The sequence below is a fragment of the Diadema antillarum genome, unplaced genomic scaffold, assembly GCF_040938485.1.
Source record: "Diadema antillarum isolate AM-2024a unplaced genomic scaffold, OU_Dant_1.0 scf00000196, whole genome shotgun sequence".
Taxonomy (NCBI): domain Eukaryota; kingdom Metazoa; phylum Echinodermata; class Echinoidea; order Diadematoida; family Diadematidae; genus Diadema; species Diadema antillarum.
The window spans coordinates 219676-291764 of NW_027271085.1; the positions used below are offsets into that span (position 1 = coordinate 219676).

The following is a 72089-nucleotide window of genomic DNA, read 5'->3' on the forward strand; positions in this document are numbered from 1 at the left end:
TGCCATAAAAGAAACAATTACAGTGATCTATAGTCTGGAGAGTACAAATGCTTTCACTGTGTCGAGTGCAGAAAACTCATCGAGACATTTTCTAATACAACCGAGGTTCCTCAAATGACATCTGATATTGCACGACATATTAGTGACGTGGTCATCGGTACAACACCCAGTATGCGAACTGATGGCGAGGTCTTTAGTACTACATTGTCCAGTGAAATCGTACATTTTGCAGATGTTTTTGGTGTGATCTAGAAGATAGGACACAGAACTGCGTCTTGTCTTGGTTTAATTTCAACTAATTCGCCAGCATCTACTTCCTAATTTCAGACATAACAGTTGACATCTTCCTTGATGTCTGGTTTACATTGTCTCTCTGAGATGGGTCACAGGTCAGGTAGATTTGTATGTCATCTGCATACATAATAAACGTACGCTTTGCCTACGATCAAAGATATCAGGTACAGGTTTGAGATACAACGTAAACAGAAGAGGACCCATCACCGAGCCCTGAGGGACTCCACATTCAAGTAGACATCTACTGAGGATTCGCCATCATCAAACAAACATTTTGCTTGTTCTCGCAAGCAATTGCCTACGGGGTTTTTTTCCAGGCTCTGTAACACTACGAGTTTGGGCTTTTGCTTAACTGGGGCATTTGTAAAAATCCAAAGTTGTGCAGGAATGGCATAGGCCCAAATCAACAAGACAGTTTTCCAAGGATGTATCGGAAATAAACTTATTTTTTTTTCAACAAGGGGAATGTCCAGAGGCTATCACACAAAATGAGATGAGAAACGGGTAAGAAAATCATCTGGGAGAACATGGTAACATCCACCGAAGCCAGATCCAGACGATTAAACATCGGTTGTGGAAGTGATGTGAATCAGACAGTATATGTGCTTGTGTGTGTGTGTGTGTGTGTGTGTGTGTGTGTGTGTGTGTGTGTGTTTGTGTGTGTGTGTATGTATGTGTATTTGTCATTGTTCTACTGCTATGTCAGGAAATGTTTTCGCATACTAAACTGAGTAGTACACATGCCCTTTCAAATATTTCGTACCACATCCACCAGTGTTCACGTGTACGCACAGGCGTGACATCCCTCTTGTCGAAATCGTAAGCACGTCAAGCTCGCCAAGCAAAAGATCATGCTCAAGTAATTGCTTGCCCTGCACAAGCAATTACTTGCGATTTCGACAAGAGGAATGTCACGCCTGTGCGTACACGTGAACACTGGTGGATGTGGTACGAAATATTTGAAAGGGCATGTGTACTACTCAGTTTAGTATGCGAAAACATTTCCTGACATAGCAGTAGAACAATGACAAATACACACACATACACACACACACACACACACACACACACACACACACACACACACACACAAGCACATATACTGTCTGATTCACATCACTTCCACGACCGATGTTTAATCGTCTGGATCTGGCTTCGGTGGATGTTACCATGTTCTCCCAGATGATTTTCTTACCCGTTTCTCATCTCATTTTGTGTGATAGCCTCTGGACATTCCCCTTGTTGAAAAAAAAAATAAGTTTATTTCCGATACATCCTTGGAAAACTGTCTTGTTGATTTGGGCCTATGCCATTCCTGCACAACTTTGGATTTTTACAAATGCCCCAGTTAAGCAAAAGCCCAAACTCGTAGTGTTACAGAGCCTGGAAAAAAACCCCGTAGGCAATTGCTTGCGAGAACAAGCAAAATGTTTGTTTGATGATGTCGAATCCTCAGTAGATGTCTACTTGAATGTGGAGTCCCTCAGGGCTCGGTGATGGGTCCTCTTCTGTTTACGTTGTATCTCAAACCTGTACCTGATATCTTTGATCGTAGGCAAAGCGTACGTTTATTATGTATGCAGATGACATACAAATCTACCTGACCTGTGACCCATCTCAGAGAGACAATGTAAACCAGACATCAAGGAAGATGTCAACTGTTATGTCTGAAATTAGGAAGTAGATGCTGGCGAATTAGTTGAAATTAAACCAAGACAAGACGCAGTTCTGTGTCCTATCTTCTAGATCACACCAAAAACATCTGCAAAATGTACGATTTCACTGGACAATGTAGTACTAAAGACCTCGCCATCAGTTCGCATACTGGGTGTTGTACCGATGACCACGTCACTAATATGTCGTGCAATATCAGATGTCATTTGAGGAACCTCGGTTGTATTAGAAAATGTCTCGATGAGTTTTCTGCACTCGACACAGTGAAAGCATTTGTACTCTCCAGACTATAGATCACTGTAATTGTTTCTTTTATGGCACTACATCACAAAATCTCCTATCTTTACAGCTTCTCCAAAATCATGTTGCTAAATTAGTGCACAATAAGCCCAAGTTTACATCCTTATGAATGATCTGCATCGGCTTTCCATCTCTAAGAGAATTGATTTCAAGACTGCTACACTTGCATACAAAGTTCCCCTCCACACACACACACACACACACACACACACACACACACACACACACAATGAAGTACCAGTGTATCTTTCTGAGCTCCTCCACATCCGCCAGTCAACATGATTAACCTCAGGTCCACCACTCGTACTGCGCTTACCATCCCAAGAACCCGAACAACAGGCGAACGTCACGCATTCAGTATTGCAGCACCTCAATCCTGGAACAATATCCCCACAAATCAAATATCCAATCAGCAGTTAACACAGAAAAAAAAAAAAAAACTATTGAAACCTATTTGTTCCATGTGACGAAGCATATTAATGGAATATAGGGTCTATAATGAATATGACTAATAACATATTCATTGCACATTATTGTGCTTGGACATAGAGCTGTAGATCGGCCCAGGCAGACCATCCAAAGTAGAAGAGAAGCCAAACTGCTGATGAGTGTCTTTCTCGAAAATGAGAAATGCTGAAATTGCTGAGAAGCTTCATTTTGGGAGACAATGTATATAATAACAAATTGTTCCTGGTAGACAATGTACAGAATAAGAAAGTGTCTCAAAGTGCTGATATGACCCTTCTTTGTACGTTACATAAGGTATCCTGAATTCGATGAGAGGGATCACACTTGTTTTAATGGTCAGCTGTAGGCACCTGGAATCGAGACAAGGGAATACCAGTTGTAAAGAAAAGGTATAACTGGTGGAAGTCTGACACTGGTCAAAACAAGATGAGGAGTGACAGTTTTATCTGCCCCATGAGTACTAGCTTTAAGTTGACAAGGGGGTAATGTGCTGACATTAGTCCCTAGGTGCTGACACTAGTCTTTATTGTGCTGACACTAGTCTTTATTGTGCTGACACTAGTCCTTATTTTGCTGACAGTGCCTTGTGGAGTGTCCACTTCATAATTATTCATCAGATGACCAATGGTCATCTATATGATTGGTTAATTGTGTCGGCAAGGGGAGGGACATCTATGTGCCATATTTAATGTTACATCTTAATTTGGTTTCCAAGAGGGGCGGACTCAGTAAAATAATCATATGCATGAAGCTTGAGAGCCTGAACAAAACCAGGGTGCAAGACCCCAAAATAGTTAGTTACAACTCGACATCTTCAAGTAGCTCATTGAGTGAAGAATCATTTCACTCCAACTGTACACATCATTTTCGGCTGAATAAAAGTCCAGCGGACACCAAGGTTCACATACGACTTGTGTGGAATGGGACTTTGATTTTCAACGACTGCCGGTGTGTGTGTGCAGGTGAATGATGCGTGAAAGGTACGCCAACATCCATGAATGTTGAAAACCTCGTTACACTTGGTGGCAGCGGTGGGATGAACTCCCATGAAATTGCAAGCAAGCAACCATCAGTTGAGACTGTTTCTGTGTGATCCAGAAATATCACCTGAGTAGCCGAGTAGCAACCATGCTGGTTGTGATGTTGCTGTTATAGAACAGTTTCTTGAGACTCAGAAGTTTGGCGAGTCCCAACATTGAGAGAACGATTTGAAAAGCTAAGCTGAGCTGCATGAAGTCAGTCGTCTGCAACGCAGTTGTGATGTCTTCAACGCTTCCGACATTGGGCTGACCAGGTTGCAGACAGACGCCGGTCCAGGGACGGGCTGAGACGAGGACGTGGACGGTGCCGTCAGGACGGAGTCTGGGACCCAGGAGGGACGAGACTACACGGAGCAGCAGACAGCTGAGCAGGGTGACCACAACACATCGCCAGGGACGATTGACAGGGAGAGCAAAAGTCTTATCGTAGGGGGTAAGTGAGCTTCTCTTGGTCAATTTCACGGCAAGGCAGAGGGGGTAAACAGTACTACAAATAATCACTGTTATATCCTAAGTGTTGTGACAGGTTGTTGTTAAGACTGTATTAAGCATGGAGGGGGAAAGCAACTTAAGTCAGTTAAGAATGCAAGAGTTGAGGCAAAAGTGTGAAGAGTTGGGGCTGCCACATGAAGGACTGAATAGGAACCAGTTGGTTCAGAGCATAGAAGAGGCAAATAAAGGGCAAGTTTCATCTCAGCCAGGGGCGACTGTTGTTAGCACAGATGGGGATGAGGCCCAAAATGCTGCTGCACGCAAAGAGTCTCTAGAAGAAACGCGCATGCGCTTTGAATTAGAAAAGTTGAGAATGCAAGTGCGGCTAGCAGAGCTGGAAAAAGAAAAGCGTGAAAACATGCCTGTCGCAGCACCTGGAAATGCAAGCGTGGTGGAGGGAGGTATTAGGCGGCAACTTCCCTTTTACAAAGAAGGGGAGGATGTAGATGTATTCCTGCGTACTTTTGAAAAAATGGCCCATTTGAATAACTGGCCTAGGGATGTATGGGCACTACAATTGGCCCCACTGTTGTCAGGAAAGGCCAGAGAGGCATATGCCAGACTGTCATTAGAGAGTAGTAGGGACTACGACGCGGTGAAAGCAGCCATACTGCGTAGATATGACCTGACTCCAGATGCGTACCGGGTCAAGTTGAGAGAGTTAAGAGTTGACAAAGAAGAGACGTACACAGAATTCTCTGTGAAGCTCTCCGACCTGTTAGGGCGTTGGCTAGAGGGGGCGGGAGCAGACACAGATATTGACAAATTGAAGGAGCAAATCCTTATGGAGCAAATGTTGAAGCAAGTCCCCTATGACTTAAGAGTATGGCTCCGGGATCATGAGCCGCCAACACTTCAGGCCATGGCGAGGCTCGCAGACCAATACGTGCAGAGTAGAAAAGGAATGGGAAAGCCCCAGGGATACACAGGAGGCAGACAGGACCTCAGATCATTCCCTAAATCTGGAGGAAAGCCCAGTTTTGGGAGCGGGAAAGGGGAAAACATACCCCAGAAACCGGTACACAACCAAGAACAGAAAGGCAGTCGGGGGAAGATACAGTGCTATAAGTGTGGCAAACTAGGGCACATAGCAGTAAACTGTCAGAGCGCTCAAAAATCTCCCCCAAAGGAGGAAAGGGGTGCAAAACAAGACCCTGCATACTTCTGTAGATCTAGACCCCACAAATTCTTAGAGGCATACACTAGCCAGGCTATGCTAGGAGGAAGAAAGGTGAGCCTATTGCGTGATTCAGGCTGCACCCATTCCCTTGCTAGAGTAGACGTAGTAGACCCTGACCTCATTATCCCAGGAGAGACAATCCATGTTAGGGGTTTATTTATTAAGAAAGAGCTACCAGTGGCCAGAGTACATCTGAGGAGTGATGCCTATGGTATTCAGAAGTGGATTCGTGTGGGAGTGGTCGATGATATTGAAGTAGACATGATACTGGGCAATGAACTTGTCCATGAAGAGGACCCTGAGTTGAAAATGCCCGTAGTGAGTGGAAAGGAAGAGGGCTTTGTAGTGACACGGAGCCAGGCTCGCGTGGAGAAAGAAAAGGTAGAAAACGAGAGAACAGAGAGGGAGAACTCTCAAGTTCGTGTGAGAGACTTGTTCAGCATGAATGAGAGAAATGATGCTGACAAAGCTCGCATGGATGGGGAATCTCACGAGGGGGAAGAAAGTAGCCACAAAGCAGGAGAACAGATGGGGAAGAAAGAATCCATAGACTCGAGAAGTAGAGGGCACAGCCAATTAGACATTGGGGTAACAGAATTAATTCAAGCCCAGCAAGAGGACACAGGCCTAAAGTCAATTTGGGAGAAAGTAGAGGAGGAGGATGGAAACAGGAAATGCTTCTTTTATGTGGACAAGGGGGTGCTCATGCGTAAATGGTCTGGTGCAAATCAAGCCCAAGGGGAGGGATACAGACAAATAGTGGTCCCTAAGCAGTACAGAGGAAAGCTGCTACATATTGCACATGACAATCTGACGGCAGGTCATTTGGGTGTTGGTAAAACACAACAGAGGCTGATGCAAAATTTCTACTGGCCAGGGATATTCCGGGATGTAGCAGAATTTTGCAAAACATGTGGTCCATGCCAAAAGTGTGCAAGTCAGTACCGGGGAGGGAAGGCAAAACTAGTATCAGTCCCAGTGATCGGCAGGCCATTCAGAAAGGTTGCTATGGATATTGTGGGCCCCTTACCAAGAAGCAAAAAGGGCAATAAATACATCCTTGTCCTCTGTGATTACGCAACACGTTATCCCGAGGCAGTACCCCTCCCCTCAGTAGAGGCTGAAAAGGTGGCAGACGAACTGATAAAGATCTTCAGCCGAGTAGGGATTCCAGACGAGCTCTTGACAGATCAGGGGTCAAACTTTATGTCCCTCCTAATGAAACAGCTGTGTAGTAGTCTGGGTATCAAGCAGCTAAGGACCAGCCCTTATCACCCCCAAGCCAACGGACTGGTAGAGAGATTTAATGGGACTTTGAAGGGGATGCTGAAACCGTACACTACAGAAGGGGATGTGACCTGGGATGAACTCATCCCCTATGTGTTGTTTGCATACCGGGAGGTTCCCCAAGAATCAACGGGATTCTCCCCATTTGAACTTTTGTATGGGCACAGAGTAAGGGGACCCCTAGATATCATTCGGGAGACCTGGACAGGTGAAATTCCCTCACAAGAGAGCATAGTGACGTATGTGCTAAGGAGCAGAGAAAATCTGGCCGCAATCACGAAAGCAGCCCAGACAAACCTAGCCATGGCCCAGAAGAAACAACAAGTGTGGTATGATAGGAAAGCCAGAGCAAAAGACCTGAATGTAGGCCAAAAAGTGCTGGTGCTACTCCCATGTAGCACCAATAAGCTAATGGCTAAATGGCAGGGCCCCTATCCAGTGGTACAAAAGCTGAGTGACGTTAACTATGTGATTGAGATGGGGGACAAAAGAAAGAAACACCGCGTGCTTCATACAAACATGCTGCGTGAGTGGCGAGAGCGGGAGAGCACATTTTACATAGACGTTGAAAGTGCAGAGTGTGAGGAGCTAGACGAGGACATCGGGTCAATGACCTGTGAAGCGTCCCCATCTGAGGTCAAGATACCAGACTACCTCTCAGATGCACAGACGAAACTAGTGACTGACCTAGTGGGGGAGTATAGCGACATCCTTAGTGACAAACCCGGACGGACGGATGTAGTGAGACATGACTTAATCACTACAAATGACCGCCCAATCAGACAGAGGGCGTACCGACTCCCTCATGCGTTAAAAGATACAGTAAAGAAAGAACTAGATGAGATGTTGGATGCGGGAATCATCTCCCCTTCTGATTCCCCTTATGCTAGCCCCCTTGTGATTGTTAGAAAGAAAGATGACACCCTTCGACTTTGCGTCGATTATCGCAAACTTAACCAAGTGACTGAATTTGACGCATACCCAATGCCCAATATAGAAGCCATCATAGATGAGCTAGGAAAGGCCAAATTTATGACCACGATCGACCTGACAAAAGGGTACTGGCAAGTTCCCCTAACCGACGATGCAAAGAGAAAGTCAGCCTTTATTACACCCTTTGGCCTCTTTCAATTCAATGTGATGCCTTTTGGGATGCAGGGCGCGCCAGCCACCTTTCAGCGGCTTGTAGATCAGGTGCTGCGTGGATTAAGCAAGTTCGCGACTGCGTACATAGATGACATTATCATCTACAGTGAATCTTGGGAGCAGCATCTGGTCCATGTCCGGGAAGTGCTAGAAAGGTTGAGAGCAGCAGGCCTAACAGCAAAACCCAGTAAGTGTAAAGTCGCCAGGAGGGAGGTACTCTATCTGGGGTTTGTTTTGGGAGGGGGTTGTGTGAAACCCGAACCAGCTAAAGTGGAGGCAGTAATGAATTACCCGCAGCCTGCAACAAAGACGGATGTCAGAGCCTTCTTGGGCCTAACAGGCTATTACAGGAAGTTCATTCCAAACTATAGCAAAGTGGCAGCCCCACTCTCGGACCTCACTCGTAAAAATGAACCGAGACTAGTTAGGTGGAACAACGAATGTGGTCAGGCATTTGAGTCCCTGAAGAAGTCCCTTGCTTGCTCACCTGTGCTCAAAAACCCTGACTTCTCCAAAGAATTCATTGTACAGGTAGATGCCTCAGAAAGGGGAATTGGAGCAGTTTTGAGTCAAAGGGATGATGAAGGTGATGATCACCCAGTGGCATACATAAGCAGAAAGTTACTGCCAAGAGAGCAAAAGTATGCCACTATCGAGAAAGAGTGTATGGCAATCGTGTGGAGCATCCAAAAATTCCAGCCATACTTGTTTGGACGACAGTTCCTCGTACAAACCGATCACAATCCTTTGAAATGGCTTCACACGATGAAAAATCAAAACCCAAGACTGATGAGATGGAGTCTGGCACTACAGACACACTCAATGAAACTTGAGCACAGGAGCGGTAGCAAAAATGGGAATGCAGACGGTTTGTCTAGAATGTAATATATCTGAGATGGCATGATATGACTAAGATGGATGAGGAAGTACTTGTAAGTCATATGTCCAGTTAAGATATAACTGTAAGTATGTCTATATGCTAATTGTATGTTAGTTAAAAAGAAATAAAGGCCAAGTCAGGTATCCGTGTAACTGGCTAATTTCAACTCCTAAAGCAACCAATCACGGGAAATATTATACATGTTATAAAGCCGGACTAGGCCCGGTAAGCATGCAATACTTACCTTTTGAATGAAATAATTATGTGTGTCAACTCTGCCTTGCCAATAGTGAAAGAGAGCTCACAATTGTACCCTAGACGTGACATGTTGAACATTGCTATCCAAAGGAAACCGTGCATCAAGAGACTGAGTAACTAGAAGTCAAGAGATTCGAACAATCAGCGATGAACCCGAACACACATGCATAATTATCTAGCATGGACACTTTGAAAACTGGAGATGTGTCGTCATTAAATGTGACTAAATATGCACTGACTAAAGAAATATGATCGATTATGCTTCTGGTGTTATGTACAAATGCATGAGTAATAATGTTTATGTGATTTCTTGATTCATGATTTAATGATGATTGTTTCATTTCATACAGAACAGTGACTCTCAGGTATCCATCCAGCTATTGTAATTGGAATATGAAAAGGGTCTTAATGAAGTGAAAACTTTCAACAGCATTCCATCCCCTTTTCATTGTCTTGGGTAGGGGGATGTCTGTGACGAAGCATATTAATGGAATATAGGGTCTATAATGAATATGACTAATAACATATTCATTGCACATTATTGTGCTTGGACATAGAGCTGTAGATCGGCCCAGGCAGACCATCCAAAGTAGAAGAGAAGCCAAACTGCTGATGAGTGTCTTTCTCGAAAATGAGAAATGCTGAAATTGCTGAGAAGCTTCATTTTGGGAGACAATGTATATAATAACAAATTGTTCCTGGTAGACAATGTACAGAATAAGAAAGTGTCTCAAAGTGCTGATATGACCCTTCTTTGTACGTTACATAAGGTATCCTGAATTCGATGAGAGGGATCACACTTGTTTTAATGGTCAGCTGTAGGCACCTGGAATCGAGACAAGGGAATACCAGTTGTAAAGAAAAGGTATAACTGGTGGAAGTCTGACACTGGTCAAAACAAGATGAGGAGTGACAGTTTTATCTGCCCCATGAGTACTAGCTTTAAGTTGACAAGGGGGTAATGTGCTGACATTAGTCCCTAGGTGCTGACACTAGTCTTTATTGTGCTGACACTAGTCTTTATTGTGCTGACACTAGTCCTTATTTTGCTGACAGTGCCTTGTGGAGTGTCCACTTCATAATTATTCATCAGATGACCAATGGTCATCTATATGATTGGTTAATTGTGTCGGCAAGGGGAGGGACATCTATGTGCCATATTTAATGTTACATCTTAATTTGGTTTCCAAGAGGGGCGGACTCAGTAAAATAATCATATGCATGAAGCTTGAGAGCCTGAACAAAACCAGGGTGCAAGACCCCAAAATAGTTAGTTACAACTCGACATCTTCAAGTAGCTCATTGAGTGAAGAATCATTTCACTCCAACTGTACACATCATTTTCGGCTGAATAAAAGTCCAGCGGACACCAAGGTTCACATACGACTTGTGTGGAATGGGACTTTGATTTTCAACGACTGCCGGTGTGTGTGTGCAGGTGAATGATGCGTGAAAGGTACGCCAACATCCATGAATGTTGAAAACCTCGTTACATTCCAAAAGTAAAACCTCTTTATAGCTCTTACCTCATTCCATTGCTGAAATGACCTGACAAGTTTCACGTCATTATTCGTCTGCTTTGCTTTGTACTTTCTCTGTTTTGTTTTGTTTGGTAAATATTGTTGATTTCTTGTATTTTGTTTAAATTTTTGAAGCACTTTGCGTCTGTTTAGAAAAAAAGCGCGTTATAAATATTGGTTATTATTACGTACTAATTTTCAGTAAATCCTTGGTCTAGAGCACTTGTTCGAGGGCATCAAGCCCTTGCTTGCATGTTCGTGATAACAAAAGCTTTTGCTCACAAGCAACTGCATATTTTTTATGCTTCTGCAAATTCAAGCAAAAGGCTAGCACTATATCAATGGCATTTACTTTTTATGCATAGGACCGTATGTTTGTATTTTCAGTTAGAGGCAACAGCTCACCAAGTAAAGTTCCATAGTTCACATCAAATCGCACACAAAACATGCAAAATGAGCGCATTTTAGTGTACACTTAAAACTTGGTGTACCTATTACGGAATGCTGTGATAACACTGTGAGAAGTTAATACCGTATTTGTGCAAAACAATGTCAGATGTAAACGATATTGTTTCTTCAAACTGCCCACCAATGCTATCTCCTCTCTCTGTCTGTCTGTCTGTCTCTCTCTCCCTCTTTCTCTCATTAGCCTTTTTAATTAAATCCTATCATGATTGTGATGTTAGTCTGCTCTGTTCTCTCTCCCTGTTCTTTCTTTTGTCTGTTTCTCTTTTCTTTAGTGCTCACAATCTTAGATTCAGGTAGACATGTAAGCAAAGACTGCATGAAATGTTCTCTCTCATTTGTGATTCTGTTTTTTTTTTTTATATCACGAACCATTGCAAACAAATTTTGAACAACAACAACAACAACAACAAAAATCAACTGTGATACTTAATGCAGTTTCCAGTATCATTCTTACTGGAGTGTGTTTTCATCTTGAACTCGTTCTCATCATTTCATTTCATCGTCAACTATGACCTGGTTCAACGCAACGCATCATGCGTACAATTAGCTAAAAATAAATGGACTACAACCGCTGAATGGCACAAAGTACAGTGTTTTCTGACATGAAAATATCAAAGAATCGGTGAACAAGTAACTGTCTAACATCCAATGCATCGAAACACAAGCTTTGTGTGTTGTACAAATTTATCCATGGCGTCAAACTCCACCTACATGACTGACATAACAGTCCACACAGCGATCCTAATGAAAATTCGAAGCTGTCACTATTAACATTGTATACAAATCTTGAGAGCTATATCATTATGACCTGAACACTGGGAGGAGATTATTCCTCATACCAAAACGCTCCAGAAATGAATTCAATATGAAAGTTTCTTGAAACATCAATCCTTTTGTTTAAACAATTTTCTCGTGTTCCAGTTCAATTCCCTTATTGTTGTGATATTCCATGCCGTAACATGCTTTCATCATCCGTCTTAACCGTTGTCATCTATGCTACGGTACAAAGATGTAAAGTCACTGTACCGGATCTTCTCAACTTCATAAGCTTACACTCGCGATATAAACAAGTAGATTTTGCGTTTGTACATCCTAATAGTATACGCTTCGCAGGGGTTCCGAGGTACGGGACATGGTTTGACAAACTTCTAGTACAGTTCTCGTACAAATATTGTTGTATGCAAACTCCATCACACCCTTGAAGTTGTGCGCGAAGACTGTGTACACCTCGGTTTTCTTTGTTTGCCGAACAACCACTGACAAAATTCGTTGCCAGTGTCTTCTAACTTGAATACTTTTTGTTCTCTTTGGTTTGTTGCACAGTGTTTCAAGGAGCAACGAGTAACAATTTGGAACACGCTTTCTGAGCAACGCAGTAATTTAGGATGTGCATTCCTCTCTCTCTTGCGTGCATACAAAGTCAAACTCAAATAGTACAAACTTCGAAGCGCCTTTCTTTTTGGCACAGCTTTTTCTATTTTCTTTGTGATTTTCGTTTTCTTTTCCTTCCTGTGCTGTATATGAGGCTGGTCCGTTTTATCGCTCACAACTTCAACATCATCGACCTCATCTATGTAAGCTCGGTTTTCTCCCCACCCCAAATACATCCTCGACGGACTGGATATTAGGAAACTTCTGTGTAGTATCAATGGGCTGCATATAATACATATGTCCTGGACATACACACTTTTTACAAACCATACACAAAATCTACCCACACTCGTGAACCGTTTTGTATTTCCTCAGCAAACTGATATTACGTAATAATTCTGTTACAAAGTGGACATTCGTAATATTTCCAACAGACTCTCGTTTCTTCGCAGGTGCGAAACAATGATCATTCTCTAAATTTCAGCTGGTCCTATCGCAATGTTGCGTCTTGCGATGGTGCGGAACGGTGTTTACCGAGGCAAAAGTTGCAGACATTCTCACATTTGTGCTCAAACTTTACATCGTACCCCTTCAGACACTAATGCTCACAGATCTTCTATAAAATGCGCTGAGGGAGGTATCCAAGTCGAATTGTTTGTTATGCCAATAAAGATTCATTTGGCATGATTCCTGTCTACAACTCCAACATCATCGACCTCATCTGTGTAATAACTATGTGCCGATTTCTCACCACCCAAACTCCTCGGACTTGATATTATGTGCTTCTGTGTAGTATCAACGGGTTGCATATAACACATATTATGCCCCGGATATACAACATTTTTACAAACCATAGTGACACAAAATCTGCCCACACTCGTGAACCGTTTTGTATTTCCTCAGCAAACTGATATTACGTAATAATTCCGTTACAAAGTGGACATTCGTAATATTTCCAACAGACTCTCGTTTCTTCGCAGGTGCGAAAACAATGATCATTCTCTAAATTTCAGCTGCTCCTATCGCAATATCGCAATGTTGCGTCTTGCGATGGTGCGGAACGGTGTTTACCAAGGCAAAAGTTGCAGACATTCTCGCATTTGTGTTAAAACTTTACATCGTGCCCCTTCAGACACTAATTCTCACAGATCTGCTATAAAATGCGCAATAAAGATTCATTTGGCACGATCTCGGTCTACAACGCCAACATCATTGACCTCATCTGTGTAATAACTATGTGCGGTTTTCTCCCCACCTAAACTCCTAGGACTTGACATTATCTTACTTACGTGTATTGTCAACGGGCTGCATTTATAACACCTATGCCTCGGATATATTACAAACTATACACAAAATCTGCCCACTTTCGTGAACCGTATTCGTCCTCAGCAATTGCGTCATTCTGTTACAAAGCGGACATTTTTGTAATATTTCCAACAGACGCGTTTCTTTGTTGGTGCGAAAACAATGATCGTTCATGAAATTTTAACTGCTCGTAGCCCAGTGTCGCTATGTTGTGTCTTGCGATGGTGCGGAACGGTGTTTACCGTGGCAAAGGTTGCAAGCATTCTCACATTTTTGTGCTCAAACTTTATACATCCTACTCATCAGGCACTTCTCACAGACCGGCGATAAAATACACTGAGGAACGTTACCAAGTCGAAGTGTTTGTTATGCTAATAAAAGTATACCGGATATGACATGCTCTCGATCTTCAGGAATTGAACACCCTATTGCGTTCCAAAGTTTCTTTTGAAATGGCAATTTCTCGGTAGTTCCGCATTTTTGGAGTATTATCATAAAACTGGATCTCTTCTGGACTGCATTTCCCATGTGGGACATTCACTTCACTTTTCAAATCTGTCGTGTAGTACATTTTGTTCATAACTTTCCCTTTTGGACTACCAGTCTGTGTCTTTTTTTTATCATCTTAATGCAAACGATTCCCTTCACTATCGCTCTCGCGCAACACATCTCATCCACCACCCGATATTTGATTTGGATGATGCTACATATTTTCAGCAGGTTTTTCGTGGAGGTTTAGAACCCTTTGATTTTATTCTTCCCCTCAGGCAGGGCAAAACGCGTGACATTAAACGTCCAAATTTCATAGAGCGACAGTTCCTTGTGTGATTAGAGCATTGACTGCAATTTGATGCTGAATGAATCGAGCTTCAACTGGTCCTTCAAAACGTAAGGCATGCTGATCGGCTTCTCCAGTTTAGAAGTATTAAAGAAAACTGTTACGAATTTTTTGTCCCGAGCACCCTCAAACACGTCATCTATTGTTGAACCCAATCACAAGAGGCAGCATGCCAATCATGGGTCTCTTTCTCTAGACCAGATTAAAAAACAAACAAACAAACAAACAAAACACATGATGTATCAGTCATGGCGACATTATGTTTGCTACAATGTCATTGACTGATCTTACCCAATTTTCTTACATTGTACATTAACGGTTGACTTTGTAGTTGAAGGAGAGTGTGTTCCTCTGCTTGCCGCTTCCTATCTGCGGTGGATGACGTACTCCCTCTCTCTCTCTGGATGTTTGAGGCCCCTCAGCTCTACGTGTCGTTGCTGCTGGCACTGTCGTTGGATGTTCCTCCTCGCTTGGATGAGTTGAACCGGCACCCATTGATCACGCTCCTGCGATATGAGTCGTACACGGACCAGTTTGGGGCCTCTTCCTCCAGCTGTGGTCATCTATGAAATGAAATATATCGAAGAGCGTATTAGCATCAACGCTAAGAAATACTTATAAAGAGAAAAGTCGCATCTAGCATACACACCATTTGCGTATTGCAACCTTGTACTCTCGCTGTGAACCTCTTTAACGTATAGTCCTACATGCGAAATCACTTTCAACGGCATATGTACCAGATACAAATTGAAACAAACGACAGAACATTAAACAAAAAGAAAGAAATGATGTAACATACCTGTACTCGGGTGAATGCAGAAATTCTGCGGGAGTATCTCCTTGACATTGTCCTCGTGTAGATCAATCAGTGGAGTTCCGGTTCACATTTACATTCTGCCCATGTGTGGAACATACAGTGCAAGCGTGTTCTTGGATATATACTAGCACACTAATAAGATTGCTGATCGCATACCCGCTGTGCATTTCCATTTATCATGGCTGAAAAAATCGTGTAAGTGACCGCTGACCGCTATGCTGCATTCCCTGTCAAACAAAACTGTATCAATCAGTGGAGTTCTGGGTCCAACTCTTCGAAGAGTTCATCTCTAAGAGCCAACGCGTCATGCAGCGAGGCATTTACAATTGATCATGTGATCATGGTAACTCAGCGAATCATGGTAACTCGGCGACTCCCTTTTCATGCCTTTCCATCGATGTAACATTGACGCAATGAAGAATGGAGTTCATTGATTGCTGAGAACGCCTAGAAGTTTCAGTCTGTTTGTAGCTTATTGTCAAGTGTATTACGCACTCTTCTCCACAAGTTTGTGTTGCCCACCTTACATTTTACTCACATTTACTAATCAGAACTAACCGAGATCCCAGAGGCCTGACCACTAGGTCATCTTCCTTGACCAATCACATCGTGGCATTTTGTAACGACTACAATGTTGGAGTAGACCTTTCTTCACTCCCATTGGTCAGCTCTTGGTGATACTTCCTACCAATCAGGTAACATCCTCATTTTCACACCCCTCTCCCCACTGGTCATTGGAATTGACCATAGCCCTTTGTCCCCTTCACCCACTTCTTCATTGTCTCCCTCTCTTTAACCAGTCTTCCTGCCAACCTCCCCCATCTATACACCCTGCTTTTGTCCCCCATTCATCCAGTAAACTTGGCCTCGTCCTCTTTGTACAGCATAGTTCTACCATACTCCCATTGTTTTCCCATCTCCCCCCTGCATCCTCAGTCTCTACAGTTGCTTAAATCATGCGTCCCTTGGCCCTGTATACCTACATTGTATTCCCCCTGGTCTTGATTATACCTATACCTTCCTGTCTTGGACTCTTTGTTTTAAACTCTCACAAAGAACTTCTCCCACCTTGGCTACTGGAATACTGTTTCTTGGTTTCCTGCCTTGAACCGGGCTTGTTCTCCCTATACATTGTGCACAGCGAGGTAAAGTGAAACTCTGATCGCCTCACCATTCTCATGTAGGCTATCGCCGTGTGAACTTGTTCTCTCCTTTATGCCATGATCTATGTACATGATGGACACTCGCATTCTGCATACCCTTGTGTACAATATACACCGAGAATGAAAACTTTGTGCCTATGGATACACTCTTGATCGCTGTTTGGATACTCACCCTGTGCATTACCATTTATCGTGGCAGCTGGACACAATGTGTAAGTCACCATGGACCGTTATAGTACTCATGCAATCCTCATCCAGCAAAACTGCACTGCACAACTACAGTGCAGCAATATTCACCAACACACTACCGATGCATATATTCATAAGTTCATTTCATAAACATTCATATATTACGCATCTCCCCTTCGTGAAGGTGGAGGGAAGTTCGCTAATTAGGGGAGTGACGCCCCAAGGTCACTCTCCCCTCCAAATCTTGTCCCCGTACCCGACTTGATTCGCGGGGACGAGGGGACAAGTCCCAGCGAGCGTTCACATTATGGTTTTGGAGGAGAAAGTCCCACAGCTCGGGACTTTCCCCGCGGCGCGGGGGACAATGTGAACGCCATTACAGTATATCATTAAGTACCTTTTGTCTCTGTCCAGAACAATACGCGACAGCCGGATTGTCTGGATTCCAGACCCTCTGCTCGTACGCTTTCGCTCTAAAGTGACGCCTTCAACGTCGAAAACTGGACTAGGTTTAGGTTGATTTGCCTTCAGCAAAGGCTGTGAATTCGTCGCCGCGAAGTCCAGGTGGCAGAGGGTGTGGAAACCCGACTAGCAAATAGCTACCGTGCCTATCTCTTGAAAGCGTCGAGACCACCTTCAACGCTGGCTTTGGTATATATAATATGAATAATTCCATCATATAAGAAATTCGATGGATTTTTGGTAAAACGGGATGTACAACATCTTATCATTATGACTCTGCAAACTTCTAGATATAGTGTAACATACATTCTACTTTCCACTTTTATCCAATTTACAACCACATCATGTACGCTGCCATTGGATGATGGCGCGAGCAAGTATAGGCCTAACAGCATTATGTCACTCCTCACGACTTCTTTACTATATATTTCCCTTCGTCATCACCATCATCATCACCACAAACATGACCTCCTTAGATAAATAAGGACTATTGCAGCTTTAAACAGTGCGTGAAATATACAACGCTGCCCAGCAATTCAAAAGGAAAAGCTGAAAAAGTGTAATGCTTAATGTAATAGAGATACTGCTTTAATCTATAACTGCAATGCTGCCACTTTTAAACAAACCACGCAACAACAAACACTCAGTGATCCTGAATATCCTTTCTCAAAGTACATAATGACGGGGCTAGGTAGATATACATAGTAGATACCTTTTCTTCTCTCATCTTGTAGTGTTTCCATGATGAGGTTGCAATCGTTTACATATATAAACATGAATATCATCACAAATATTTTCGGAGTCTTTCTTTTTTCTTTCCGGGAAGGGGGAGGGGGAAAAGGAGGCGGGGTGTTTTCATTTCCGATAAATCGTCGAGTTACATCTTGGTGGTAACCGCATGGCAGTGAGGTGTTCTCCTATTACAGGTCCTGAATCAGAAAGGACATGACTATCGAATGAGGCTAAGGATACCTGAACAGGAATTTTCAATTTAAAAACATATTGAACTTCAAAGTATCATTAAAGTGCAGTACAATTGCTGAAAAGATGTGCTGGAAGAACGCATTGCATAGAGTGACACTGCTTTATGTGGGCAGAATCAAGAAACCTTATACATGCAAAATTCACGATAACAACTTCTAATTGACGTTATCAGTTTGACAATAATTCCACCTAAAAGCATCTGCGAAATTAAGCTGAACTATTCTTGAGATACATCATCGAGATTCATTTATCAAAAAAAAAAAAAGATAAATTGAGGCTTATACAGGGGCGGATCCAGGATTATTCATTAAAGAGGGGGCGCCTTTACAAAATTAAAGGGGGCGCACGCCCCCTCCATTTTTTTTTCTTAGTATTTCTTTTGTTTAAAGGGGCAGTCTTTTAACTTTATAATGCATGATCATATGAAAATACTGTGTCAATACTATTAGAAATCGCATATGCTTTTCTTCAACGAGATCTGTGAACTTAAAAAAACTCAGTTGAAATCGCCGAAATCGCTCATTTTTCGGGTAGTCGGGAACGCCCCCAGAAAAAGCAAGGACCGGTCACGTGCCTTGTCAGGTGACACTTTGACGTAGCAGGGGGTAATGTAGTGCCGACTGTCTCGCCGTATACCGTACTTTACAGTGCAGTGAGTCTTGTGTATTTGTAGGAAAGTTAGATAAAATATTTCAAGAAAATGCCGTGGAGGTGTGTCATCACCGCAGCAAAGACACAAAAGATGGGTGTAAGTCTGCACAACTTCCCTAAAGATGCCATTCGAAAGAATTGGGTTTTGAGACTCATTTCATTTGCTGAAGCAAGCCCAGCAGTGCAGTGCAGTGGGATGCATGCCATGAATGGTTCTTCTAACGTTAGTCGTCAGGTTGTACAGCCTCGTATGCAGTGATCGCTTCATGGAGGAGTGGAGCCAAGTACATGTAAACTAGTAGAGGAGAGGCTGTATACTCGGCTAGGATTTGCGCCCAAAAAGAGGATCCTGCAGCCCATAGCTATCCCTGTCATCAAGCTGGGAACTGGAAGCCAATCTCATCGTCAGAGAGCTGAAAAACAAAGCGGATCAGCAGTTCTGAAGCTGGAGAGAAAGCGGGTATGTTCTGTATAGCGTCTAGACGACTCTATAGAGTCGGGTATGTTCTGTTGTCTAGACGACTCTCTAGCTATCGTACTATGAGTATCGTAACTAGATCTATACACAGCCCAGTTGCTGTATAAATCGGGACGGGGTTCGCACGGCGTCTGGTTATGGCCTCGGCCTATTGCTAATATTCTACTAGTATCACTATTTACTAACAGTTTCACGGTTTCGATAGGTTGATAAGCTCTGTCTAGCGTTTCATGTGGGACTGCCTTGCTTCGATCCCCAATAAAGCTCTAGTCTAAAGAGTTGTAGTAATCGAATGGTTGGATGGTATGTTCCAAAACAAATTATTAGATTGAATTGATCCAGGACTGGGCATTATTGTTTGTCTTCACTTGCCCATTTTTCATTGGGCAAGTGAAATGTTCAATATCCATTTTTTTTCTTGCCCCAAAATGTTTCCCGTATATTAGTTGACTAATGTAATGAATGTGATTTCATAGTTTACATGTACAAAAAAAAGTCACTTTCCAATCAGACAAGGAACTTTCTGCAGTCGTTTATTTTCAGTTGTCGTCATTACAATTTCACTTGCCCTGGTTACAATGTTGAATGTGGGGAAGTACTAATGGCAGTTATTATTTGTGATTAACAGTATTTGTTTCTCCTAAGAGTTCCTACATGCATCTAGTTAACAATGTTCTTACAGGCCTACATAGACATTTTTTTTATTCAATCCTCTCTATGCTATTACTAATTACAGGGTTCAGCTGGCAGCATTGCATTAAAAACAGTGTACAACACACATCCAGACAGGAGGCAGGCTCGAGGTGCAACAGGTGATCTGCTCTACCAGATTGTGAAGCCGAAATACAAGCCTGGCTCTTCTAGTGTGAATGTTCGTGAAGAACGGCGTAGATATTTTATGTAATATTGGAAGAAAATGAATTCATGTTACAAGACCAATTACAATGAAGAGAAAAATATTAGAATGGCACAATTTGTCAACTACACATTTTATTATTTGTTTGTCTCTGTAGAAGCATGGCTTTCTTGACCACTGAGTACACATAAAATGATCAATGTTAAAAGGTCTAGATATACATTTTCTCTTTTTTTTTTGGGGGGGGGGGGTGGGGGTGGAGGGGCAGGTCTTATGCCTGTTCCACTAATCAGAAGTCATAGAAGGGAGGCAGTCAGTTTTCCATTCCCGAAGACCAACACTCCACATTCCATGACCAATGGCTACTTTGGCATTCTCAAATCAAGTCTTTGCATTGAGGAGGGTAAACCCCAATTTTGATATGAATTTGCAAAGATTTTTTTATGTCATTACCAAAGTGGTGGTTTCTGTTCATGACACCTCAAGGACTTTGTTGCTAAAAACCAATGCAAACATCTTAATTCCATCCATTTTGTGTGTCCCTTTGTTTCTTTCTGTTGAATTTTCTACAGCACATGTTGATGATGTCCTTTCTGCTGTTGTGGAGTACGATGACAAAGCTCCTGCATCCTGCCAGCCTTCAACGCCTCCCCTTGTGAGTGCATCGTGTGTCATCCAAGGGAGGAAGTTATTGACTATCACAGGAGACAATTTGCACCTGACAAATGATGTGATGGTTTCAGGAATCCTTGCAATTGAGATTGAAGTTCATATTGTGTACAATATGATACTTTGCAAATTTTTTTAAATTGTTGTAGAATGATTTTTTCATCTGTTCTTCTGTCAGATGTTGGATACAAACACTCAAAATTTTGTTATACATACCCAGCATTCTTATGCGCTCTATTCATGAGTGATCATCTAAAGACAAGATAAGATCACCTTGGTTACTGTTGTGTTCCGTCTGTATAACATGTATGTAGCATTTCATCACAAACAATATGATGCCAACTTGATATAGTTTTTCAAAGACCATTTTTTTGCAATTGAATATTGTCCTTTTAATAGCAAAATCGTAATTCATGTACAATACAGGAGTCATGTGGATACATAAGGAAAACTGTGTATTCTTTTGTTGATGTTTAAAGCATAAATGACCATATTTATGGACAGATGAGCTTGCATTCTTAACACTATTCTGTAGAGATATTCAGGGTTGTATTAAAATGGTAAGTTTAGAAGATTTCTACATGAATGCTGTCCCTTACTATGATTTTATCATTGCATGTTTGCTGTTATAGATTAGAGCTCGTCACTCTTATCAAATATTGATATTTTTTACAAGATAATTTAGAATAAGATGTGCATGCATTATAGAACACAACACACTCAAAAGGGATTGAAAAAAATTGTATATACATGTAGTTTTGAGAAGAAATGCAATAATTTACTCTTGGTATTTGATTCACAGATTTATGAAAAAGGAGAACAAGATGTGTTCTAAGCATTAGCATTTTACATAATCTTCATCTGAGGCCCAGTTACTCAAGTTCCGAGACCTGGAATGCATCCACAGGGAGAATCCGAATTCATAATGCGATGCTAACTCTAGTTGGGGAATTTTTCTGTTGATTTGTATTATAGTTCTCCATACATAATCATTGAAGTCAAGCATTAAAAGTTAAGCATTGTTTTTTTTTTTTTTAATGAATATGGTGTCAGGGGTCTTATGAAAGAACAGTTGCTAGGTCACTCAGACTTAGACATTCATAATTATTCATGCAGATAGGTACTTCTGAAAATGTGCACACAAGCAAACACCCACATGCACATATGCTCACATACATTCACACATTTGTACACATTTTTAAATGTGTGAAAGATTGAATAACATCACTCACCTGTATTGTTTTGTATATGTACACTTGCAATACATATATTATTGTTATCCTAAATTTGAGTTCTGTAGAGATTTCTGTATAGTGAAGAAGAAATCACAAAGCTTTTGATTCAATGTCACATGAGAATGTCTCATAATATTGATATGAAATATACAGTATGTATGTGGAAAAGATAACCCTTCTGGACTGATTTGATGTCAAATGTGGATGTCACTCATGCATGCTTGACTGACCAGCTGCCATTGATCCAGTGGAATAAATCCCATTTTGTTCCAACATTAGGATATGGAGATAACACACTGGTAGGGTTTTACAATCTCACTCCTGTAAGTACTGTACACTACCCCTCCCCCATCTTTTCCTCACTCCCTTTTACTAATTTTCTTTGGTCTAGTATCTATGTACACACATCAACACACACATACACCCTTTGCCATACTACACACATACCCACAAACACCTTCAAACAGGCATCACTTGAACACTCCCACCAACATGCAAATCGCATACAGATGTACAATGCCATACAAATCTTACCTGTACATATATCTATGAGGGGAATATTTCTATCCATTCCATGAGGGGGAACATCAGACAAACATAGGGCAAATATATCAATGATATATTCGTCCTATGTGTGTCTGATGCTGGTGTGTGTTTGTGCATGTTTGTATCTGATATGCATGAGTGTACTGATGGTGTGTGTATATGTGTATGTTTGTGCATTTTCATGTGTCTGTATGAAGCTAATCTTTTTTTGTTAATAAGGATGAATTTACACTGCATGTACTGTATTACTACAACCGCTACAACTACATATAGAAAACACAACACACTTTTTTTTTCCATTTGCTTACAAAATATAATTGGTGTAATCAGCTGGAAGGAATGTTTGACAAATGAATACTGGTTCATGACAGAATACTACTATATGAGCCAGCTACATTCCAGTTCAATGAGTTCATAACTAGACTTGGTCCTGTTCTCTAAATAGAGGCTGTGAAGCTATTGCCGGAAAGGCCACAGCATCTTAATTGTATTAGATCGTTATTTATTTTTTGTGACCATGATTGACAACATAGCTGTTCAACATGTCAATTTTACACAATCAAAATTACCTTCAGTTGTATGGTTGTGAAAGTGTCATTTTCCAATTGCTAAAACATGCAGTAGGTCTACATTACAAAAGAGAGAGGGGGAGCATAGTAAGAGTAAGAAATGAGACAAGAGTGCATTTGACATACAGTCGAATCTTGTTATAATGAGGTACATTATGGGACCAGGGGGGTGTTTCATAAAGCTGTTCGTAAAGTTACGACCAACTTACGAGCGACTGGTGATCAGTTCTTATGCTGAATTATGGAAATTCTGAGAAGTATAGCACATCAGAATTGATCACCAGTCGCTCGTAAGTTGTTCGTAACTTTACGAACAGCTTTATGAAACAGGGCCCAGAGATATCACTCCTGTATACATCAAGATCTTGTTATAACTACAGTTTGTCATATCACTGCTTATAATATTGAGGTTCCACTGAACATGCATCAATAAATTACAATAAAATACAATGTACTGTAATACATGATCATTTGTACAGAGAGGCTGAAGTCCAACAGCATGTTTCTCAGCTGTGTGCCTTGATGAGTTGGTGTTGGACGCTGCATATCATCAGTATACCCAACATACCGGTAATGAACAAGGTGTCTGACAAAGTATACATGTGACATTTCGCAATGTACAAACTTATCTGATGCATTTCTACACTGTGACCACATTCCCGTTAAGCAGATCGCAATGTGACAAGTTGTCACATTCTACACCCAATATCAGTGCTGCATATACAGTCTTATTACAACCTATGCAAAATGAAAGACTGTCACTATTTCTGATGGATGAGTTTATCAGATTTTTCTAACAGCAGAAGATGGCAGTAGGACTCTCACATTTTGGCCCAGAAATTTCCAGCATCATCTCACCAGTTGTCGGTATGCAACATGTCTTGATCGCCTGATATTGAAACAAAAGTAAAACAAAATGGAATGCAAAAGGAGTAAAATTTGATAATCCTATTATATGACATCATGTGTTCATCTAGGAACTTATCTTGAGAATAGGATTTAAATTAGACAATGTAAATGGGACCCATGGGGTATGGTAGTCATTATTTTGGGGGCAACTGTATAATGGCAGGATAAAATACATGTATAAAAACATGTATTGACTGCCTGAAATTGAAACAAAAATGAAATGAAAGCGAATGCAATGGAATGCAAAGGGACTAAAATTTGATGATATATTACATAAGTGTCACTCTAGAAATCGTGAGAACAGGAATAAAATTACACAATGTGAATGGATCTTTCATGGGGTGTGGTACCAGGTAATCATTACTTTTGGTAGAATCGTATAATGACACCATAAAATTCATTAGGAAATTATCAGGGATATGAAAAAAGCCTAATTTTCATTGCAACATTTGGAAAATAAAATAGGGAATTAAATGAGCCTAACAAACTCACTTGTTATCTGCAGCATTTGTTCAAGCACCTTCTCCATAGGCCTACTGTTGGGTGTCCTGGTAGTTTCCAGTTTCTTTCACCCATTCATCGAGGCCCAGAGTTGAGAAACCTGGATGTGCTGTAATGCAGCGTATTGGAGCATCGAAATGTCTTTCGTTGTACCGTAATTCTCAATCTTGTCCATTATGTGCTCTGTCTCTTTGCAGCAAATGGATTCCCTGGCAGTGGTCATGTGGGAACACAGCTGTGACACAGGCACCTGAAAACGAAGAAAAAAGAAAAAAAAAGGAAACATAACGTACAACACATTCCTATTTCCTTCTTTGTGTATATTAGTTGGTGTTTTGAAGTAGTACTGCACTGTCACACAATGAGATTGAGACTATGTTAGTCATTAGTGAAATTATTGTTTGAGTTCTAGCCAAGTGTGAACAAAATATCGTTCATTACTAGGCCTATAGGAACCCCTACTGCCAGAGAGGTTACCACTGATACCAGACTCTTCAGACCACTGCTGAGCCCAGCCACAAACGGTAATTGAAATTGCAGTTATGGTATGGCAAACACTTGTACCTTATTGCAAACAGCAGTTTTTCACTTATCCTTTCATAACTTGTCTCGTGCTCGGCAATTTACATGTGAAACTGTAGTAGAGGGCCTAGTGGAAGCAAACTTGGCTGGAATTTACCAGTCGATTACCTCATTATAGGAAGGTCCTTGGGGCCAGAAAAATGACCTCCTTATATACCGGGTACATGCGTATACAGGTACAATGGTACTATGAATTACATCAAAAGTTAGTATACTAGGACTCAAGTAAAATACTGTTAAATGCGAAAAAAAAATCGGGATCTGAAAAATCAAGTTTGTCCTTGTGACATTATGAATGAGATCGAGAGATATGAGAGCTTGTATGACATCTGCCTCGCCAGCTCAGTGCATAGCCTTTCAATTCATACCGTCGTTTACCGATGTCCCTCTTCCATTCCAGTTTCACGTTCATGTTGTATTGTAAACAAAATTCTGTTTTGGTTTGTCCGACCCCAATCGACCTGCATTCTGTAAAAATTAACGTTAGGCCTAACGTTAGAGTGAACTATCTAGACTCTCAGCGTACTTGATACTAATGATAGTTACCAATTATTATCTCCCAAGTCCCAACCTCGTCGCGGGCTCGCTGCCATCACCCTGTTCCTCGAGCAGCATCCTCACGGCCCGCTGCCCCGGGGGCGGGAGGTGAAGAGTCGGGTTCATATCATGATATACTCCAGAACGGTACGGCTACGGGCGGGGGTGAACTCAATACATATTAGATTTAGGGTTGCGTGGGGCTGGAGCTGGAGCTGGCGAAGGGCTGCTTTACCTTCGCCTTCATCATCTCGGTGGGGGTAGCAGCCAGAAAGGGGAATCCAGGTCTGAATCCATATTGAGAACACTGTCTTGTTGACCACGTACTGCTACCAGCTTGTTTACCGTGTATCTAATGCAACGCGATCCGCGGAGCTAGCTAGCAAGGTACGCTGTTATCGTAAAAATTAGAGTGCCATCCAGTCTCCAGTTGAAATTTGTTGTTATCATCCACGCACACACTCAGAGTCACAATGTACGGTCAGCAGTAAAGCGGCTGTCTGCACGTCTACTTGTCTTTTTCTCTCGCAGAAAATATCTAATTTTTTCCAAACGTAAACCGGATCCAAAAAGGCAATTATCATAGGTAAAGTGTTCAAAAAAATGTCAGTGGCGGCACTGGGCCTCTACTAAAATGTCTGAACAACATATGCAAATCACTTTTGGGACGCAAAGATTGTCAGAACTGGTTAAATCTTGATTTCAAAATAGATAAAGTTTCACTCATTTTACATTGCCAACGCATTAGACGAACTCGGTGGCTTCGCGGGGTCTACCCCCTGATACGTCAAATCGCATAAGCCAATCAGCTGCCAGTTTTGGGGGGCGTTCCCAAATCAGTGAACATTTTGAGCGATTTATTGTTACTGAGCAATTTTTTGGTGGATAAAAACGCCAGAATCGTGTTAGTGAGCTCAAATACCTTCTATATAGCCCCAATGTCCGAATTAAAAGACTCCCCCTTTAAGCAAAAAAAAAAAAAAAAAGTGGGGCACGCGCCCGCTGCATTCCCCCACCCCCTCCAACCCGATTCGCCACTGTGATAGATGACTGGTAAACAGATTAACAAAATGGATATAAAAGAATGTCAGATAACAGTCAGAAAGATAGAGATAGGTAGAAAGACCAGGAGCTATGTGATCACTCCAAGTGCAGTAAAACCTCATCTCTAGGGCGAATTAAGCAAAATAATGTAATAAATCTAATGGTAAAATATAAGAAATAATTGAAGCAGATAAACTATATTAAAAACAAAACAAAAACTGTACACGATTTTAGTTTGAGGTAGCATTTTGGGTGAAAAAGAATTTCATCATCCTTGACAATTTCATCACGTCTTCTTGCTCTTCTTAATTTGCATACGGAAAGTGAGACAAATCACTGTCCACTCGCGCAGTATGAGCATCCGTTGCGTGAGCTATCACAGCTATGATATGTACGTGTTGGCCGGGAAAGACAATGGGTAATGATCGATTCACGGTACCCATCGCGGAAGAGTTAATCTTCTCGGGACAAAAAAAAAAAAAAAAAAAAAAAAGGTTTAGGGCACTCTGGAGAGACTTCTATGTCTCAGATCTATTGTACGTGTAGCACCTTCTTTGTATGCCGATTTGTATATGCGCAGTTTGGCGATCTTTAGAAACATGGTTTGTTTTGTATTCTTTCTCCCATTTCACTCTTCCCGCGGCCCTTCGGTGGCTTTGGTTGTGGCCCCTTTCATTCACTAACTGGTTGCTGCCCTTTTGATTATTTTACCCCGGCCCTTTGGACTCATTCAATCGCTTCGCTGCAGCCTCCTCCATCACCATCTCTTGGCTGCAGTCCCTATTATCATAGCCCTATACATGACATGTACTTCAGCGATCCATAAACGTCAGACAGTAGACGGCTTGTGAGCTGAATAGAGAGTCGAGTCATTTCACAAGATACCATACATGCTACAGAATATTATGACCTCCTCGAGACATGGTGTTTTTATGAAATGGTGTGTAATGTTTCACTACAAGTGTCTGTATTCATCACATCCACTCCATGTATATTTATTTTGTTTTTGTTATTTCTTTTTGAATATACCTCTTGTATCAGCAATCAAATACCTTTCGCCCTTTCGTATATGAAACTTATGGCTCCTGCCTACGATTTATGTAGACGAGAACCGCGTTGCAAATCATAGTGAGATATTAAAGGAAATAAGTGGTGAACAGATGCTATAAAAACCTACTTCGTGTCCGTACATGCCTTGCTGAAGGCGATCTGAGATTGTGTACTGCCGCGTCAGACGAAATCGAATTTTAGTTGAATTGGTGTTGACGTGAAATTATCTGCTAACATTGCATATTTATTACATATTATTTAGCATATTTATTCATGATCGAATTTGCTTTTGAAACGAGAATAATGAAAATAATATTCTCGTTATGATATTTGGAGATTGCAAGTTTTTAAAGTACTGACAGACTTAAACAGATAGAAAGATATCTAGAATTGAAATAAATTGTTATGAGAGACAATAATGTTACTCTTGTCCATCCTCTTGCAACCCACAACCCATGGTTTTGTAGCGTTTTCAACATGCCATGATTTCACAAGTGGTTACGGGTGCTTTTGTATAGGCCTACATAATTCACTGATTAAACTCCCCCCCCCCCCGAAAAAGAAAAAAAAAAGGAAAAAGAAAAGAAAAGAAAAACAAAACAAGACAAAAGAAAGGAAAACAAACACACATACACACAAACACACAAACACAAGATGACAAAAGTGTGCGCTTCTATATCATCTTAAAGCGTCGCTGGCAGTGTGCACTGCATGCGTTGATAGGAATAAAGATAACAAACATACCTAACAATCTAAATCGAATTATAGAACTCTAAAAACATATAAAATCATAGCTTACTAAAACAAAGCAAGATGACGTGGAAACTATAATGACTTAGTTTTGTTTTTCGTTTGAAGCTGTACTTATTTTGTGAACTTAGGGAGATAAAATCAGCTCCACGAGTCAGGTAACAACCTTTTGATAGTATCTGCTTTGCGCTCCCTACAAGGTTTGAAAACGTAACGTAATACTGTGCTAGTCACAAACGACGCCACGAGAGGGCGTTGTGCTAAAAATGTGGTTTGTCACACTTCTGACAACTTGGAGTGTGTTACTCATTCCAATCACAGTTGAGTCTTCCCTCTAAATATCAGCAAACTTAACTGTTCTGATCATTCTATGCGTTTCGGTTTGAAACTATAACGTCCTGAAGCAAATATTGCGTACAGTATTGGTTCTACATATTTCCAGAGACAATACGTGTAGAATTGAAGTACAAAATATGAATAACAGGATGGCTTCGGGCATGATCAAAGGAATTCGTTAAGGAATTGCATGCGAGCGGCATGTGAAAGGTTCATGTCATTGCTTAATTTCCATTAGAATCATTCATTTGTTTTTCTTAGGTCTCTCTAATTCCAAGACTGTCAACCTAGTACAGGGCTCACTCCTGTAAATATAATGGAATATCCCTGAGCGCTTCACGAAATTGAACCAAAGATACTAGATATGGGAAGACAACATAAACATAACAAAAGTCATAAATGCATTTTGGCCAAAAAGACTATAATAATATTTATTACTATTTCTTTAATCTATTTCTTTATTTATTTATGTATTTTTATTTATTTATTTATTCTTTTTTATTTATTTATTTATTTATTTTTTTTTTTTTTGGGGGGGGGGGGAGGACTCGTAATCTTGCTTTGCGAACCCTTGGACAGAGTTAGACATGAAGAACCCCCTTAGAAATTTGATTGAAGAAAGGGTACATCTCACTTTTATTTTCAGATAAGTGTAGATAAAAAACCTCATTTCTCCCTGCGATTTCAAATACAGAGATTATATATATATATATATATATATATATATTTTTTTTTTTTTGACACACGTCTCTTAGGGGAAGGAAATATGCGCGGGACCCCTTTAGCAGAAGCGTAGTTGAACGGGGATTTTCAAAAAGCGCCGGGATTTGTAACAACGCCTGGAAATGTTTAAAAAAAAAAAAACTTTCAATATCGACGGGGAATGTAAAAATGCTGTCGCGGAATGTTAAAATCATGTGAACAGTTTGTTCGCAAAAACCGATAAGTCCATTTTTGAAGATTTTGTACGGTCTCTGTCATAAAGTACAAAATAATACCTTTTAAATGATATATAGGTCACTACATAAATAAAGGTACATTTTTGAAGTTATGGTCAAAAGAAGCAAAACTTCTCTTATTATTCTCTTTATTTTTCTTGACCTTTAATCGCAAATATATCTCCATTTGGCAAATATGGACTTATCGGTTTTTGCGAACAAACCCTTCATGCGCTTCAATGGTATGACCTACCGACGGTATTAGAAGAACTCGATGTCTAACAAAATTGCTGATGAACCATTACCGCTGCTTCAATACTTTTGTAAACCTCACAAGCGATTTTCACCAAACTTGGCAGATAACGTCTTTATGGTGATAATTGTTATGATCGTATTTCTTTGAATGATCCCCCCTTCCCGACGAAGGAGAAAGGAGAGAGGTGTTGAATCAGCGTACATGAGATGTGTTTTTTATCTCCTTCCGTCAAATCGAAAAAGATAGAGCTAAGATTTTCATGTTCAATTGAGACATATCCAGCAGCAGAAGGGGGAGAGGGAGGGGGTTGAAGCCTTGGAGTCCATAAACACTGTATTTGTATCTTATTCTGTCAAATCAAAAAAAAAAAAAATAGCGCTAAGGTAAGTGCTTTAAAGACATAAATGACTGAAATTGCATGTTTGATTATGGTGGATTCAGGGATGTTCTAATGGAGGAGGGATGGGCGGAGAACTGTGATTTTCCGCTTTTTCTTCACCTTCTTGAATATCTGTGACGGATTTCCACCAAAGTTGGCAGATAGCACCTTTATGGTGATAACATCACAATTAGTTAAAATGACCCCCACCTCCCCCGACACCGCCCGAAAAGGTCGCAGGGAGGAGATGGAGCATCAGAGCCCATTTACCCTTACTTCTTTGTTTGTTTGTTTTTCTGTCTAATCGAAAAAAAGATAGAACTAAGTTAATAGTGCCATGAAGACATTAATGACTGATATTTCATTTTTTTAAAATGGCGGATCCAGGAGTGTACTGAAGGGGATGGGTTGGGAGAGATAGAGGATGCGGATTTTGTTTCACTTTTCAGCATCTTTTTAAATCATGTATGGCAGATTATCACCAAATTGTCACCAAAACAAGAACGTATAAAGGCATAGAATATAATGACAAACACAGTGAACGTCCGTGAAGGAAAGCAAAAATGGATTTGTTCTGGTTGAGATGGCCGCTACCTTAATAACTCAAAAGACACGGGGAGCATCTGTCACTAATAAGCGGCACTGTTCCTTTATCTCCTACTTTGAAATCCATGGACTTATTGTACCAACGAACATCCATGAGCAAAACATTTTCCTTTTGCTAATACAGGTTTAGTTGTTGTACGTTCGTCTACGAGAGATGAATAAAGTGTTTTCTTTGATTCCTCAGCATGAAAAGATAAACAAGCTTTTATAATTGAAAACTGGCAATGATTACTGAGGATTTCGCATAGAGTTCGTTTTCGACATAAAGTTGTTGTTTGTTGTAAATAGAATGCGTTTCCATCTTCAGAAAACTGTATTGATCAATATCTTGTTGATTCCGAACGTCTGTGAGCTATATGCCAACACTAGGCTATATGTATCTTTGATGGGTTATAGAGACTGCCTAGATCAGATACATCTTAAAGTGGCAATTTCTTATTTTGAAGTACGGTGCGTAAATTTGAGAAAGTGTTTAGCGGAAGAGTAATATTTCAACAGAAAAAAAAAAGGCCGAATTTGATTAAATCATCAGCTGGCTACCATTGCGTACAAGTTAAGAGTACAAGCTTAATATTCTACCAACACGCACACATTTCCCTCAAGATACTTTGTTACGATTCTGATCTGAATCGGATCGTTGCATGCTGTGAATATGCAGTATTATTCCTCAAGGACGTTCGCTGCTCTGGACATAGGAAACTTCCGCGGTGAATAAAAACTTGTTCTTCTGGGAAGATCCTGGTATAATTGGGTTCATATTAAAGCTTGAATTATAATTTTTCATTAAAGTTGAACGATTTTGAGTAATGCCTACTTTTTAGATTTGGTGTATTTGCTCAATTGTACATCGTTCAAAATTTTGACCCGTATACATCACTTTTTGTCGCTGAATATCGTGTATATCTGAATAATTCATACTGCCCCTCGTAGATATCCAGATGGGATTGGATCAACAACGACATTGATGGATCACGATCGTCCGTGATTATATGTTTTAATAACGATCGGTCGAAGTGTAAAATGAGTTTAAGCGAGCACGATGTTTGTATACACCGCGCTGTCCTCTGCATGTATTGGTTCCCTGCCCTTAGTGCTGCTTGAAAAAAAAAAATTGACTGTTCACATATGTCTCTTTTCATAGACAGGGCAGAGCCAGGCAAAAACTGCCTTTTTTTCCAGTCAAGGTTTTCTCACTTGATTCTGGTACTTTAGACTATACTTAACAAAACAAGCTCCTGCGCCATCTTGAAATCTGTCCCGAATCCAAGATGGCCGCCAAAAATCCAAAATGGCCGCCAGAGGACCTAAAAAGTGCCTTCTGTGGTTAAGATTTGTCTGGGGATGGGTTTTTTAAAACTCTATTTGATGACAAATGGTAAGAGATATAAGATTCAGTGGATTAAATTAGAATCCGTTTCTTTTTTATTGCGAAAATCCAACATGGCCGCCAGACGCAGCTCCTGAAATTAATAAATGTCATAATAACCGGAGGGCTAAACCCTAAAAACTCGCTTACTTAACGAGTGAGTTCCACTTTCTCTACAAACTAAGTAGACCATGCTTATTTTCAAATTTTTATTGTAACAAACAACATACCACTGGTCTACCTCAAAAAATTTGTTGCGAAAGCCTCCAAATCCAAAATGGCGTCCAAGATGGCCGCCATATTTACTGAATTTGCTATTTGAAAGATAGAATTTGATAGAAACATCAGATTTCAACAAATGTGATGTCATATGAAAGAGAATAAAATATCCTATAAGTTGATACCATTTTTGTGGGAGATTGTGATAAGTGGATTGAGATTTTAAGGAAAAATATTCATTTTTTGATATTTTTTCTGAAAAAACGAAAATCATGAAAATACTTGATTCAGCATAAATCCGAAAAAGACTGAAGGATTATCTTGAAACATTTTTAAGAATTTTGTTTAACATATAATTAATATTTGGAGAAAATTAGGGGTCAGTACCATATGCGGTTCAGGAGTTATAATGTCTCAAACTTGAAAACTCACTATGTAAAAATGTCCACTTTAGCTGTGACAAGACCTTGTTGGTCGTAAAGAGAGTCTGCACGCGCCAAGACTACTACACGCACCACTGGCACTGACGCTTGCAGCAGTGCCAGTGGTGCGTGTAGTAGTCTTGGTGCGCGCAGACTTTTTTGACAAACAAGAGTTTGTGCCTGCAAACTAACTTTTCATACCAAGTGGTAGCTCAGGTGACGCCGATCGCTATCATTTCAAAGTAGATTGTTCTGGAGCAGATGAGATGAAGCAGAAAATGTCTTTCAAATAGAGGTAGAGGCTTGAAACAACCATTCCTTAGAAAGTTTTAAACAAAATTTGGATCAATCACTCAAAAACTTCAAGATTGCAGGCCATCAAAGCTGACATAGTTTATGGCGCCAAATTAAATGTATTATTTTAATTTTGGTACAGTTTTGTCTGTTGTGCTATCTATCTATAGTTTTTATATATTTTGAACATTGTGGTGCTATTTCAAACCGTCATGGGTTTTTATGGAGATATTTTTAAAACCAGTGATATTCTATACTCCGAAAAAGAAAAAAGAATCGAGTGGAAGTTTCATTTTTGAAGAAGTTGATATAGGAAATCAGTAAATTTAAAGTAAAATTTGAGTGAATTTTGAGTGAAAATTTTCATTTTCACTCATTTTAGAGTGACCTTAGGGATCACTCGTCACTCTTTGAGTGATCCCTGAGATCACTCTAAAAGGAATGAAAATGAACATTTCCACTCTCGAGTGATCCTGATATCTAAAATGTGAAAGCATCTACCAATGGCATTAGTACAATTCAATTTTGACACTATAACCCACATGAAGTCAGCCTAAAACGATTAAGAAAAATCTATTCACAGTGAATACACTTTCAGCATGCTAATTTGTAAATTCAATTCAATTCAATTCAATTCAATGTTTTACTTCATTTTTTTGACAAGAACATATAAACATCACTTCTTCTTTTTTGGTAACAGAAAATCAGGTGCTCAAAACTATGTAGGATGAAAAGAATACAATAATTGTAGCACCTTACAATCATTACAGATTATCATAAAACTCAAGTGATTTGAAGTAAGTAAACATTGTGGATAATTCGAAAAATGGAGGGACCCACTAAAAAGACAAGTCTTGTAGAATGTGGGCCCCTCAGAAATGTGAATATACAGCATGAATAATCATTCTGGACAGTGTTATTTGAACAATATACTGAAAAGTAATTTAAAGGCAACTTTGAGAAATTGCCGCCATGTCGGATTTTTTTTTTTTTTTGGGGGGGGGGGTGCTCGGATTAGAAGGGCTTTCAAGGACATGTACGGATCAGATATTATTACACATATGCCATCATCATTCACGTTTCTACAACAGCAGAGTAACATACAAGTTCAAAAGCATATCTTTGATACAGAAGCATTTCTTTTTTAAATCAAAGATCGGGCCTTACCCAAACACTAAAATGAGCTCCACCCCCCCCCCCCCAAAAAAAAAAAGAATAAATAAACCCTCAATATAATTACTCATGTAATTATACTACAGATGTATTGCATAATTGATGAAAATGATGAAAATTGTATAAAGTATATTACCGGTATTTTGTACTTTGTTAATGAAATTGCAGAAAATTGATGTATTTGAAAAAAAATTGGCATACAGAGAATAAATAAATCAAATCAAATCAAATCAAATCAAATATGGTTTAAACAAGGACAATATATATGATAGACAGCAATACAAGAAATTCTAAAAACATATCAAATTATCAATCAAGATTTGACTCTGACGCAACACACTAAAGGTATCGTTTACCATTGGAAGAGATACCACATTCGATTTATATGTGCAGGTTAGTTGTATCACAAAACATTCTACCATGTAAAAAAAGAATATATATATATATATATATATATATATATATAGATATATATGTAATGAAGCCTTAAACATACGGAGATAGCACCATTTCTTTTCAAGAAACCGTAACATTGATAACTGTTGACAGCTTAGTATAAAAAACTAGAAATGTCGCTATACGGCGACTGGTATGCCTCCGCCATAATGCATGGTTCTCCTAATAGGTCTATAGTACAATGTCTTGACAATGTGTGATGACAGTTTCACACAATTGGCAAAATATTAAAATGACAGGTTTGCCACAAATGTGCTGAATGTTCACTTTCCTAGAACTAGGTTCAATTGGATGAATGATTAAAACGTCAGAGTGCAGGTATTTGGGGAACTGATGATTTTTACTTGACTTTTGACCCTTTTATAAGTTTATGCATTGAGTAATTTTCAAGGTATTGAGAAAAAGTATAATTTCAGTATCAAATGGTAAAATAGCATTATCTTTCAATTCAATTCAATTCAATAGTTTATTTATTTCCATCATCACAAAGAAAAGAAAAGAAAAAGTTGACATAATCCAAAGTGATACATTTTTTTTTTCATTTCTCTTACACTCGTCCGATAAAGGATTTTTTCAATACAATATAAAGTATATTATACACGAATGATGTCGTAAAAAAAAACAATGCACTTTGTCATGGCAACAAAAATAGTAAATAATCACAATGATGGAAAACAGTGTTCCACTAAAAAAGCCACGCTTGTAGAACGTGGAACACTGGAACAAAACAACAACAGCACCAATTTGTTATACCAATAAGACATATTCATTTTAATTCTTCTATATACTATTGTACATTTTACTCATTGATATAATGATGTTGATACTATGAGCAATACTTACTAGGATTTTAGGATGCAAACATATAAACTATATAACATATCACATTTGTGGCACAGACACTATGGGGCCAGGTGTGCCAGGAAAATTGAACGGAAAGGAAGATATGCAATCGGCCACAAAAAACAGAACGACGACAACAACAACAACAATAACACAATACACAGAAATAACAGAGTTTGAGGAAATGCACTCAGACAGATACTGGACAACGAAGAACGAGGAAAAAGGAGCAGGAAAGAAAAGAGAAGGAAAAGGAGAGGGATGGAAAAGGTCTGTGGACACACTACAAAATCTCAAGGAAAAGTGAAACATGACGGGTTTTTTCATTGAACAGAATTAACTGGTATATTTAGAAAACAAATATTTTTTGAGTTTATACTTAAATGTAATTAACTTCACAGATTCTTTTAGATCATTATCTAAGCTATTCCAAAATCTGGGTCCGGTATAAACAAATGTATTTTGAGTGTGTACAGTTCTAACTAAGGGAAGATGAAATTCTTTAGATTGTCTAGTGGGATAATTATGTACGTGGCTGCTACGGTGAAATAAAGAATAAAATATTTTGGGTAGATGATTGCAGTTGTAATTAAACATAAATTGACCAAGTTGAAACCTGGCCTTTGACCTTTGACCTCACAGTTCCAAAGAGAATCACTGTCAGGTAGAACAGGCATAAATATGTAAGTTTCATGATGATACCTTGAGTTACTTTCGAGATATGGAGGAAAAAGTGCAATTAAGCACTTTCACTTGACCTTTTGACTTTTGACCTTTTGGCAAAAACTTCCCACAGAATATATATTTAGTAATACATGCATACATCAAGTTAAAAAACAAACCTTCAGGCATTGCATAAATATAAGTAGTGATATTTTGAGGAGTTGACCTCAACCTTTGACCCTCCGACCTTTGACCCATGACCCCCAACTTTCCTAGTAATCACTGCCCATCGGTACAAGCATATATATACTAAGTTCCATGACGATACCTTTAACCATTTGCGAGATATGGAGAAAAACATGAAATTTCAACCTTTTTTTCACAAAATAACCTGTGACCTTTGACCTTTGACCCCATGACCCTAAAATCCAAACAAAGTATTATCCCCAGGATATACCCTCATACCAAGTTTGATGTAAAACCACCACACGGGTCTTGAGATATCGACAAAAACAAACGGGACGGACGTCCGGACGTACGGACGGACGGACGACCCGAAAACATAATGCCTCCGGCCACTTCGTTGGCGGAGGCATAAAAACATATCAGAACAATCTACTTTGAAATAATAACGATCAGCGTCACCTGAGCTACCACTTGGTATGAAAAGTTAGTTTGCAGGCACAAACTCTTGTTTGTCAAAAAAGTCTGCGCGCACCAAGACTACTACACGCACCACTGGCACTGCTGCAAGCGTCAGTGCCAGTGGTGCGTGTAGTAGTCTTGGCCCGTGCAGACTCTCTTTACGACCAACAAGGTCTTGTCACAGCTAAAGTGGACATTTTTACATAGTGAGTTTTCAAGTTTGAGACATTATAACTCCTGAACCGCAAATGGTACTGACCCCTAATTTTCTCCAAATATTAATTATATGTTAAGCAAAATTCTTAAAAACGTTTCAAGATAATCCTTCAGTCTTTTTCTGATTTATGCTGAATCAAACATTTTCATGATTTTCCTTTTTTCAGAAAAATATCAAAAAATGAGTGTTTTTCCTTTATATCTCAATTCAATTATCACAATCTCCCACGAAAATGGTATCAACTTGTAGGAAATTTTATTCTCTTTCATATGACATCATATTTGTTGAAATCTGATGTTTCTATCAAATTCTATCTTTCAAATAGCAAATTCAGTAAATATGGCGGCCATCTTGGACGCCATTTTGGATTTGGAGGCTTTCGCAACAAATTTTTTTGAGGTAGACCAGTGGAATGTTGTTTGTTACAATAAAAAAATGAAAATAAGCATGGTCTACTTAATTTGTAGAGAGAGTGGAACTCATTTGTTAAGTAAGCAAGTTTTTAGGGTTTGGCCCTCCGGTTATTATGACATTTATTAATTTCGGGAGCTGCGTCTGGCGGCCATGTTGGATTTTTGCAATAAAAAAGAAACTGATTTTGATTTTAATTCACTTAATCTTATTCCTCCTACCATTCATCATCAAATAGAATAAAAAAAAACCCATTACCAGACAAATCTTAACCACAGAAGGCACTTTTTAGGTCCTCTGGCGGCCATTTTGGATAATTGTCGGCCATCTTGGATTCGGGACAGATTTCAAGATGGCGCAGAAGCTTATTTTGTTAAGTATAGTCTAAAGTACCAGAATCAAGTGAGAAAACCTTGACTGAAAAAAAAGGCAGTTTTTGCCTGGCTCTGCCCTGTCTATCAATTGATTTCCTCATGATTTTGTTTGTACCAGTACATCCTCATACATGTTGATATTAATGTAAATGATTGGCACTGCTTGAGGAAGGTCAACCATTCCAATAGAAATTATCAAAAAAAATGATACTTGGTCCCATTTATATTTTTATCATGAGAACGAAATATTGATGAGGCAATAGTAATGTAGAAATAAGATTAACATTGAAGACATAAAGATGCAGTTTCTGTGGAAATGGCTGTTTATTTCGTGTACTGGCATAAATTTCATGGTGTATTGGTGTGCGTTTTAATCATGTAACTCCTTGCAATTTCTTATTTTCTGTCTTCCAACATATTTTGACGATTTTTATGCCTCCGCCACGAAGTGGTGCCGGAGGCATTATGTTTTCGGGTTGTCCGTCCGTCCGTCCGTCCGTCCGTCCGTCCGTACGTACGTCCGTACGTCTGTACGTACGTCCGTACGTCCGTACGTCCGTCCGCTTTCGTTTACGCGATAACTTGAGTAATATATACAGGAATTTTACCAAACTTGGTCCAAGTATGAAGTATGATGGGGCAATTGGTTGATTAGATTTTGGGTAAAATCGGCTAAAGGTCAAAGGTCAAAGGTCAAGGTCAAATAATGAAATTGTATCCGTTTACGCGATAACTCAAGACTGGATGGAGCAAATTTCACCAAACTTTGTTGGAGAATGATGTATGATGGGACAATTACTTGATTAGTTATTCAGTGAAATCGGACAGAGGTCAAAGGTCAAAGATCAAGGTCAAATCCTAAAATTTATCTGTTTACGTGATAACCCAAAACTGGATGAAGCAGCTTTCACCAAACTTGGTCCAAGGATGATGTATGATGGGACAATTAGTTGAGTAGATTTTAGTGACATTGGCAAGAGGTCAAAGGTCAAAAGGTCAAGGTCAAATTCTACAAATGTTGCAATATCCCCCATATCCATGCAATGCCCAAAGGTATTTTCTTGAAACTTGGTGTGGACATTTACTACTGCAAAAGATCCTCCAGAGAGAGTTTCATGTCGTAAGGTCAAAGGTCGAAAGGTCAAAGGTTAGGTGAAAATGTTGCAATATCACTTTTCTCGCAAATGGTTCAATGTATTTTCATGGAACTTGGTACATACGCATGTACTGTCTGGCAGATATTCTCTAGGGAATTTAGGGTTCATGGGTCAATAGTCGGGGGTCAAAGGTCAAGGTCAACTCCTCAAAATTTTACTATTTCCCTCATATACTATTATATCTGCAATGCTTGCATTATTAGTTTCAAAACTTAGTACATGCATTACCTAATGGAGATTCTCCAGGAAATTTCCAGCCTGAAGGTCAAAGGTCAAAGGTTTAGGGTCAAAGGCCAGGTTTAAATGCCCCCCCCCCAAAAAAAAAAAAAAAATATTTTGTACCGTTATCACACTCTTTCTTCATACCTTTGAAATTACTCAATGCATAAACTTCCCCAAAATTCCCCAAATATGTCTACCTGCACTCTTAGAAAATTATGGCAAATCCAGTTCAAGACATTTCTGACAAACCTGTCATTTCAATATTTTGCCAGTTATGTGAAAATGTCATGGGTCACACATTGTGAAGACATTGTACTATACGCCTATTGGGAGAATCATGCATTATGGTGGAGGCATCAGTCGCCATAGCGACATTTCTAGTTTTTTAATGTATCAACTGGACAACATATCGACAATAGAATCCATGGAATCGTTCTTGGAAGTACCCAAAGCTTCACGCAGGGGGGTCCTTTCACAACTAAAGAGACCTAAAGTTTGGACGATAACAGCTCCATACATAGTACACAAGCATTATTCTCTCTTGCATACACTGTCGGAGAGTAGACGTGAGTGCTAAAAAAAAAATGAAAATGAACAAGAGAGTATGTACCCTCAGCTAGAACAGTAAAGAGAGATCTTGCAATGATATTACTGCAATAACAGTTCTTACATGTACATGTACACGATTAACCAGTTGAGGAGGGACTGAATTTGCTACAGCACGCTTGAATCATAGACACTTGCCCAAGTATTCTCGGGACTCGTCCAACAGGCTTCTACACGGACGTTGTATTTGTGTTAAGCCACTTAATTAGTCACTGTTACTAGTTTAATCGATTTTCTTCTATTTTAACGTTTACGCCATGTTTTGGGTTTGCGTTGTTCTTGTTTGCTTTTCTCCAGATACAAGATATGAAGCTGTCGCTAACGTATTGGGATGACGGTTCTAAACATCGATCCTCTATGGGAGGTGACCTGGCCCAATGGGTTTTCACTCTGCCAAGTCTGTCAAACTTCAGTCTGACATGTCATTACCTGGTCGGTGATTTCCTCTCAACAGCCATCGCCTCAGCATCATCCTGTCAGGTATGTCGGGACGATGAATATAAAAATTGTAAGGTTTATGTATCATTTACATAACTTTGGTCGCTATTAAATGTCGTGTCTGTGTGAATAATTTGTATAGACACCGTAGCTGTCTGTTTGGAGATCCAGTTGGGATTGGATCAAGAACGGCATTGATGGAATACGATAGTCCTTGTTATCTATTTAACGATCCCTGGCAGTGTAAAGGGGGCTTAAAGGAGAACAGTGTTTGTATACACCGCGCTGTGCTCTGCATGTATTGGTTCCCTGCCTTTCGTGCTGCTTGAAATCCATGGGTCTTCACAGATTAATGTTGTCTCTTTTGAATTGATTCCCTCGTTCTTTTGTTAGATTATTTTGTTCCATACACTTTCCAAAAGCTGAACTTGGTAAAAAAAAAAAAAAATCCTATAAATCTACTATTCATAAGTCTATCGTTTGATTTCAGTTTTCGCAAATGTTTGCCTTAATTTGTTTGCTTTAGACCCGACATTTGATTTGGTTTTCTTATATTTCTATAAATCATTCAAATAGCCTAGAAACATGCATTGTCTCTCAATTTGTTTATCTAAAACAAGTACTAACCAGTGCATTTTAATACATTTGATATAACGGAACAATATTGGCACTGCTGAAAGAAGTCTACACCATTTTAATGGAGATTATCTAAAAAAAATTGATATTCGGTCACATTGATAACTCTCTGTAATGAAAATGAGATATTGATGACGCAAAAGAGAGGTTGAAAAAAAGAATAACAATGAAGATATACTAAAGATGCAGTTTCTGTGAAAATGGGTGCTCATTCCGTTTAATGATATTAGTGATATTATGGTGTATTGGTATGTTTGTAATCATCTTAGTCTTTGCGACTTTGCATTTCCTCTTCTCCCACGTGTTTTGACGATTTTTTTTAAAGTATCAACTGTTCTCCATATCATATCAATAGTAGAATGCATCATAATTTATGGGAGCATTCTTAACCTAAAGCTTCACGCAAGGGGTTCATTTAACCACTAGGCCTAACGTTTGGACGATATCATGCCTGGTACGCAAAACATCCTCTCGTACATAATATACTGCTTGAGAGTATACGTGAATAAAAAATAAATAGAGTACGTATACCCTAAACTAGAGCAGTAAAGAGAGATCTTGCAATTATTATGTATCAATAAAAGATATTTTACATCTTACGATTAACCAGTTGAGGACGGACTGAATTTGCTACAACACGCATTTTCCTATAGACACTTGCCCGAGTATACTCGAGACTTGTCCTACAGGCTTCTACATGATCATTGTATTTGTGTACATTCATTTAATCAGTCACTATCTCTATGTTTAATGTATTTTATCTGTTTTAAGTTTACGCCATGTTTTGGAAGACCACTTCGAGTAAACTTAAAAAAAAAAAAAACAAACAAACAAAAAAAACCTTCATTTCTTTTTGGCCAATAATGTTCTATTTAACTGTGATGGTAAGGCAACATTGTATATACAAATTAGAACATATGAAGGGTTTGTTTGCAAAAACCGATAAGTCCATTTTTGAAGATTTTGAAGTATGATCTCTGTCATAAAGTAAAAAATGATACCTTTTAAATGATATATTGGTCACTACATAAAGGGTATATTTCTGAAGTTATGGTCAAAAGAAGCAAAAATGTTCTAATTATTCTCTTTATTTTTCTTGACCTTTAATCGCAAATATCTCCATTTGGCAAATATGGACTTATCGGTTTTTGCAAACAAACTCTTCATATATTATCATGACAATTAACATTTACATTAATTGTGGAGAGGCCATTTTGTGTGATGGACTTGGGTCGTTCTCTGATTCATATACATGATATTCTGCCATAGAGATGAGGGAAGGATGATAGAGGGCGCAACAATAATATTATGAATATAAGAATGACCCATGTCCTTCATTCTTACATCAATATAAGATTTGACTCATTCATTTCAGGCACTTCCGGGGGTAATTAGGATTTATCATTTATACACAAGATGAGTCCATGCCTAAGCTACAATTTCCCATGTCAAACTGAAATTTGGCCAAAAACTGGACTTGGGTCGTTCTTATAGTCGGGTCTTCAATTTATCATTAAGAAAGCGTATTCAGGGTGTTTATGTGTGTCAATACAATCTGTATCCTTGGCGATTGTCCTTGCTGTGTGGAGGTATGTGTTTCCAAAAATGTGCTGCCGATCTTTCCAAAGGAAGCGTATCTTTCAATCTGTTGCTTTAGTAAAAGCTGCCAATTCTACACTTTCGACAGTTTACAGGTCATGTTGTAGCAATCCACTTTCTATGCGGTCTGAGAAATACAAAACGTGACCTGAAGCCTACATAGACACAACCCAGTATTTCTATAATATGATGCCACATTTAGCCTTTCACCCATTTAGTAATAGTTCTTATGAAAAGAAAAATTGGTTTTCACACCACGACAAGAAGGGAAATTTGTTCCTCTTGCTGCCAGGAGGATGTCTAATTGGTTTGGAATAAAAGTTTGAATGAACCTTCGTGAAAATGTTACCTTTTCAGGCCAGTAAGCAGGATTTATATGGATGGGTTTAGATTTTTTTTTTTTTTTAATCGCCAAAAGAGGGAGGAGGAATTGAAAGGTCATAGTCCGTAAACTCTGGAATCTTCTGTATCTTTTTCCGTCCAATCAAAACAAAAAGAGCTAAGTCAGTGCTCTGAAGACATTAATGGCTGAAATTTCATGTTGTAATATGATTCAGGGTGAAATATCGTATTCAAGAATTTGGTGATAATCTGCCATACTTGTTTTAAAAAGATGCTGAAAAGTGAAACAAAATCCGCCTCCTCTATCTCCCCCAACCCACCACCTTCAGGGCACTCCTGGATCCGCAATTTTTAAACATGAAATATCAGTCATTACGGCTTGTGCCAAAAGGGTGGGTTGGGTGGTGGCGCGTCGCGTTTCAATAATGGGAACACAACCCTTCGTCCAAAGCCCCCCCCCCCCCCAGTTTTGCCGAAAGGGTGCGATGGTACTTTCTCTCATGTAATATTAAAAGACGAGTTTTGAATTTATATTTGACCATCAAACAACCATTTCAAAGAGGCTATCGTCCGGATCGGTTTACACTCCATTACCACTTGGTCTACAGTCAGTTGGTCTAATAGACTGTTTAATATCAGTTGGTCTAATAACCAGTTGGTCTAGTAATCATTTCGTCCAATTACTGTTTGGTCTAATTGTTATTTGGTTTAATTACTATTTGGTCTACAGTCAATTCGTCTAATGATAGCCATTTGGTCTATTTTTGGTCTAACACCGATTCATATCATCAAATACCGATTTGGTCTATTATGAGTTGGTCTAATTCCATTTCGTCTAATCATCAAATGGTCTAAAATAAAAATTGATTTTGGTCCATTGCCCAGTTGGTCTAGCCTCTGTCTGTCATCATTTAGTCTACACCCATTTAGTCTAATAACCATTGATCTTGTTGTCATTTGGTCTAATAGCCAGCCTCCTGGTCTAATCAGGTACCATTTGGTCCAATCATCGTTTCGTCTACGGTATATGACCAACTGGGCTTTTTTTTTTTGGGGGGGGGGGCTTTTTATTCATGTGTACACCAAATTTATATTGGACAAATTTGGTTTTATTTTAGACCATTTGATGATTAGACGAAATGGAATTAGACCAACTTATAGTAGACCAAAATAGACCAAATGGCTATTATTAGAGGAATTGACTGTAGACCAAATAGTAATTAAACCAAATAACAATTAGACCAAACAGTAATTGGACGAAACGATGACTAGACCAACTGTTTATTAGACCAACTGCTATCAAACAGTCTATTAGACCAACTGGCTGTAGACCAAGTGGTAATGGAGTGTAAACCGATCCGGACGATAGCCTCTTTGAAATGGTTGTTTGAAGGTTAAATATAAATTCAAAACTCGTCTTTTAATATCGGTTTTCCCGGCCAATTTCGCACCATTGTCAGTCCATTTGATAAAAGGTTCATTCAATTTAGCGAAAATCCTCGTCACTGCACATTCTGTCATTCAAAATTGCAACTTATTTAAATTCATGAAATTCTTCCGTCGAGATGTTTTCATTGCAACTGCTTGACAAATTGCCCTACATCGACGTAAATAAGCACTGAATTGATCAGTGCTTTAGCAGTAGCCATGATAAAAAAAAGTCATGGGCGTACATACTCGAGCAGGATTCGAACCTACGACCTCCTGATCACCGGACAGGCGTCATCTCCACTAGACCACCGAGCTTTTGCCCGACAGCAAGTGTTGGTTGTAATCCTTATAGCATGCCAGCGGGTACTGCTTTGTTATTCAAATTCATGAAATTCTTCCGTCGAGATGTTTTCATTGCAACTGATTGACAAATTGCCCTACATCGACGTAAATAAGCACTGAATTGATCAGTGTTTTAGCAGTAGCCATGATAAAAATAAAAATTCATGGGCGTACATACTCGAGCAGGATTCGAACCTACGACCTCCTGATCACCGGACAGGCGTCATCTCCACTAGACCACCGAGCTTTTGTCCGACAGCAAGTGTTGGTTCTAATCCTTATAGCATTCAAGGCTTATTTACGTCGATGTCGGGCAATTTGTCAATCAGTTGCAATGAAAACATCTCGACGGAAGAATTTCATGAATTTAAATAACAAAGCAGTACCCGCTGCATGCTATAAGGATTAGAACCAACACTTGCTGTCGGGCAAAAGCTCGGTGGTCTAGTGGAGATGACGCCTGTCCGGTGATCAGGAGGTCGTAGGTTCGAATCCTGCTCGAGTATGTACGCCCATGATTTTTCATCATGGCTACTGCTAAAACATTGATCAATTCAGTGCTTATTTACGTCGATGTAGGGCAATTTGTCAATCAGTTGCAAATTGCAACTTGTTCGTTCAATTTAGCATTTCGGTCAATGAAATTCGCACATGTGCCATTCGATTCGTAAAACGGGCATTCAAATTGGCACGTGCTCTTCAGTCATTCAAATTCGCCAGCACTGGCGGAAAATGGTATTTCAGTCATTCAATTTCGCGTATTGGCAGTCAAATTCCAAACATTTTCATTCAAATTGGTGTAATGTTATTTCTAATTTGAAAATGTGAAGACCGTAATTTATGCGTATTTAAATGTAAATTTTTGTTTCATCCACACACTGCTAAGTATGTAATAAAGGTAACTTTCACCCTGAATAACTCAAATTTGTTTTTCTGTAACGCCCCTCTTTTTTCATACATGTTATCAGAACTATACATGCACCAGTATCATAGATTCACATCACTTTGTTATATCCAGTCATGGCAGCACGAGTTAGATAGAGGTGTATCTCTCAAGAAGACGGGGAAGGAATCATAAAAGCATTTGAGGGTAATATCCTTGACAAATTGATGGCTAGAGCTGATCCAAGAACTTTTATTCATTCCTAATGATAATTAACGTAATCTAGCACCCACCAAATGAAAATAATAAAACATGCAGATGAAAGAAATAATCACGATGTAAATTGAAACCTCCTTCTCCCAATTATTGACAAAACAAACTTAAGATCAATGTATCTGTGAATGGAATAATGCTATCGAACATTATAAACACATACACATATTTTGAAAGTATTGTTGCAACGGTGATATCAGAATAAAAGCATAAACGTGTCTGCTAAATTGACTGCAGTAAATGCGAAATTGGATGCTCAAGAATGAATTCTAATGAACGAGCGCAGCGTATACGTGATCACGTGACTATATCGTGCTAAATTGAATGAACAATTTGCGAAATGGTGCTTGTCTTACGAATTTGAATTGAAAAAGTGCTGATTCGAATGATGTAATAGGTAATTTAAATGCTCCAAAATGAATTTGAATGAAATGATTATAAAATTGAAATACCGAACATGCCATCTAGGCTAAATTGTGCTAAATTGAATGCACCAATTACGAATTGGACTGACAAAAGAGCGAAATTGGCCGGGAAAACCTATATTACATGAGAGAAAGTACCAACGCACCCTTTCGGCAAAACCGGGGGCGGGGGCTTTGGACGAAGGGTGGGGTTCCAGTCAACGCGACGCGACCCAACGCTCCCAACGCACCCTTTCGGCAAAACCAGGGGGGGGGGGGGGGGCTTTGGACGAAGGGTGGTGTTCCCATTAACGCGACGCGCAACCACCCAACCCACCCTTTCGGCACAAGCCGTTAACTGTCTTCATGGCACTAAGTTAGGTCTATCTTTTTTTTTTCGATTAGACAGAAAAACAAACAAACAAAGAAATAAGGGTAAATGGACTCCGAGGCTCCATCTTCTCCCTCCCACCTTTTCGGGCGGTGTCGGGAGAGGGGGGAGGGGGTCATTTTAACTAATTGTGATGTTATCACCATAAAGGTGCTATCTGCCAACTTTGGTGGAAATTCGTCACGGATTTTTAAGAAGGTGAAAAAAGAGCGAAAAATTACACTTCTCCGCCCATCCCTCCTCCATTAGAACACCTCTGAATCTATCATAATCAAACATGCAATTTCAGTCATTTACATGTATGTCATTAAAGCACTTAGCTAAAGCCTCTCTTACAACCCGTCGTGCGTGTTTAGAGATCGTGCGGACTCGGAGTTCCTGTCAGGCGTGGAGATGTCGCAGGGTGAAAATTAAATTGGAGGGGAAGTATGTAGTAAGTACTTAATGAGTGGGTGTGTCTTGCTCAAAAAGTGAGGCCCGCAAGTGGTCTGTACGCCTTTTTGGAAGTAGGAAGAAGAAAGGAGCACGTAAGATCTCTACTTCTGTCGTACACAATGATTGGGATAATTGTACGAGAATTGCAAGTGAAGCGTACGTTTCCAGAAATCGTACTTACGAAGTAAGAGAAACGTAAGAGAAACGTAAGGAGCACGGAAGTGTTAAGCAAGACAATCGTGCGTCAAATTGGAAGATAATCAAAATAATATAAAAGGGTGCAATGAGTCTCTCCATCATTCACTGTTTCAGCATCCAATATAGCAGGGGCCGCGGAACGGGGGGGGGGGGGGGGAGAGGGGGGGCTGGGGGCTGCAGCCCCCCCCCCCCCACACACACACACACACACAAACACACACATATACACACACTTTTGGTTCGTAAAAAAGAAAGAAAAGATAGAAAAAAAGAAAAGGGAAAAAATAAAAACACCCATAATTATGAATATCCAAAGATTCCGCCCTAACCCTTAAAGGACAAGTTCACCTTCATAAACATAAGGATTGAGAAAATGGAACAATATTAGTAGAACACATCAGTGAAAGTTTGAGGAAAATTGGACAATTGATGCAGAAGTTATGAATTTTTTAAATTTTTGTGTTGGAACCGCTGGATGAGGAGACTACTACAGCTTGTGAGTCATATGCGTACAACAGTATAAGGAAAATGTAAAAGAAAATTCAACATATTTTCACTTTTTTCGCATAATAAAAGAGCACTTGACTTGCCTCTTTCTAAAGGCAGGGGGAATAATATTACACATAACATTTGTCGGTAGCGAGTCAGGGGAATGTGTACTTTTTTCAAAAGATGGAATTTTGTGAAATTCTCTTTATATTTTCCTTATATTGTTGTACGCATGTGACATCTAAGTTATTCATACACTGCAGTAGTCTTCTCATCCAGCGGGTACTGCACAAAAACTTCAAAAATTCATAACTTTTGAACGGATTGTCTGATTTTCCTCAAACTTTCAATGATGTATTCTACTAATATTGCTACATTCTCTCAATCCTTATGTTTATGAAGGTGAACTTGTCCTTTAACTTCCCGTCTAAGAACCAGCGCGTGTAGCAAAAGCGTGGGGGGGGGGGGGGAGGATGGGGCAGTCGCCCCTTAAAATTCTGAACAATTCTGAGTGCACAAGACTTATCACTTACATTCCGAAAAATCAAAAGTTCCGTCACGTACAAGGGGAATATCCCCTTTTAATCAACCTTTTCCTCTCTCGGTTCCATTCTTTCTTTTGATACTTTCCCAAATATTCCATCAAGTATGCGTATACGAAATATCTCAATTTCAGCTTAAAAAGGCAAAAGCTCCCTCGTACGTGAAGGGTGGAGATAACACTCTCCCACGTTTTCTCCCTATTTGCCCCCCCCCCATGCATGCAAGTAAACTATGGCTACACTTGGAGGTTTTTATTTTTTTTCAAATATATGCAACAAAATGTGTGCACAAAAACGTTTAACTGCAATCAGAAAATACAGAATCTCTCTCATGTCGGATGGAGAATAGGACTTATCCCCTCCCACATCAAGCTATGTCTCCTTCTACAGACTTGCTCTTCTCTGTTTGACAAATTTTCATATATTCCAACAGATGTGTGCGTCAGATTTTTGAATTTCAGTTCAGTTCTAAACATGAAAAGAAAAAATCCCTCGAATATGGGAGAGGTATCTTGCCACCCTCGCGTTGATTGATCCTCTCTATAGACTTAGTACACTTTTGGAATGACAATTTCCGAATTTCCCACAAAAAGTGTGCTTCAGATCGCTTTCAATTTCAAAAACTCAAAAGCTCTATCGAGTGGGAGGGGGCATCCCCCTCCCACACCTTCCACCTCTACCTCATTAGACTTTGTATACACACAGGTAATGCACACGAGGAATAAGAGCTAAATGCCGTGATTTTGCTTTAACACTTCCCTTAAAAAAGCCATAATTATTTCCATTATATTTTATTTTTTTTTCTTCTTGGGGGGGGGGGGGAAATCCAAGTATTGCACCAAAAGTTTGCACCAGATCGCTGAATCAACATGCAGGTCTGAAAATGAAGAATCAGATAAGATCACATGTAGACCCTCGTGTGCATGCCTTTTCTGTTTGATTGCTTTATAACAGACAGCGTTCATGAAATTCATTGTAATAATAAAATACAAGAAGTTTATTCAAATGCCACCACTATAGGCAAGTTGTTCAATAATAGTCAACATCAAAATATCCTGCTACCTTAAAGAAGTGGGGCCGTTTCAAGTCCATAAAACACGAAAAAACATGTAGCAAATTGCGCCATTTACAACATCAAAATGCAAAAAGAACTCACCCTGGGAGGGTGACACCCCCTCCCACACCCTCCCCCTCTTTTCGCTCTGCTCGCTCGGGCTCGGTCGCTTCGCTCTTTCGCATAGTAACCCCCCCCCCCCCCAAGATCATAATAATTATCCTGCGTCTAAGCGGGGGGGGGGGGGGGGGCATGACCTTGACACCCCCCGCCCAGTCGTTCCGCGGCCCCTCTATGGCACTACCAAGAGACTTCTTTCAGCCCTTTCCCCTTCTCTCTCGTCTGCAGCTACTTTTCTTTCTCTCTCTTCCCTTCTCCTTTCTTCGGATTCCTCTTCCCATGCACCTGAGCATGTCTGAGTGTGACGTACTTCACAAGTACCTTAGTAATACTCACCACGCATTTTGGAAGTAGGTAATACACACGGAGGAAGTGCGCTCACCCCCCTTTGTTAACACGTACATTGAAAGCAAGTGGAAAGTAAGAGCCTCTTGCGTGGTTAAAGTACGCCTTCGTGGGAGAATTGTCGCATGTTTTGTCTGCGTTACACGCACGCCTATCGAACTTACCCAGTACTTTCGTCTTGCGTACTCTGAGCGTGCCCCACGCGTGCTATTTGTCACAGCCAGGTCGTAGCGAAAAAATGGCCTGCCAGTTTTCAGGCTGCGTACTATGCGTCGTGTTTGCGACCACCAAAAATAAAAGTACTTTCCACTTGCGTGCATCTCACTACTTGGCCCATTTTCGGCACGCAAACCACTCGTAGTAGCACGCACGACCAGTTGTAAGAGATTAAGGCTCTCTTACATCCGGTCGTGCGTGCTCCTACGAGTGGTTTGCGTCTCAAAAATGGGCCGAGTAGTGCGATGCACGCAAGTGGAAAGTACGTCTTTTTTTTTGGTGGTGGTCGTAAACACGACGCATAGCACGCAGCCTGAAAACTGGCCGGCCAGTTTTTCGCTACGACCTGGCTGCGACAATTAGCACGCGTGGGGCACGTTCGGAGTACGCAAGACAAAAGTACTGAGTAAGTTCGATAGGCGTGCCTGTTACGCAGGCAAAACATGTAACAATTTCGGGGGGTATTTTCCCACATGGGCGTACTTACCACGCAAGAGGCTGTTACTTACCACTTGCTTTCAATGTACGTGTTAGCAAAAGGGGGTGAGCGCACTTCCTCCGTGCGCATCACCTACTTCCAAAATGCGTGGTGAGTACTACTACCGTACTTGTGAAGTACGTCACACTCAGACGACGGACGTGATCAGCACGATACAAATTGCGTTAGAAGTACAATTAGTCCAAGAGCATTAGGTCAAAATAGGCCTTAACCTGGACATTTTTGGTAACAAGCTGATTTTTTCAGGATAGGTCCAGGAATATGTCTAGAATAACATACTAAAAGTCCTCATAAATCCTCCTTGAGCGTTTTCCGCAATCCAAGATGGCGTCCAAAATGGCCGCCTCTTCTGTTTTTCTCATAACTTTGCAAGTAGGTTTCCCCAAAACACACTTTAAATGTCTACACATATGTTTTGAAGTATGAGGAACTCATTAGAATACATCTTAAGAGATGTTGAAGTACGCAAGTACCAATAAGACCGCTTGAGTTCTTCCAAAAGTCCAAAATGGCGTCCAAAATGGCCGCCATTTCATGTTTTTCTCATATATTTGCAAGTAGGTTTCCCCAAAACACACTTTAAATGTCTAAACATATGTTTTGACGTATGAGGAACTCATTAGAATACATCTTAAGAGATGTTGAAGCATGCAAGTACCAATAAGACCGCTTGAGTTCTTCCAAAAATCCAAAATGGCGTCCAAAATGGCCGCCATTTCCTGTTTTTTCATATAACTTTGCAAGTAGGTTTCCCCAAAACACACTTTAAATGTCTAAATATATGTTTTGAAGTATAAGAAACTCGATAGAATACATTTTAAGAGATGTTGAAGCACGCAAGTACCAATAAAACTGCTTAAGCTCTTCCAAAAATCTAAAATGGTGTCCAAAGTGGCCGTCATTAACAATTTTATCTCAAAATTGTTTAAATATATATCATTTATTAATAACCCGTGATATTTCATCCTGAAAATATTCAACAAACATTTCAATTAAAAATGTGGTTGCTGTCCATACAGTATTCAAATCACTTTGAATGTTAAAGTCTTGAAGTGTGCTCTTAATCGCTTATGACATTACGAGGGAAACACTTTATCATCAGTTTGATGCTAAACAGACAGGGCGACATATTTTGCCATATGGTCCATTTTCGTCACCTTTCGTCACCTTTCGTCACCTTTGGATTTTGGGACGAGTTCAAGTGGTTCTATTGGTATAGATATGGTTGTTTCAAATTTGCGAATAAGAATTTATCTAGATTCCTTGACTCCCATAACATTTATAAAGACATTTTAGTGTGCGTAATTGGGTTACTTAGTTGAAGGGTTATGAGAAAACAACAACAGGGAAAGGGGCATTTCGGGCGCCATTTTGAATTTCAGGATGACCTCAAGTGGTTTTATTGGTAAATGCGTGTTTTTAAAAAATATCCGATAAGTATATGATTCATTTCATTGAGTCGCAAAACATATATTAAGACATTTAAAGTGCGTGTTGAAGTACGTTGGTGTAAAAACAGAAACGGCAGCAATGTCAGACGCCATTTTGGATTTCTGGAAGAGCTTAAGCAGTTTTTTTCGTTTTTGTGTGTTTCAAAATCTTCCGATATGTATTGTATTGAGTTCCTTATGCTTCAAAACATATATGTTTAGACATTTAAAATGTGTTATAGGTAAACCTACTTGCAAAGTTATGAGAAAAGAGGAAATGGCGGCCATTTTGGACGCCATTTTGGATTTTTGGAAGAGCTCAAGAGGTCTTATTGGTACTTGCGTGCTTCAACATCTCTTAACATGTATTCTAATGAGTTCCTCATACTTCAAAACATATGTTTAGACATTTAAAATGTGTTATATGGAAACCTACTTGCAAAGTTATGAGAAAAACAGGAAATGGCGGCCATTTTGGATGCCATTTTGGATTTTTTGGAAGAGCTCAAGCGGTCGTATTGGTGCTTGCGTGCTTCAACATCTCTTAAGATGTATTCTAATGAGTCCCTCATACTTCAAAACATATATTTAGACATTTAAAGTGTGTTTTTAGAAAACCTATTTACAAAGTTATGAGAAAAACATGATGTGGCGGCCATTTTGGACGCCATCTTGGATTGCGGAAGAGCTCAAGCGGATATATTGGTACTTGTGTGCTTCTACATCTCTTATAATGTATTCTATTGAGTTCCTTGTACTTCAAAACATATATTTAGACATCTAAAGTGTGTTTGTGGGAAACCTACTTGCAAAGTTATGAGAAAAACATGAAATGGCGGCCATTTTGGACGCCATCTTGGATTGCGGAAAACGCTCAAGGAGGATTTATGAGGACTTTTAGTATGTTATTTTACACACATTCCTGGACCTTTCCTGAAAAAATCAGCTTGTTACCAAAAATGTCCAGGTTAAACCCTAATGCTCTTGGACTAAATGTTGAGACATGCCTAGGTGCATCGTGCTCCTGTATAAAAGCTTATACGGGCAACGTGCTTTCAGTTCCCGTCGACATTTTCTGCAGTTAGTCCTCATGAAAAATGAAGAGACTCAGCGCAACCTTTTATGTTATTGTGATTATCCGTGCGTTCTTCCAATTTGACGCACGATTGTCTTGCTTAACACTTCTGTGCTTCTTACGTTTCTCTTACGTTTCTCTTACTTCGTAATTTCGATTTCTGAAAACGTATGCCGCACTTGCAATTCACGTACAATTATCCCACTCATTGTGTGCGACAGAAGTAGAGATCTTACGTGCTCCTTACTTCTTCCTACTTCCAAATAAGGCGTACAGACCACTTGCGGGCTTCACTTTTTGAGCAAGACACACCCACTCATTAAGTACTTACTACATACTTCCCATCCGATTTAATTTTCACCCTGCGACAACTCCACGCCTGACTGGAATTTCGAGTCCGCACGATCTCTAAGCACGCATAACGGGATGTAAGAATGAGATATTGATGACGCAAAAATGATGTCGGAAAAAATAACAATAGAGATATAGTAAAGATGCAGTTTCTGTGAAAATGGCTGTTTATTTCATGTATTGGCATAAGTCTCATGGTGTGTTGGTGTGGTTTTTTATAATAATAATAATAATACATACATACATACAATTTCTATAGCGCCATTCTCCACTTTAATTGAATGCTCAAGGCGCTTTACATCGAAGCAAAAAGACTGGAGATACAAGTACATCATCGTAATAGAAGAAGCTGGAGAAGCAGAAGAGAGAGAGAAAAAAAAAAGACAAGAAAGTCTGTCTTCAAAAGGCACTGGTCTTCAAAATGCACTGCTAAACAAATGAGATTTTAAATTACTCCTAAAAGATGTTATGGAACTTGAGTCTTTCAGGCTCACGAGGAAGTAACTACCACAGTGTTGGTCCAGCGTGAGCGAAACTCGTTCCCCCCAAGATTTCCTAGAAAACGGAATATGTAAAAGACCTGAAGTCGACGATCGAATAGTTCGTTTAGGTTGACTGACGAAACAAACAAACATTGTAATCAGGAACTGCTCCCTCAAAAACGTGATAAACCAAAAGAAGTATCTTAAACCGAATACTCTCCTGTACAGGTAACCAATGAAGACTCTTCAGGATAGGGTAATATGACTGTGTTTACGTGGCAATGAAACAGTACGTGCTGCGGCATTTTGTAGCTTTTTTAATTGAGCAATGTGAGTTTGGTAGATTGAAAAACAAACCATTACCGAAATCAAGGCGTGAAGAAATAAGTGCATGAACAAGTTTTTCCATTGCAGAGCGAGTCAAATACCTGCGAAAAAAAAAACCCGATATTGCGCAGTTGATAAGGGACTGATAATAGAAATGTTGGTGATTTGATCAGACATAGCCATGTGAGAGTCAAACATAACACCCAGATTGCATGGGCGTCACCAGGGGCGGGGGGGGGGGGGGTGCGTTGGTGCACCCCCTTCAGCCAAAAAAAAAAAAAAATAAATAAATAAATCACCACTTCAGTCCGAGCGACCTCAACGCCGGACGCTAAAATTTGACATAATTCTTCTGTGTTTTTTATTTTCTCTTTTATTTTGCACCAGGGACAACAAAATTGTGTGCAAAAACAATTCTCATCCTGGACTATTTCAGCACTGATTGTATACATATCGAGTATTCTACAATGTTTACTATTTATCGGCCGTACTGTAAGGTACGAAGCACGTACATGTTTAGCATGTACAGGTACTCTCTGTACAGCACGTTACTGCAGACCAATCCATATTGATAATGCGAGCCCAAGAGCTAGCCTTAGCCTCATAAAAAAGAAAACAAAAATAGAGGGTAAGTATATTATAATTTTGCCCCCCTCTATAATTGATAATTGAATGAGATGAGAAAATGTTTTTTTTTTTTTTTTTGCTTTTTGACGGAAAAAAAAAAGTTGCCTCCACGAAATATTCGAGGGGCAAGCGCACCATATCTGGCCCACCCACACAAAATTATAATTCCCGAAATGAAAAGATTTTCTTGCTAGTATTTCGTTAGAAATCTGTCCAAATATTTCACCCAAAAGTGTGTGTGAGTGGGGGGGGGGGGGGGGGAGGAGAAGTCACCTCCCCCCCCCCCCAAGATTTTGACCTGGAATTTGGAAGGTGGAAAAATTATAATCGAATATGGGAGAGGTATCTTCCCACCCTCCCATTGCCTTGTCCCTTCTATAGGTTTAGTAAACAACGGGGAATGACAATTTCTGGATGCATCAAATTGCACTTATTTACAACATCAACATGCAATTTCAGTTCTCACCGTGCTGGGGAACGACCCCCTCCCACAACCTCTCCTCGCTCGCTCCGCTTGCTCGGGCTCGGTCGCGTTCATGACTTCAGTGTAAGAATTAATACGAGAAGTTTATGTAAATGACATCAATTATAGGCACATAGTTCAATAACAATTTACATCAAAATGTATTGCTATCCTAACCCTATAAAGCCCAAGCTATTTTGATCCCTATTTTGAGGCCGGGGGGGGGGGGGGGCACATTGTGCCCCCATACTTCTTTATTATATGATGTATGACCGTCATATTTGGTACATAGATAAAGCAATTCATACTCTACATGACCCAATATTTGAAATTTCTCAAGGTCATCCACTAAGGTCGCTCTTCACCAAAATATAAAGAAATACATAGAAAATACGCTAAAATCATGTGTTTTTCTTTATATTTCTTTATCCCCAGTATATATGGGGTTTTTATATCAATCATTTTCCTATTTACCACAAAGGAAAACCAAGTCAACCTTCACTGTTTGTTATAGTTGAACTTTCTCAAGGTCAACATGTGGGGGCGCTATTCATCACAATATAAAGAAATATATGAAACATATGATGTATTGATTGGAACTGTTTTAAGTCGATGGGGACTGTTTTAAGTCGATAAAACACGCAAAACCTGCCTCAAATTGCACCGTTTACAAAATCAAAATGAAAAACAAAACAAAACAAAAACCTCCCCTCTCGCTCCCTCCGCTCGCTCTTACTCGGTCGCGTTCATGATATTCAGTGTAAATATCAAAACAGGAAGTTTATATGCATGATACTATTCTATAGGCAAATTGTTCAATAATAATCTTCATCAAAATATACAGCTACATGTACCTAAAAACGGTTGGAATATTTCATGTCGATAAAACAAGGAAAACCGCATCAAATTACACCATTTACAACATCATTATGCAAAAGTTTCTAAACGTGGGAGGGGGACACACCCTCCTCCTTGCTCACTCCGCTCCCTCTTGTTTGGTCGCGTTCATGATATTCAGTGTAAGTATTAACACAGGAAGTTTACTTTGATGATACCATTTTATAGGCATATTGTTCAATAATAATCGACATCAGAATATACTGCTACCTTAAACAAGCGGGGCTGTTTCAAGTCGATAAAACAAGCAAAGATATGCGTCAAATTGCACCATTTACAACATTAAAATGCAAAAAAGTTCATCAAGTGGGAGGGGGACAACCCCCTACCACCCCCCCCCCCCCCTCCGCTTTCTCGCTCCGTTCGCTCGGGCTCGGTCGCTTCGCTCCCTCGCATACTAACAGCCGTACTACCCCCTCCCCCCGAAAGAAAACAACAAACAAACAAAAAAACAACAACAACAACAACAAAATGAAATCCTAGCTACGCCAGTGCCCTTTTCCCGCTTGGTTTCCCTTAAAAAGAATCCTAAAAGTCTGGGGATTGACAGCTTCCTGAATTCCAAATATCTGTCAAAAAAATATGCGTTACATTAAGTTTTAAGACGCACCCCTTTGAAAAGAAGCTGGTGACGCCCCCTTATTGCGACATGACTTGGCTGAGGGATATCGTTACCTACAATCGACACACACTGATTTTGTGTGAGGACTGAACATAGGTGAAATAGGTCAAAGGAGCCGATCTTGACTTTTTCATATTTTCAGGAAGAGCACGTCTTCTTCTACATTGTGCTAAAATTTGGAATCATAAAACAGGCAGGAAAGTGTGTTTCCTAGCAGTTTATCTCGAACATTTTTTTTTTTTGGCAGAATAGTGTGATTGAGTGTGTCTTTAGAGTCCTCTTTTCATTTCCTAAAAAAACCTTGTCCACACTCTTCACTTTCAACTCCTATAACTTTTGAAAGGATGTTGCTTCTGTCTTGAAAGTTGGCATTACTATGGACAGAATGTGTTAATAAAGCATGCTCAATTTCACTTTAATCTGATAATCCCTTCATTGTTGTTACTCTGGTAGTTTACATCCTATTTTTTGTCCCATTCATCGCACAGCCAGCACTTCTTGGTAAAGATTTAGCGTTTGAATAGACACTGTACTTCAGAGCCTCTTTTCTCAGTTCACACTTTTTTTGAGTGTGTGCTTTCTTTCCAATATTTAGATAGGTTAAAGGGGAGTCCGTTTGATTTGAGTTATACATCATTTTAAAGCTTAAAATCTGCTCTTTCGGAATATGCTCTTAACTAAAATTTCATGTGTGGCGACTTTTTGTTTGTTTTGTGGTGCAGGGTCACCTATGTTTATTTATTTTTTCTTTGAAGTTTACGTCATGTTTTTGTCTGTTTGTTTTTGTTTTCTTGTCTCCAGATAAAAGATTTGAAATTGTCTTTAGGCGAGTGGTATGATGGTACTCAACATCAATCGTCGATTGGGGGTGACTTGGCCCGATGGGTATTCACTCTGCCAACTTTGTCAAGCTTCAGTCTGGATTGCCTCTACCTGGACGGTGATTTCCTCTCAACAGCCATCGCCTCAGCACCATCATGCCAGGTATGTCTTGTCAGGACCATGTATGATAATGTCTATGTATGATGTACATAACTTTTTTTGCTGCGTGTCTGTGTGAATAATTCGTGTAGATACCATGTGCTGTCCGTGTGGACATCAAGCTAGGATTGAATCAATAGCGGCATTGATGGATTAGGATCGTCCGTGATGATCCGTTTAACGATCCCTGGAAGCGTAAAAGGGGCTTAAACGAGTACGGTGTTTGTACACAACGAGCTGTGTTCAGCATGTATTTTGTTCCCTGCCCTTAGTGTGGCTTGGAATCTGTGACTCTTAACAGATATGTCTATTTTGAATGGATTTCCTCATACTATTGTTTGAATTTTTTTTTCCCATACACTTTCCAAACGTTGAACATAGTACAATTTCCTTTACATGTTTTTTTTTCTTTTCGTAAGTCTACAGTTTGACTTCATTTTAAACCTTAATTTGTTTGTTTTAAACACGGCCTTAGTTTGGGTTCCCTTATATGTCAATATTATTCAAACAGCCTTGAAACATGCATTGTCTCTGAATTTGATTATTTGAAGCAAGCACTAACCAGTGCATTAAAATACATTTGACATGAAGGTACAAGATTGGAATTGCTTGAGGAAGTGTACACCATTTAAATAAAGATTATTGATATCATATATTTGGGCACATTGATAACTCTCTATAATGAGAATGAAATATTGATGACGCAAAAATGATGTCGGAAAAAATAACAATGGAGATATAGTAAAGATGTAGTTTCTGTGAAAATGGCTGTTTATTTTATGTACTGACATAAGTCTCATGGTGTGTTGGTGTGGTTTTTTTTTTAAATAATAATATTAATACATACATACATACAATTTCTATTGCGCCATTCTCCACTTTAATTGAATGCTCAAGGCGCTTTACATCGAAGCAAAAAGACTTGAGATACAAATACATCATCGTAATAGAAGAAGCTGAAGAAGAAGAAGAGAGAGAAAACAAAAGACAAGAAAGTCTGTCTTCAAAAGGCACTGGTCTTCAAAATGCACTGCTAAACAAATAAGATTTTAAATTACTCCTAAAAGATGTTATGGAACTTGAGTCTTTCAGGCTCACGAGGAAGTAACTTCCACAGTGTTGGTCCAGCGTGAGCGAAAGCTTGTTTCCCCCAAGATTTCCTAGAAAACGGAATATGTAAAAGACCTGACGTTGACGATCGAATAGTTCGTTTAGGTTGATTGACGAAACAAACAAGCATTGTAATCAGAAACTGCTCCCTCAATAACGTGATAAACCAACAGAAGTATCTTAAACCGAATACGCTCCTGTACAGGTAACCAATGAGGACTCTTCAGGAAAGGGGTGATGTGACTGTATTTACGTGACAAAGAAACAATACGTGCAGCGGCATTTTGTAGCTTTTGTAATTGAGCAATGTGAATTTGGTAGATTAAAAAACAAACCATTACCGAAATCAAGGCGTGAAGAAATAAGTGCATGAACAAATTTTCCATTGCAGAGCGAGTCAAATACCTGCGAAAAAAACCGATATTGCGCAGTTGATAACGGACTGATTTAGAAATGTTGGTGATTTGATCAGACATAGCCATGTGAGAGTCAAACATAACACCCAGATTACATGGGCGTCACTAGGGGCGGGGGGGGGGGGGGGTGGGTGCGAACGCATCCCCTTCAGACACACACACACACACAAATCACCACTTCAGTCTGCGAGCGACCTCAACGCCGGACGCTAAAATTTAACATAATTCTTCTGTGTGTGTTTTTTTTTTTCTTCTCTTTTATTTTGCACCAGAGACAACAAAATCGTGTGCAAAAACAATTCTCATCCTGGGCTCTGTCAGCACTGATTGTATACATATCTACGAGTATTCTACAATGTTTACTATTTATCGACCGTACTGTAAGGTACGGAGCACGTACATGTTTGCATGTACAGGTGCTACTTACAAGTATAAGGGTCTATGTGCAGCACGTTACTGCTGACCAATCCATATTGATAATGCGAGCCCAAGTGCGAGCCTAAGCCTCATAAAAAAAGAAAACAAAAACTGGAGGGCAAGTATATCATAATTTTGCCACCCCCCCCCTCCATAATTGATAATTGAATGAGATGACAAAATGTTTTTTTGTTTTTTTTTTTGTTTTGCTTTTTGACGGAAAAAAAAAAAGTGTCCTCCATGAAATATTTGAGGGGCAAGCGCACCATATCTGGCCCACCCACACAAAATTGTAATTCCCGAAATGAAAAGATTTTCTTGCTTGTATTTTGTTAGAAATCTGTCCAAATATTTCACCTATAAGTGTGTATGTGTGTGTCTGTGTTGGGGGGGGGGGGGCGATGGAGCAGTCAAGATTTTGACCTGGAATTTGGAAGGTGGAAAAATTATAATCGAATATAGGAGAGGTATCTTTACCACCCTCCCAGTGCCTTGTCCCTTCTATAGGCTTAGTACACAACGAGGAATGACAATTTCTGGATGCATCTAATTGCACCATTTACAACATCAAAATGCAATTTCAGTTCTCACCGTGCTGGGGGACGACCCCCTCCCACAACCTCTCCCTCGCTCGCTCCACTTGCTCGGGCTCGGTCGCGTTCATGACTTCAGTGTAAGAATTAATACAAGAAGTTTATTTAAATAACATCAATATAGGCACATTGTTCAATAACAATTTACATCAAAATGTACTGCTACCTTAACCCTATAAAACCCAAGCTATTTTGACCCCTTCCAGGCCCGGGGGGGGGGGGGGCACATTGTGCCCCTATATAACTTCTTTGTTATATGATGTATGACCGTCATATTTGGTACATAAGTAGAGCAACTCATACTCTACATGACCCAATATTTGAAATTTCTCAAGGTCATCCACTGAGGGCATTATTCACCAAAATATTAAGAAATACATAGAAACTACGCTAAAATCATGTTTTTTCTTTATATTTCTTTATCCCCAGTATATATGTGGTTTTTATATCAATCATTTTCATATTTACCACAAAGGGAAAACAAGTCAACCTTCACTGTTTACTATGGTTGAACTTTCTCAAGGTGAACATGTGGGGGCGCTATTCATTACAATATAAAGAAATATATGAAACCTATGATGTATTGCTTGGAATGGGTACATTATATTGTTATCATATTCTGTCATATTTCCAAAATATTGAAATTTTGAGTTTGTAGATTGATGATATGATAAGCAAATGATATTACCTCCACAGCTTGTGTGAAGATAACATAAAATAAAAGGGAAGTCTTTGGAAAATACTGTATTTTCGATTATTTCTATTATATCTATTGCTTGATGCCTATACAAAAAATAAAGGAAATAATAAGAAGACCATTTTAGGGTAATTCACAACCATCATCACTTCATATTTTGGTCCTTCAGCAAATTACAGCCAAGAAAACTGCCATTTCATCCATTATTATATGTGACCGTGCACCACAAAACGAACAAAAAGTCGCGCACACTGATTTTGTGTGAGGACTGAAAATAGGTGGAATGGGTCAACCTAACCGATCATGACTTTTTCATATTTTCTGAAAGAGCAAGTCTTCTTCTACATTATGCTAAAATTTGGGATCATAAAACGGGCAGGAAAGTGTGTTTTTTAGCAGTTTATCTTGATTTTTTTTTTTGGTAGAATAGTGTGATTAGGTGTGATTTTAGAGTCCCCTTGTCATTTCTTAAAAACCTTGTACACACTCTTCACTTTCTACTCTAATAACTTTTGAAAGGATGATGCTACTGCTTTGAAAGTTTGCATCAATTATGAACAAAATGCGTTAATAAGGCACGCTCAATTTCAGTTTAATTTCATAATCCCTTCATTGTTGTTCCTCTGGTGGTTTCCATCCTGTTTTTTGTCCCATTCGTTGCACAGCCAGCTCGGCTTGGTAAAGATTTAGCGCATTAATAGACACTGCACTTCAGAGCCTCTTTTCAGTTCACACTTTTCCTGAGTGTATGTTTTCTTTCCAATATTTAGATTAGTTAGGAGAGACCATTTGATTTGAGTTATAAATCATTTTGAAGCTTAAAATATGCTCTTTTATATTATGCTCTTAACTAAAATTTCATGTCTGGCGACTTTCTGTGCGTTTTGTGATGCAGGGTCACATATTGTTAACTGAAATTGGAACAGAAAACATACAAAATCTGATGAACATAGTTGTCAGTTTACGGTTGCCATAGCAACCAGCAATATCGGACATAGCTAAAGTATATATTAAAATGTTTGCAATAAGACTTTAGGAAAAATCACCAAATTTCGTTGAAATCGGGGAAAGTGTGTAGGGGTGGCAAATGAAAATATGGTAGGGGGGCACAATGCGCCCCCCCCCCCTCCCCTTGGGCTTTATAGGGTTAAACAAGTGGGACTGTTTCAAGTCGATAAAACACGAAAAACCTGCATCAAATTGCACCTTTTACAAAATCAACATGAAAAAAACAAAACAAAACAAAACGTTCTCTCCGTGGGATAGGGGACAGCCCTCTCCCACACCCTCCCCTCTCGCTCCCTCCGCTCGCTCTTGCTCGGTCGCGTCCATGATATTCAGTGTAAATATCAAAACAGGAAGTTTATATGGATGATACTATTCTATAGGCAAATTGTTAAATAATAATCTTCGTCAAAATATACAGCTACCTTAAAAGGGTGGGAATATTTCAAGTCGATAAAACAAGGAAAACCATGCATCAAATTGCACCATTTACAACATCATTATGCAAAAGCTTCGAACCAAGGGAGGGGGACACCCCCTCCCACACCCTCCCCCTTGCTCACTCCGCTCGCTCTTGCTTGGTCGCGTTCATGATATTCAGTGTAAATATTAACACAGGAAGTTTACTTTGATGATACCATTTTATAGACATTATTGTTCAATAATAATCGACATCAGAATATACTGCTAACTTAAATAAGCGGGACTGTTTCAAGTCGATAAAACACGCAAATATATGCGTCAAATTGCACCATTTACAACATCAAAATGCAAAAAGTTCTTAAAGTGGGAGGGGGACAACCCCCTACCACCCCCCCCCCCCCCCACCCGCTTTCTCGCTCCGTTAGCTCGGGCTCGGTCGCTTCGCTCCCTCGCATACTAACAGCTAGCCCCCCCCCCCCCCCCCAGAAAACAACAACAACAACAACAACAACAACAACAAAACAAGAAAACCACAAAATGAAATCCTAGCTACGCCGGTGCCCTTTTCCCGCTTGGTTTCCCTAAAAAGAATCCTAAAAGTCTGGGGATTGAGAGCTTCCTGAATTCCAAATGTCTGTCCAAAAAAAAAGTATGCGTTACATTTAGTTTTAAAACGCACCCCGTTGAAAAAAAGCTGGTGACGCCCCTTTATTGCGACATGACTTGGCAGAGGGATATCGTTACCTACAATCGAAATGGAATTAATATCCAATGATCTAATGATATACAACTCTTTGCAACTTCTCATTTCATGTTCCCCCACCTGTTTTAAGGAAAGTTTATGTATCGACTGGTGGAAAGAGAACAGAAAGTGACATGTTATAATTTCCCTGTTGCTCTCATAAGTCGCATGCTTTCCTATGATTTCACCAGGAGGTATTACATTCAATCTATTGGTCACACATTTTACTACTCTGATGTGTCCAGCATCAGCATGGCTCTCCCTGTCTCTATTCTTTACAAATGGGCCATCATTGAAAGCATCACTATCATCTTCCAAAACCACAAAACCATGTACAAATGCCACTTCATTGCCTGTAACTTGCACACAATAATTTCTTCTGGTAGTGTGCCGAGAACATTCAGTAGTATTGATACATACTGTCACAGTGTTTACAACTACTTTCTTGTACACTTTAAAAAAGGCAGAAAATGTCACAGGATATTCTTGTGTGTGTGTGTGTGGTTTTTTTTTTTTTTTCTGGACATGCTATACCACATGACTATCACAGGACAATACCACACAGCTGTACCACACAGTAGTACTAACTGGAAAAAAAACAAACAAACAAAGCAAAAACAAAACAAAACACATATTCCAGAATATCATTAATAGGTAAGTTATGCTGTGAATTATGACAATTGATTTAAAGATAATAATCTATAAAGTTTTGGTACCTCAAAAATTTCCCTGAATTTCCTTGTCTTAGTTTGTGTTTCAGGTTAAAGTACCTTTCATATAACTAACACTGTGAGACTTACTCGCCCCAAAGTGCTCTCATGTCTTAGTAATCATGCAATTAACAGCGACCATCAGCCCCATGCGCATAGCGACCAGCAGCCCTATACGCATAGCGTAATGGGGCTGCACATTGTAGCATTCAGGATCATGACAGACCAGTATCGCGGGTAAATATCAACTTAAAATCCAAAATTTTCTTCAATTTGAAGACTTACAACTTAAGTTGAAGTATTGAAAGCATACTTCGAGCAACGTTTGGTTCTGCCAATAGTCCCTTTCTGTTCAAATTGATGACTGAATGTGACTCGGTCGAGAGGACCTTGGGAGAGCTACACATTATGTACGCTAAATTGACGGCCAGCGCATACGCACACATCACATGTGCACAAATTTCAAATCCATGAACGGATAAGATGTCTGTAGATGATGGTTAGTTTCAACTATAGTGTCAAAGACACCATCTAATTCTGATGCATGATTTCTTTAAAACTCTTTGTAACTTCCCACTATCTCGTTGGACATCTGCGTGTGCTTTGCCAAGATAGATCTCCCAAGTATTAAATAGTCAGTGTATCGTACCAGGAACCATGAGAGTACTTTTAATATAAAATACAGGCCAGCGAATTCTTAAGCCGCTGAATAATAGCATTGGAAGATACCAGTCTCATGTACGACATGACATGACTATGTACGACATGACTCTCTCGCAATAATGTAAAGGAGCACGAGAGAGAAAAAGATTTAAAAAATGAAGTGAGATATGCCAATAAACATTAATGATAAGTACTCGTACATGTTACGAGGTTTCCTTACGAGGATTCTGCATCATTGTCTGATTGTTTGTGTTTATTTGGGTGTGCGCGTGTGTACTATGTATAAACCTTTTTATGAAAAAAAAAGGTAAATCTGGAGAAGTAATTCCATGCGCATAATTACAACGCACTTTTTTATGCTGCACGTGGTGGACTTTGGGTTTTATCCGCGGAACACAATGAATAGTACCAAATAATATTTTTCCTTTATGCGTAGAATCCTGAAAGGAAACCTTTTATCATGAAAGTTCGACAATAGTATCTGATTGCAGCATCATTCGAATTCTTCGCCAATAGGAAATTGAACATTAATGAATGTACTGTAAGGAACAAACTGTTAATTTATAGTCTGACGGATAGTTTTTGTGGTTGGTTGGTGTTTTTACAGATACGACATTTGGAGTTGATCACCGATGACTATTATACTGATCATCGATATGCGCCCTCTTCGGGGAAAGATTTGGCCCAGGTAGTATGTACTCTACCCCGTCTTTCAACCTTCAGTGTGCAATGCTACTTCCTGCTGAACAATGAGTTCTTCTCTACAGCAGCAACGCTGGCGAAATCCTGCCAGGTACGTCACCTTTAACAGTGCACTGTTGTGTTTCATAAGAAAAGAGTTAATGAAGTATGAAAATATAATTGTTATGAGGGATATCGTTGATATCATTGTTAATGATAAGGCATCCTTTGCATTTGTAGTCTCGTGGAGAAATACCGCTTAGACAAGAAACAGCACCACTCCCGACTCCGTGTAACTCATCACAGGTTAATGCTTTGAAAATGTCTAGAAAAAAAATAACACAGCTCACTTTTTCGATGAGATATATTGAATTTTGGTATTTGTATGGAGATCAGCTATCCTATACCGAAAATTTCATATTTCTCCTCTGATGGTTAAAAAGACCCTGAGTGAGAATTTTTTTTTTCCAGTCCTGCTTGTTTGTATCATCTATTCCAGTGTAACAAAATCACCCCTTCAGCTTGCCTTTCATAACTTGAAATGTTGACTTCTGCAATGATAATTTTAATTCGATTTCTTGTTTGTTTTTAAGAGGGATCTTTTTCCCCCAAGAAGCAGGGAAGCATTGCGAGCATTCCGGTATAGGGCCTATACACCACACTTTATGACCTGACCTAAAGGGAAGGTAAACCCAAAGAGCAATGTGGATTGAGTGAAAGCAGAAACATTAGCAGAACACATCAGTGAAAGTTTGAGGAAAATCGGACAGTCAATGCAAAAGTTATGAATTTTTTAAGTTTTGGTGTTGGAACCGTTGGATGAGGAGACTACTAGAGGATATGACGTATGAGTGGACAACAATACAAAGAAAATATAAAGGAAATTCGACAAAAATTCACTTTTCTAGAATTATGAAAGAGCAATGGACCAACCGTTTTCAGAAAGCAGGGGGAATAATTGCTACCCTTAACATATGTCAATGTCAAGTTCATGGAATTTGTAATTTTCATGAAAAATTGATTTTTATAGTATTTTCTTTATATTTTCTTGGTATTTTTGTCCACTCATACGTCATAACCTCTAGTAGTCTCTTCATCCAGCGGTTCCAACACCAAAGCTTTAGAAATTCATAACTTTTGCATCGATTGTCCGATTTTCTTCAAACTTTCATTGATGTGTTCTACTAATGTTGCTGCTTTCACTCAATTCACATTGCTGTTGGGGTTTATCTTCCCTTTAAGATCTATCAGATAAATTAATACCACTTTAAAAGGAAAGGCTAGTAACTGATCAGTGGGAATCAGTGGAAATGCCGGGAAATGATTGTTCCAATCCTTATGGGATTCATTCAAGAGTACTGTACATTATAATGGTTGTGTGAAAATGATTTGCTTCACAATAGTCTCATATTCAAGAAATGTGCAGTTTAATGTTTCCAGGTTAGCGTGCCTAGTCAGTGAAGGGACATTAAAGCTGCACATTACTTGAATATGAGATCGTTTTGAAGCAAATTATTTTCACACAACAATAGATAATATTATATAATGTACTCTGAAATGAATCCCACAAGAATTGGAACAATCATCCCCCAGCATTCGCAATGATTCCAACTGATCTGTAACTAGCCTTCCCCTTTAAATCACCAAACCAAAAAGCGGTGAAAAGTTCAATTGAATGTCAATGTCATGCCCTCTGTTGTATTCCAGGCATAATGATATTCCTTCTACAAAAATGGCGATAAATTAATGGAAACTGGTTTGTGTGACAGCAGAAGTTGAATCTTTGAAAACAACATTTTAGTGAAGGTAACAACTCACTTTATGACGGGCCAGGTGGTGGAGTAGAGGAGTTATGTGTATTTATATCTTTAGCCATTTTTTTTTTCTCGATACCATGAACTTGACATAAAGGAAACATGTGTGAAATTAAATCAAATTAAATTCAATTATTTATCAAAACTGAAAACAAACTCCCATTCTCGAACGTTCTTAAAGTGATGCTTTTAATAGTAGGACGGGGTGCAAACTTTTTTTTTTTGTGTGTGTGTGGGGGGGGGGGGGAGGGGCTGGTTTCTCTCGGCGCTGTCTTGCCACAGATTCTCTTCCGTTTATAAAGTTAAATCTTATAATACAGCAGGGACACAGGAGCTGCTTATAGAAAGAAGAGAAAAAGAGAAAAGTCTACAAAACAGAACGAAACAAAACACAACGGCGCTCATTAGTCTCAGTGTTCGAAATTTACTCTACACGAACTGTCTATAAGACTCTAATATCTGGAAACTTGTAGTCATGAGAAATATAGAAGTAGTATAACCCCATTGGGCTTGTGGTGTATTCTGCTTGGCATAACACCGTTGCAATCGAATCTGCCTTTGTGTTTATAGCATGAACACCGGAAGTCAACGGCCTAAAATAAGGGAGATTGTACTTGATTTCACAGTGAATACCATATTTGCAGAATTAACGATTCCATTGGAAAATCTGCAATGACGCGACCTTGCCAAATTAAAGGATGTGTTAATCTTTTTTTTTTTATTGATATCATCTTTTCTGACTAGCAAAAAGAAGAAGAAGAAAGAAATAAGAAGGGGGTCAGAATGAAAAGTTTATAGTTGACGTGCATTCAGAGGTTAGCGGATAGATACTTACAGTCAGAGTTGCAACAGAATGTTGTTCCTCGAGTATTCATCAAAAGTGGTATAATCGACATTATTGTTTCATGTCCTGTACGTCTTTGTAGCAAGTCGTGAGTCTTCCCTATACCTTGTATTGTAAAGTTGCGTATCTGTCAATGGCACGATGGTTTTTATAAGGGAAGGCGAAACGGGATGGGGGGGGGGGGGGGGGGGGGGGAGTGATGGACTTTTTTGGAACCCGTACAGAAATACATATAATACATAAGGTGTCACCACTTTGTCACCCCCCCCCCCCCCCCCATCCCCGCACACAGTTTTTTTCCAACCCGGAAGTGGCACTTGAAAATGAAAACTTTGAGGCATTGAAGGCCTTTCTTTATCTTTTTGCTTCCCACAGCTTCAAATCCGGAAGTGCCCCCCCCCCCCCCCCCCTCATTTTGAAAATGTGACGCCGGCCACGTTTGTTACGTAAAAATAACTGTATAACGAAGACGAGTGAAAAGAAATGGAGTACTCCTGTAAGTGTGCCTTCTTCTTGTCTTTTTCTGCAGATCCGCGAACTTTCGATGAAGTTTAAAAAGGATCCCCCTCGGACGTCAGTGTCTCCATCAGCACCAACACACTTAGCCGAATTCCTGTGTCATATGCCTCATCTTAAACGAGCCAATATCAACTGCACTTACCTACCTGAGACTTTTTTCACAGGAATGACTTCACAGCCTGCAAACTGCAAGGTAAATGAGTATTTTCGGACCAATTTACCATTTTATTTACTCCTTACTATTAAAGAAGGATACATCATTATATATATATATATATATATATATATATATATATATATATATATATATAATGTATATAATACATTCATAGGCCTATAGGATCGATATCAAAGTATATCAAAGAACATATGCCTACTTCAGAAGTCTTAAGGGTCTTGCGACAAAATTTTAATGAGCTGATATCTATCCTTCAAGGGAAAGGGTGATCCATTTTCCGGAATATTATTGTCTTTTCCCTCCGCTACACCGCTTTAACCACATTTCCCCCAGTGTAGTGTTTCTAAATGTATCAAATCGACGAGACAATAGATCCAAGAAGCTGTACTATACATGACTAACATAATAGAGTGAAATATTGCTACACAGAAATTGCCTATTGGAAATGAAAACATAAATCAGTTATTCTATATAAATAATGTAGGCCTACACGGTGTAATAGACAGCAGCTGTTGTATGATTCGCTTCTGTGTTTTTTGTGCACGCTACAGCTTGAGGACATTACCATCAACGGCAAGACGTTAAAGTAGTGGCTCGATGACAAGTAAAGGAGGCAAGACACAGAACTGGTATGCCCTTTATATTGTATCTTATTGTATTTTATTGTATCTTATTCTGTATTTCATATTGTTCAATGCAGATGAGGATTTGCTTTCAAATACTCTCATTCGATCGTCTAATTCTGCAGTCTTATTGATAAGCATATAGGTTAGTATTGGCATAACCAGGTTGGAGCAGTATAAAGTGTATGATGTCCTCCCTGAAACACTGTATGTGACCGTGCATCACAAAACGAACAAAAAGTCTAACCCCTTGTATTTTACGTGAGAACATGAAGAAGGTGAAAGAGGTGACAATCGTGTTAATCTTGAGTTTTTCGCATTCTGAAAGAGCTATCCTTCCTCTACTTTTTTCTTTAGTTCGGGATCGTAACATTCTCGGGGAAGTGTATTTTGAACAGTTTTTTCTACGGCCCCTTTTGGGGGAGAATAGAATGATCAGATACATCTTCCTTTTCATTTCTTGATGTTCTTTACACACTCTTTACTTTCAAGTCTGATAATTTTTTGAAAGGACAACTCTGCTGCTTTGAAACTTGGCATCAATCGTGGACAAAATGTTTTAATAGACCATGCTCAATTTCAGCGTAATCTCGTAACCTCTTCCTTGTGTTGCTCCTGTGGTTTATACATCCTGTGTTGTGTCCCTTTCATTGCACAACTAGCACGTCTTGGTGAAGATTACATGGATTATAAAGCGTTTGAATAGACCCTGTACTACAGGACATTTTTTTCTCAGTCCACACTTTTCCACAGTGTGCACTTTTGTTTTAGCATTTAGACAGGTTGGGGGAGTGCATTTGAATTAACTTATCCATTACCTAAAAGCTTAGAGTCTGCTCTTTAAGAATCTGCCCATAACTAAAAAGTCTTTGCCCGGCGACTTTTTGTTGGTTTTGTGACGCAGGGTCACGTATACATTATACTGGAAAATCTCTGCCTCCTTCAACACTCTTAATACACAATATTTCTCGTTTATAACATAAGTATTGTCTTCGATATACCACAAATGAGTGTAATTAAAAACGGTGTTCTACGTACGATGTATTTTCTTAACGATTTCGTCTTTTTCTCGCAACCCTCATTTTGCCGTATGTTATATTTTATATTTTTCTTTCTGATCCATTATTTCCTGGTAACTCGTAGATTCTAAACATCCTTATGATTGTCATCTCAAATGAAGACAGAGGAAAGGGGTTATACGTAGAACAAATTAGTGGTTTCCGAAGAATGGTTACTGGGGCGAATATTATAACCTAAACACTACCATTACTTTGACTTGTTTTATTCTTGGAAACTGGCATGGTGGAAATAAGTTGGTACCATTTCAAAGCAAAGATCAATTGCGGATGAGTGCTAGTCCAACCAGAAGCTACCAATACTTCGGAAACACTCGAAAAAGAGACAGAAATGCTGAATCAGTTTCCAATTATTGTCGACATTTGTTTGAATTCAAATAATAACGATAATCTTAGCTAGTGCCCCTTTGTACTTCAGTTGATGGCTAGAATTGAAGTGCAGCGTGGGGCTTCCGCCCTTATTGAGCACTTTACTATGGTATACTCTATTTAACTGTAATATCGGTGATCCCTAAATCATTTTGTATAGATCTCGAGCATAAATGGAAAGCGGTCGTTTGTGAATCTGTTTAGCGTTTAGTAGTTTGATTTCATGTTCTTCTCGTGTTACATCGTAATTCATGAAATTCAGAATATCGAATTTGACGAACTTGTAGTTTAACTTGGGGAAATCATCAATGTTGCCCTAGATGGACAAACACACATACACACCCACACACAAAGCAAAGCAAACAAACAAACAAACAAACACGGACAGCATGTTTGGTCTAGAATGGTATAAAAGAATAAAGGTGGAGGCCTATAAACGGCGCAGTTAAAAATGACTTTTCACCTTCTGACACAGAGATGCAGAGGTAGCAGTAGCCCAGAAAGTGAGGTTTCTTTCGGTAAGCAACAGCTGTGAATGAAACTACCGGCATGAAGAGATAGAACCATGTCTGTGGAAATGATTTCTCGAGAGGACCAGGGAGAGAGACAAGACAGACACGAGAATGACTTCAAGACGTCAGACCAGAACTTACCGAGATTTAACGTCGTAGAGAATGTCACAGAGTGGTTACGAGATTAATAAGCTGGGATCAACGAGGGAGAAAAGACACAGAGATGGAGAGATGGGCAAAAGGAAAGGAGCGGATGAGGAAGACGAGAACAAACGGCATCGGCAGAGAGACATTATTAATCAGATAGAACGAATCTGGAAACAGCTAGGGAAAAAAGAGAAAGGGGTACGAGTAGATGAGAAGACGAGAATTTTTGCCATAATGAATACTATACATACTAATTTGAACGGAGGTCCCCTAAGGAATGACTCCACAACGAGACTCGGAGAGCGCAATGCATCAGCTAATAACCGGCGTACGGGAACTCTACATAACTGTTTACTTATCTAGATCATTTCTGTGTAGGCCTGCTTTTGGGGAATGTTGCAGTGTGTGTCACGAACAGTATCGCCCTTAACTTAAACCACTTGTAAAAGTTTAACCATTTTCACATTTTCTTTGAATAACCGAGGGTGTGCGTCATTCGCTATTAAACCAGTCTAGATAGATGAATATTTCATGCCCCACCTTTCTCCTCGGATGAAAGGTA

General features: G+C 39.5%; 1 protein-coding gene across 1 annotated transcript; it reads left to right on the plus strand.

Moving 5' to 3' along the window:
• Window positions 1-4359: 4359 nt before the first annotated feature.
• On the plus strand, window positions 4360-59336 carry LOC139723618 (uncharacterized). Its single transcript, XM_071634847.1, has 5 exons — window positions 4360-8467; window positions 20694-20776; window positions 40394-40576; window positions 57809-57991; window positions 59304-59336. Exons 1-5 carry the CDS (start codon window positions 4360-4362, stop codon window positions 59334-59336), a joined length of 4590 nt encoding a protein of 1529 aa, XP_071490948.1.
• Window positions 59337-72089: the final 12753 nt, after the last annotated feature.

Excerpts from the sequence above, each read along its gene's own strand:
- LOC139723618 (XM_071634847.1), top strand. The coding sequence starts at position 4,360 with ATGCAAGAGTTGAGGCAAAAGTGTGAAGAGTTGGGGCTGCCACATGAA. Across the intron at positions 8,468-20,693 it reads GAGTCAAAGGGATGATGAAG|CACATGTTGATGATGTCCTT; the intron begins GTGATGATCACC and ends AATTTTCTACAG. Across the intron at positions 57,992-59,303 it reads CCTCAGCACCATCATGCCAG|GTAACCAATGAGGACTCTTC; the intron begins GTATGTCTTGTC and ends GCTCCTGTACAG.